The sequence below is a fragment of the Rattus norvegicus genome, chromosome 1 (genome assembly GCF_036323735.1).
Source record: "Rattus norvegicus strain BN/NHsdMcwi chromosome 1, GRCr8, whole genome shotgun sequence".
NCBI classification, from domain to species: Eukaryota; Metazoa; Chordata; class Mammalia; order Rodentia; family Muridae; genus Rattus; species Rattus norvegicus.
Window position 1 is genome coordinate 44,374,030 of NC_086019.1, and position 65,704 is coordinate 44,439,733.

At 42.4% G+C, this 65,704-nt stretch overlaps 2 protein-coding genes across 27 annotated transcripts in view; one reads left to right on the top strand and one right to left on the bottom strand.

Moving 5' to 3' along the window:
- The window catches only part of Syne1 (spectrin repeat containing nuclear envelope protein 1), a 471,163-nt gene extending 456,390 nt beyond the window's left edge, over positions 1-14,773 (bottom strand). For 11 of the 26 annotated variants that reach the window (XM_039101506.2, XM_039101510.2, XM_063270600.1 and 8 more), the window contains exons 1-2: positions 14,407-14,693; positions 5,462-5,736 (exon numbers count right to left, since the gene is read on the bottom strand). In XM_039101506.2, coding sequence (XP_038957434.1) covers positions 5,462-5,528 — 67 coding nt within the window. In that variant the 5' untranslated portion in view covers positions 5,529-5,736; positions 14,407-14,693. Of the gene's footprint in view, positions 1-5,461; positions 5,737-12,825; positions 12,993-14,406 lie in introns of all 26 variants that reach the window. The other 15 variants (XM_039101511.2, XM_039101503.2, XM_039101499.2 and 12 more) reach the window with 8 other exon arrangements.
- A 34,675-nt stretch (positions 14,774-49,448) lies between these two features.
- On the top strand, positions 49,449-60,722 carry Myct1 (myc target 1). The gene is made up of 2 exons (NM_001106207.1): positions 49,449-49,622; positions 59,337-60,722. The coding sequence occupies exons 1-2, from the start codon at positions 49,571-49,573 to the stop codon at positions 59,849-59,851; spliced, it is 567 nt and encodes a 188-aa protein (NP_001099677.1). The 5' UTR covers positions 49,449-49,570; the 3' UTR covers positions 59,852-60,722.
- Positions 60,723-65,704: the final 4,982 nt, after the last annotated feature.

Below are 65,704 nucleotides of genomic sequence, written 5' to 3' on the forward strand. Positions count from 1 at the left end.
AGTGCATTTGTGGTCAAAATTGATCTGAAAAGCTGACCCGTCTACTCTGTAGTTTCTAAAATTCTAAACAAACATAGAAAAAGGAGCAAGGCCATGCAGACTGGTGCACTGGATGCTATGATGTAAGTTGTTTAAGGCAGAGCATGGAAATAGCGGATCTTATTCTGACTGGCCATACCCAGTATTTACATTTCCTGGGGGGATGTTTGAGCTGAGTCTTAAAGCCTGGAAAAGAAAGATTGATTGGGGAGGAGAATGATGTGATGAGATAAGTTAGTTTCGAAGCTAGAAAGGACCTAGAACTGAAGCATCATAGTACACAGCAATGAACAAACATGCAGGTAGGTCATCAGCGGGACCAGATGATGATCTGTTTTATCATGATGAATAGACCTTGGGGCTTACAGTGAACTGGACCAGGCTTTCAATAAGGAATAGAACAGAATGGGATTGAACTGGGAAGAATCCTTTGCTACAGTATCCAGAGTAGATAGAACCTAACCAAACTGCCTGGTTCTGGCTGTACTGTCTGATTCTACTTTTTGATGGACTCTCCAAGCAGTGCAGGCCCATCTCACTTGAATCTGAGTAAAATGCGATCGTGTGGGAGAAATCTAGAGAAAGCAGAGGATCCGAAGGTGCTGCCTGCAAATCTGTGATTAGAGAAGCTCTTGGCCAAATGAGTGCTGGGCCTCACCACATGTAGGAGCACACACAGCCATGAACACCAACAGCAAAAACGACGAGACACAAACCGAGAATTGCAGGATTCTTCCTGAGTCAGTGAACAGGTCACACAGCAAGAAAGAACAAGCAGACAAGAGGGGCTCAAGTGTCATGGGAACAACATTGGTGAGTCCCGTGATGGGAAAGGAAGCAAATGGATGTGGGTGATTATAGCATTCAAGGTAAATGCTCTTTTTAACGTGGGTGGGGACCAGTGTTTACTAAACATGAAAGATTAATATCAGAAGAGGAAGGAATTGTTTTTAATCCAAGAGGTCACTGTGAACAATGGGGGAAGAAAAAAAAGCACACACACAAGTTACGGTAGAAACCACTTTTAAAATAGTTAAGCAAATTTCACTACACCCAAATACTTTCATACATAGGCCAAGGTCATGCATAGATCATCAGATGCAGAACATGCCTGGCATGTCAGAAACTTCTCTTCTGTTTTTATTTATTTATTTGAGAACACAAAATCATATTGTTGGCCTAGCTTCAGTCTTTTTTGCATGTCCTCTGTCTATATTCTTACCATAATTTCCTATCTAAAATAAAATAGTGCGTTGCTAATTAAATACCTACAAATAGTAATTGCTTAAACTATGGGCTATCGTTCAAAGAATGGGAAAAACATATTTCTGTATTTATATGTTAATATGCACAGGAAAAAACATTTAATTCTTAATCAACCCCAGTCTGAAAGGAAAAAGGAGAGAATACCCTGGGAGGGGAGAATACATTTTTTAATTGTTTTTAAGTCTCATGAAGCATATAAAAGATCTAACACAAGAAATTGAGTCTTTTTTCTCTTTATAGCTAGCTGATCCTTTATATTATACATTTTTGAAAATCTAAAGTCTATGGTCACCTTTAGGGTCTTTGTCCACCACACAGAGGACAATCCAAGGTTCAGGTCAGACCATGACAGGCAGGCTCCGTGGTGACTGATAGAGCTGCCACACTGTAAACGCACTTCTGCCAACTTAGTGACGTTGCTTTGTTGAGGGGAAGTCCTGTGGCTCAGACAGTGTGTCAGATATTCCAAAGACACAGGACATCACACGTTCTCTCCCTGTCTATCAAGCTGGCCCTGGAGGAGCCAAGTAAACAATGACAGATTCTAAGAAAGCAATGTCATCAACTCCATAACAACATGGGAAACTAATCTAGAAAAATAAGGAGCTCAGGTGAAGATTCAGGAAAGGGAGATGTGTATGGACAGATGTAGGAGAAATGTGACAGTCCCATTCAGGTGAAATACATCAAGAGTAGCCCTGGTCTCCTGAGGACCATGTTAGCTCCAGGCAGAAACCCGAACTCTGTAAGAACTGAAGACTGCTTAGTATCCAATTAAGAAAACCTAGATTTTGGGCCCCAATTTCACTTAAGTGCTACATAAAGAACAGAATTGTATTTAATGATAGCTTCAGGAACTTCTTATTCCTCAGCCTCTGAGACTCTTGAAACACCTTGCAGCCTTTGGCAGAGCCATTCTTTGTTTTTCCAGAAATGTTTAGGTCTTTTAAGCTCATGAACCCGTACCTATTTGAGCCCGTATGTAAAGCATACAGACTTTTATGTAGTGAATTTACAGAAAGGGGTAGACATAAACATTAGTGACGTTGAGCGCCATCAATTACTTCCTCTCTACACATCCCTTCAACTTCCTTATCTCCCGTTTCCCGTCTCCTGTTGCCCCTCAAAACTGGCTGCAGCATTGCAGTCTCCTATGTTGAACCCTTATCATCCCCCACCTCCGAATTCTTAAATATCTATCATTGAACCATCTTTTCTTTCCCACCCAGCCCCTAGGTGACGTCAGTGAAATCCATCTCTTTAACTACACACCAAGTGTTGACCATGAAAGAATTATTCTATTTTTTGAAAACTCAAGGTTTTGTTTTTTGGGTTTTTTTTTCTTTTTTTCAGACATGGTCTAATTTTTCTAGCCTAGCTCATCTGGAACTGTCAGTCCTCCTGCCTCAACCTCCTGAATGCTGGCTCACTGGGGCCGCCAATGCTGGTTTAACACCACACACTTTTGTAGCCACTTTCTCTCAGAGACTCAGCATACTGATTCCCATCTGTTTTGGTAATTAGCACTTGTCCTGTGAGATTACAAGGATGCCGCCCTGTCAGTGACAATATTCATGTGGAAATCCATGAAAATTTGCATTTTCAAACCAAAGAGAAGTAAGTAGTTGGGAAGAGTCAACACATATTCTAAGTAATTGTGACTGAGAGGCACTATGAAAAGATCTTTAAAATATAGTCACTGCCTGCAAAAATATTTGTAAACAGAAGCAATGAGACTTTTTTAAGACAACCCAAAGTAACCCCAGGAACCCCTATTGTGTGTGTCTCTTCACATTCAAAATATATTAAACATATATAGTATATACGCTAATTCCATCCGTCCACAGGGCTTAGACATTTATATTATATAATATCTTCTTATGTTTTCCTTTAAGCTTACATTAAAATTGATTGGCTAAGTTATAGTACATTTATTTTCTTAAGAGCAAATGAACTCAGCAGTGCAGTATGACTGCTCATCCATAATTCAGGATTGCAGCCTAAAACATTATGCTCAGCAAGCACAAATATTGGCAAAGGTGAAAGATTGAACTGCTACAGTAGCAGCAGAATCATGTCGCAATCTGTGAGTGCACTTGAATTCAGAGAGCTGGGACTACAAATTAGAAGAGAAAATAGTCAACAACCCAACTGCAGATAAAACAAGCCAGACAGTAAAACCAGCTTAGAGTTGAAAGAAGGCCCGGTCCTCCTTGTTAGGTATTCATGGTTCAGGTATTCATGGTTCTCAAGTGCAAATAAAATATGGTAGGAGGGATTAAAAAATGTGATTTATCTACCTAGGCAATGAAAATGGAGGTTTTATTCTAGAGAATTCTTCTTATGAACTTTTAATTTTGAAAATAGCAAATCTGGCTCTATTTAAATTAGTACAAATTCATCTCTCCTCAAATGAATTTCTTTGCTTGTCTTAATTTTCTGCCCAGCAATACCAGTCCTCTCTTTATAAGAATCTTGGTCATGTGTCAGGGGGTTCCTAGGAGTGAGCAAGGCTTCCAAATTCCCCTGACAAATAACCGTTCTCCTTTGCCAGAAGGACTAACCCCTGGGGATGCACAGCATCTTAAGGACATACGATGAGAACCGAAAGTGAGCTTTGGTGGCTGAATCAGCAGAATTAACCCAGCAGATCAATGTGGTAGCGACACCCAGGGTGGTGACTGTCTGTCTGCCCTCTCTTTCTTCCTCTGACGCTGCTAGAGACGACATTGTGCAGCAGATCTATCGATCACCTCTGCTCATCAGTCAGCTATATATGCGGGACGGTCTATGCTTACCAATGTTCTCTTCCCAAATGTCAGTGTTCAACATTCTAACTTTGTCAGATAGCCTTCTGACTTTCTATAACGTTGACAAAAAAGGAAGAATGACTTATACAAGTATAGTCACCCAATTATATAATAAAAGCCCTGAATGCATAAAACCATTAATGATCCTCTAGGGATCTGAACAATCAGAAGAACAAACATGACACATTATTCTTCTGTGACTATCAGAATCATTCACCATACCACAGCTCTTAAAGATTACCACACAAGTTCTGTTTAATATATTATACCCTTGAACTTCGAAACATAGTCCTGAAGGGAGTGTAGTCCAGGAGTCGGGGACCTGTCTGTGTTTTGCAAATGGGACCATGGGAGTGACACAGACATCAGGCAGACCTGGTGTGGCATGGAGATGAGGCCTCAGCTTCCTCCTCCACCTCTTTCTCAAGATAAACCATTTACTTAAAAAAAATAACAAAACAACTTTAAAGCATAAATACTTTTCAGTCTCACTCACTTGAAATCAAATCCTCTGTAGTTAGAACTGCCATTCACCAAGGACAAGACAAAGAAGATGGGGTAGGACTGTATTCTGACCCTGTGGGGGTCCCTTCAAATCTTTCCACATATAACCTTGGTGGCCAGCATGTAGCTTATCTGGAGAATTTCACCTTTAACAAGCTCATGGGCAAGTCTTCCAACACCAAAACAACATTCTGCACATTTTGATAGGGGTCTTACACTTTCCTTTCCATCATTGATAAATAATGCCACTGGAACATATGACTTAACATCTCCCCCCAGGGATACAGCAAAGGCATATAGTCAGGAGCAACAGTCTCATCTCCACAGTTCAAGATGTACAGCTTAGTCTGAGTCCAGGGTTACTGAACAAAACCAATCAGAATTTTCAGTTTTTTGGTGAGGGGGTAGGGAATGGGGTAATTTGTGTCCTATTTTCAACACAGATCTGTTGTTTTATTGAATAAGCCAGAGAGAAGTCTGACTAATACTGATGTCATGAATCAATACAGACTGATAAGCACAGGTAAGGACCCTTAACTACGAATGTTCTCAGGGAAACTGGGTCTCTGATTACACATGGAGCTCTTTGTATAGCATTGTCATGGCGACCCTTTTAGGACAGTAAAGCAGACCCACAATCACAGTGAACTGTATCTTTTCACATGATGTATAGACATCTTAAAACAGCATGGACTTATTAAAAACAATAAAAGGCACCGGTCTATTCTCTTCTTTGCTATAACTCCATAAAGTTGAATGGAAGACCAAGAAAATAGAAGATATTCTGAGATAAAAATGATACTTTTAATTGAGCGTATTTTAAAACTGTAATTTCAGCTCACCTTGTAGCCTCTGCATCACGTTGGTGATGTCCCGATGAGACCTGGAAGATGCCCGGGAGGTTGCCATGGTCCTTCTTGTAACATAGAACCAGCACCAAGTGAAGTATCTCAGCGCAGGGGAATATTATGCTGCTTCAGATAACATCCACAGTCCTGTATAGACCCACTGGGTCTCAGACAAATCTCAGGCACTTTTGGTGATAAGCAAGAGGACAGCATTGTAATCCCATGAACTTCACATTCTTCTCCTTCTGTTCTTAAGTAGACTCAAGAACCTGGAAAGCAAAGCAAACCAAAACACAATACGAAAAGTAACTACCATAGTGTGTCTTCCGTAGTGCAAAAGGAGGCTATCCCTCCTCCTTTCCAAAGTCGGACTCACTGTTGAGGGCTATGTAACTAATAGATAAGCAGCTGATGTATAGAAAAACACCAGACAGGTTAAAGCACTGCTCCAGGTTTAGAATTACTGTGATATGCACCTTAGTTTGAATGAGCAATGCCCTGCACAGGCTCCTTAGTTAGCACCTGACTCGGTTGGTGGTCCTATTGGGGAGGTTACGGACCCTTCAAGAGGTGGAGCCTCCCTAAAGGAAGAGCATCTCTCAAGATGGGTTAATAGCTTGAGTCAGCTTTCTGGTCCTTCTCTCTGCTTCCTTGTGTGGATGGACTTGATCTCTCTGTTCCCTAAACCTGCCACCAGGCCATCCCTGCCTAAAAAAAGTCAGACAGTAGCTTCTTGACGTCGATAAATGTAATCTGAACAGGAAATGCTCCCTTGTACTGTTTTCTTTTTTTAAAGTACAAATTTAGTGACTTATAATGTCCAATCAAAATGCTGGACTTCACTTCTTGATGTTTACATAACCCCTTACCTACGCCATTTTCATTGCTTTACAGTCATTTTTCTCCTATTGTTTCATTTACATCTTCCAAGAACAACATCATGTCCTAGCTCCTAGTAAACATCTGATGAATGGACTCACTACAGATAGGGCTGGGGTGGAACGCTTCATTGGGTTCATTGGTAGAGTAATTAGTCTGTGTATGCACAGACTTAGGGCTAATCCCCAGCAATGCATACCTGGCCATTGTGGCTCAGACCTGAAATTCCAGTGCTCAGGATATAGAAGCAGGAGAGCCAAGCACACAAGGTCATCAGCGTCTCGATATTTCTCAATGTCAAGACTTCACTGTCTGACTTATTTCAGGCAACCTACTTTTTACTTTTTTTATGGCATATTGTATTTTGCCTTTTCTCTTGCTGTGATGAGACAGCATAATTAAAAGGAACTTCAGGAGAAAGGGGGACTTATTTTAGCTTCTGGTTCCAAAGTCGTAAGCTCAAATGCATCGTGGTGGGGAAGGGATGGTGTGGTAGCAGGTGTGGGGAACACAGAGACCCCATTCCATCCACACGAGGAAGCAGAGGGTCACAAGGTGGCTTTCAGGGCCAGCCTGGGATACATGATATTATCTCAAAAGGTAAAACAAATAAGAAACCATATATGTATGTAAATTATTTCATTCTAAGTAGGATTTCCAAATACCCTCATTTTAGAAGGCAAAAATGGACCTGAGTTGTTGTTTGTTTGTTTTTCTTGAATCTTTCTCATACTCTGGTCTGCCAGTTAACGAAGTTCTTGTATGCAGCCAAATGAAATGCTTTCCTCAGGAGATACAGGCTGCTATTAGGTAAAGGCATGGGTCACGACGCACAGTTATATGGTTATATATAGCTATTTCTCCCCCGCCATCGCATCTTTTGAAGACCCAAAGATTTACAGAAAGATTCTAATGTAAGTAGTAAGACTGGGGTGGGGTGAGGTAATCAGATGGAGCATTGTCTTTCTAACCCTCTCTGGGTTCTCTGCTTTGCTAGTGCAATTGATTACTCTCATTTTGGGGGTAAAAAGGAGGCAGGCATGTAGTTAGTGAAACCCTGACATTGAGAAATGTGCTGCGGGCAAGGCTTTCGTAACCCTAGGGTAAGCTGAACAGAGTCCTGCTAGAAAGGAGAGCAGTGCTTCCAGAGAAACACTCGATGAAGGGGCACACTGAGGCCTTTGTACACCCGATCTTTACGGTAAGTCACTTCGAGTCTCCAGGAGACAATGCTGATGACAGAGAAAATAGGAATTCAGCTGGGAGGCAGAGGTCAAAGGCCAACTTAAAAGTCTAAAGCAAGCACAACACACACATATGGAATGTCCCACTTGACTGAAGGAAAAATAAAAGTAAAGAGGAGTCTATATGTGTTACACACAAAAAATAAGCAAATAAAGAATGGGTTACATAATCAAATATAATGACACGTTGTTAGGTGTTACATCACCTTTATGTTAGGTTAGGTTATTTATTTATGTTATTTATGTTAGGTGACATCATAAGAACGCAGACATATTGGACTCTGGCTGGAATGCATCAATGTGAAACTAGCCATATCTTTTGGAAGCTACTGCCTGTGAAAAGCAAACAAGCAAACAAACAAACAAACAAACAAACCACTGACTGTATGTTCACATATCAAGAGGGTGTGCTAAAGCAGAAGGCCTCACTAACTGCTCACTTCCGTTCAGGTGACAGTGACCCACCGAATGGCCTCAAGGGTTAGGGAGGCAGAAGCTACTGGGAGGGACATGTATGGGAAGGGAAACTCAGCACTTGGCCTCTTGTGGGTAGGAAATAGACTACTCAGTGGGTGGAGCTTCGAGACATGTAGGTGCGAGGGAGAAATAACTCTATAGAACCGTGCGTCATGACCTATACCTTTACCTAATAGCACCTGTATTTCCTGAGGAAAGCATTCTGCCTGCCTACATACAGGAGCTACTGTAACTGGCAGACCGGAGTCTGAGAACCATTCAACAGGCCTCATAATAATTCACACCTTCAGTGTTAGGAGGTCAGGTTCCTCAAGTGCAAGAATGTAGCTCACTGACCTCTGTCATGTCAACGCACTCATCTGGAATCTTCCTAACATTCGGTATCTATTGACATCACTTAGATATAACTAGAGGAGAGGTAAGGAGAAAAAAGTGGGCTAGAATTTTTGCTCAATACGAGGGCACTTGATTAGCATCTGGGGAAAAAAATTAAAACAGAAATTGTTGCAACCCCGCAACCCCATACCAGTCCATAACCCATCATGGAGTTCATAGATGATTAAGACAGTCTCATACACTCTACCAAGAATTGCAGAATTAAAAGCTTTTCTCTGGAAACCTCATGGAAATGATCCCATGTTCATACCCATGTCTCAAAAAGGCTAATCTTAGAATCCATTGCTCCCATTTCCCTCTTCACATTCAACTATGATTTCTCTGCTTCTGTTCATGTGTGCCCGGATTTACTGCTGCTGCAGAGCTCATTTTGAAAGCCTGAGATCAGAGTTAAGACTGCAAAGATAAATGTGGCACAGAACCTATTTTTGAGGGGTGTAGGACATAGTAAGAGAAGCTATGTAGAAGAGATAATTTTTAAAAATCCCGGGAACAAGTATGGAGGTAAAACTAGAGGGACACAGAAGACGGGGCTGTAGCAGTTTTCGGGGTATAGAATGATGTCCTGAGAAGGCTTTCACATCTAAACCAAGTTTGGGGGAGTGAATCAGGTGAAGAAGAGAGTTGGACCCAGGGCTTTTGGGAAAGGCAATAGCATGGAGACCAACAGGGTACCTTGATATTGAAGCTCTGTGCTCACAAAAAGGCAGAGTGATGGAAGGCCCTGGGCGTTATGCTCAGAGGTGTGATTCTGGTTCTCTACAAGGCATCGAGGAGCCATTAATGGGCCAGAAATGAGAAGACATAATTTAGAATTGTTTGTCTGAGATCAGATTTCATAGAGCCGGTGTTGGCCTTGTATCTGACGATAACCTTGAGCTTCTTCTCTTTCTGCTCCTAACTCTTCAGGCTGGGATAATGGGTAAACACTACTGTGTTCCACGTATACCATGATAGGGATCGAAACTACACCTCTGCACACATTAGACAAGCACTTTAGTAACTTAGCTACATCGCCAACCTGGCTACCATTTTCAAGGTTATTTTTGAGGTAAGGTTGAACAATCCAGGAAGCTAAATAAGGAAGGCATCTTGGGGATAAAGGTGGGAGCTGGATGAAGGAGATAGTGAAGAGAAGGTAAATGAAGAAATGTGCAGGAAGGGGACTTTATAATGTTTGGTGACAGGGCAGCTAGGATTGCAGAGGTCTGGGACAGCCAAGATTATAGGAGCTAAAAATATGCATTTATAGGGTGGAAAGAGGGAAGTAAGAGGTCTTAGGAGACACTAGGATTTGAGGTATAATTGGTGGTCCTCTGGGGGATTGTCAGTGTCCCTTCATATCACCACTCTGTGAAAACTCCAAGCTACAAAAGGGAACAGCATCACTAATTACTTAACTGAGGACCCCATATGTCCGACATCTTCCCTGTCTACCTCGGTGGGTGCATATTTCTCTAGCAGTAATGACCCATATAAGGGTAAATACGTGCTGGCTTGTATTTACTACATTGTAAGCTCACTTTACAGTGAACACCACTGGTATAGGCACAGTGACATGTTTTGTTTTGTCTCTGTAGTACTGGGGATGGTACCTAGGGCTTGCGCGTGTTTGAAAACTACACCATAGTTTTTAACTTTTCTTGCCTTCCTCTTTCAGCCATCGACTCCAACTGTAGCCATAGATGCATGCTGAGCAGTCAATGTTGAATTTTAAATTGTGTGACTGAGTGCATGCTATTCTGTGTCTACGAATTTCTACTGCCTCTCACGGAACTTCTTCCTCTAACGCAAGAGTTGGTGCAACATCCTTCCTTTCTCAGGGCTAAGATAAACTATTTCAGTTTCATCATTTGCCTATGCTTACATGCAATATTGTGGAACTATGCTTTTCTTGCTTTTGACGGATATGATAGGATCATGCGATTGATAAGAGATTTAAAATTAATAAAAAAGAAAAATTAAAAAAGGAGACTGGTAGTTTGGAAACATGAGTTCAGAGCCTCACTTTGTGCCAGATAGTGGGGTAGTTTTGTGATGAACTTGTATATGGGACTTTTCAGCAAGAACTTGTCAGAGAAAGTGAGGTTTCAGAAAATTCTGGCCAAGGAAGGTCTAGAGAGGACTCTTGTACTATTCTGATGATCTCTGGTGTGTTCATGTGTGTGTGTGCCTCTGTATGTACTAAAGGAAACTTGTGCATGTGCGCATATGTGTGTATGTGAGAGTGAGTGTGTGTGAGTATGTGTGTGAGTGTGAGTGTGTATGTACATATGTATTGAGTGTATGTGTATGTATGTGTGTGTGTGAGTGTGAATGTGTGTATGTGAGTGTGTGTATGTGAGTGTGAATGTGTGTGAGTGTGAATGTGTGTGAGTGTGTGTGTATGTGAGTGTGTGCGTATGTGAGTGTGTGTGTATGTGAGAGTGTGTGCATGTGAGTGTGTGCGCGCATGTGAGAGTGTGTGTATATGAGTGTGTGTGTGTTTGTGGGTATGTATGTGAGTGTGTATGTGAGTATGTGTATATAAGTATATGTGAGTGTGTGTATGTGAATGTGTGTATGTGACTGTGTATGTATGTGAGTGTGAGTGTGTGGTGTGTGTGTGTGTGTGTGTGTGTGTGTGAGAGAGAGAGAGAGAGAGAGAGAGAGAGAGAGAGAGAGAGAGAGAGAGAGAGAATCTCCCTCAGTCACTCTCCACCTTATTTTCTGTGATGTCAGCTCTCACTGAACTTGGAGCTTATCAGGGAAACATGGGATTTGGACTGTGAGACTCTTTGATAGACCATTTGCCTGCCACATATAAGACCTCAGGTTCATTCCCAGCAGAAAAGAATATAATATTTGGCATATAGTTTCAGCAAATCACTGGCTTTTCTTTTTCTTTCCTTGGCCTCATTTTCTCTATCCTAGACCAGGAAGAGGCTCCCTAGTGAGCTTCTAAAGGTGGTCTAAGTGACAACCAGACAAAAAGCAATGGATGTTCTTCCTCTAGGGAGGCTCCACCTCTTGAAGGGTCCATAACCTCCCAAATAATAACACCAACTGAGTCAGGTGCTAAATAAGGAGCCTGTGCAGGGCATTGGTCCTGCAGCAACAGACATGCCCACGAGCTGCCTAAGAACATCATCGGGGACAGATGCAGAACCGCCATCTCACTTCGCCAATGTTTTCCAGGTAGTTTTTAACAGATGCAGGAAACTGTGGGTGAGGGACAGGTATAACACCTAGAGAGTCCAGGCAGTGGTGAAGGCAGACAAGCCCCTCTTACTGCTGTGTAAGAGAGAAAAGCTGACATAAACAACAAGCAGGGTGGCTTTGCAAAGTTGACGCCCAGGTCAGCATGGGAACAGCCACCATCTGCTGCGCACAGGGGGAGAGCAAGGGCAGAGGCTCTTCAGCCTGTGTTATTTAGATTCTCCTGTTGAGTGAGTCTCTCCTCTCAACACAAGCACCTCTGTAAAGCCCAGCAACCAGATATCACCATGTTACTTTCCCTGTTTCTACTCAAAATGTACACTAGGCTACTCTGGCACTTTCTTGTTTGTCCCACTAAAGAGGAATAAAATTAGGAAAGCAGTGGGAGAAATGGTTCTAGACCATGGGGATTCACCTCAGTGCAATATAAGAGTTTTTAGTACTAGGAGACTGTGGGAAAAAGACCAACTGTGCATTAACCAGGCATGATGTCACTAATTTATAAACACATATCAGGAACTGAGACCACAAGCACTCAAGTAAGTTTACAACAATGAAATATAGCTATTAATTTAATGTCTAAGCATGCAGAGAAATCCCTGATTTAGACTAAAGTCATCTCATTCTCCTCTCATAGTCGAGTCTGTTACTGGAATAAATTCAAAATAATACGCAATTTTAAATCCAATCATTTTTCTCTAGCCTCCCATTGGTACTGGAGCAAATTAATAAACATTAAAATGGTTAAAACCGGACTCCCTTGGGTTAATACAAATGTATTACTAATGTATGTGTGGAGATCTTCAGGAAAGTGCCCCTCATTATTCACAATTAAAAAATTATTAGGGAATAATAATAATAATTACCTTTTTGAGAAAGATAAGAAAATAAAAACGTAATCACAAGGCAGTCCAGTTGAAAACCAGTGTCATGAGTCAACCTTTGTGAATTGTCTAGAGTATAAAGTTGCTCGTGATATCTGCCGTCCTTGTTCACTTTGGGGTATGCATGTGTCTCAGCCCTTGCTCAACATTCATTCTCATTAGGCTCAACCAGAAGGAAGCATCATGTTTAAGAAGAGGATGTCCACACAGACCAGTCTTGTGTCCTGCACGCTAGTCACAGGCAGGCTACAGGGTGTGGCCACTGGAGCTGTGAGCATACCTTGCCCCTTGCCTGACGATGGGCTTCTCAGGATCTTCCCAGCCGCACCTCCTCCTTGTAGGAAGCTATGTCTACCCAGTAATTATGAGAACATAGGACCCAGTAAGACAGCAAGCAGCTCTGGATAATCTTGAAAGACCAAACAAGCTTTCACTGAACCTCACTTCCTGGGAGTAAAAGAAAAGTTCTTTATCAGGGGACAGGGGACAACGAGACAGCTTGCAAAGAATCCTTAGTTTAAAAAGATACAAATGAGGCTCTCACCCCTGGCACTAAGCAAATGTTTCTTAATGACTAACACTGTAACAGTCAATCTGGAGATTTTCTTTATCTTCAACATGAAACATATTACATTAGTCATGACCAGGCACATTTTATTCATCTGCCACCAAGTAATATAAACAGATATTAAGCACAAGAAAAATAGATGTGTATTTTAGCTGAGTGCTATGGTGTCAGGAAAATTTTAATCCATATTATTAAATTTTTATCATGGAGAATAAAGGGCTTCTCACAGAGAACAAGCCTGGTGATTCACAACTAAATCAACATTTTATAGAGATGTAGGTCATATTAATAACCTTTTCTTGATTGAAAATTGTGCTTTCTACTTGCATAGGTAGACTGGCTCCTATATCAAATGATGACTTGAATGTAGTCCATAAGTCTAAGAAAAATAAATAGGCCTGGAAAAAAAGTTTATTTGGGGATTTTTGTAACATTTACAGATATACAAAATATTTTTGTAATATTTTCAGAAACATAAAAGTTCCCCCCCCCAAACTAAAAAGCTCAGAAAATCACGATCCAGGGAGCTAGGATTGCTCTGCTGACATTTTTCTTTAGGGTGCACCTGCCTCTACAGACCAGACCTGAACTTGAAGCATCAAGGAGTTAGGTCAAACCAGCAAGCCCAACCTCTCTTTCTTTGCTATTAGCTGCTACATTTTGAGCTTTAGTACTGCCCTTTGTGCTGCACCTGCCTCCCTGTGAACCACCATTTCGCAGGTTTCCTCCCTCAGAGGTGCAAAACCTCTCTGGAAAATGTCTTTTTGGAAAGTTATCTTGTCCTCTAGTGTAGGCTCCGCCTTGAAGCAATTGCACCAGGGGAGTCTCCTGGGCCTCTGCACAGTCTTCAAGCCTTAGGCTCTGCTGCCCAACTTCCCTCCCCCCAACTCTTCCTAAAATAGTCTAGGGGTGGAGGAAGGGAGGATCCGCGAATTTATTCAGCGCCTTACATCTCGCATCTGGTAGTAGCAACAGTGCAGTGCGGACCATCATAAGAGAGTGGCTGCCTCTCGCTTGGGCATCTCTGGCGCCCAGGATATGTGCAGCAAGCGGAAATGACAACTCAGAGAGCGGGTATTAATATGTACGTACGAGATGCAAAGAGGCTAGCCAACCTCCTTATCGCCTTCCCCAGGAGTGTCACACACGTACACACGTACACACACCGCCGCCACCACCCCCCACCTCTCCCTGTGGTTCGCAGCGCGTCGGCGTGCAAGCACAAACTTGCTGCAGTGTGTTGCCTTACACCTGTCATTCCTCCATCTCTCTGTCTCTACCTTTGCTATTTACCTTGATCCGGCCTTGTTCAGGTTTCAAGCGGCGAGGTGACGCTAGCGAACGCCTCTTCCAGGCTGCGTGCAGCTCCGGGTGTGCGCTGCCGCCCTGGCCTTGTAGCCGGGTCTCCGGCGCTGTCCGCAGAGCTGCGGGAGCCAGGATGCCCTGGTGACAGAGTACAACAATCCCAGCCCAGTGTGGGCCGGTGCTGGGGTTGGCGCACACGCGCTGCTCTGCGCTGGCTGCTGGTGGCTATGCCCTCCCTCCCTGCCTAGAGGATCTGTCCCTCCTCCCGACTGCACACCAGGGGGTTAGGCCTCCCCCCTCCCGCCCCCTGCAGCTGCTGCTCCAGCCGCCAGCGGAGGTCGCCCCAGCGGATTCTGCCTCTGAGCACCCGCCCAGCACCTCCCACTGCCCGCCACACCCCCTCCCCAACCCCAGGATGTGCGGGTCACCACACAGACCTAGGGGCGGGGACCTGGAGGCTCGTCGCAGGCTTTTCCCTACCTCTTACTGACTTGTGGCCACTTCTCTAACAGCCCTTCTGTCAACCACTCTCTGCTAGCCTCTGCCAAGGGGTCCCATTTCTGGGGGGTATGGTTGTCTCAACAACTTAGAGGTGCTGCATCGTGCTGTGTTGCTTACTAACTTTTGTCCACATTCTCTACAACAGGGTTGGCTTCTGAACAGAACTCTGGAATGGCCCGGGGGTTCCTGATGCTCTCCGGAAGCATGATGTTTCAGGAACGCAGGTGCCGAGGCCTCTTTCCTAATCTACCTTCTAAAGCATCTCAATGCTGGCATCTGGGCTGTCAGATCAGCCGTAGGGATGGAAGACCAGGAAGGCTTTCCCGTTTGTTACTTGGATGTATACAACTTAGATTTCTTGGAAAGACGCTTGTCATCATCCTGTTGATTCTTGATCATTCACAATGATGTTTTTGAGATCACCCCACTGTTCGCAGGGTGGAGCCCTTAATAGTACTTTGCAAGCCCTTCTTCCCGGTGCAAGAGAGCCCATGTTGCCTAGTAGCCTGAAGAAATTTGTTTTGTTGTGGTATGAAGGTTTCCAGGCAAAGTCAAGCATGGCCTTTTCCCACAACAATGAAGCACGAGTCTAAAAGGATTATGGAGGCTGACTGAAGCTCTGTTGTAAGAATCTTAGAGAGAACAAGAACCCTCTGAGTTGTCAGCAGAAACAAAATCGTGCTCATTCTCCAAATTCACTGAATGGAAGGATTAGTTTATAAAGTGGATGCAGTTTCTCTTGGCCTCCTCTCTCTCCATCATCTGCAGCCATCAACCCCACGCTTTGCCTTTCATTAAAAAAAAAAAATCTCCTTTTCTAGATCCCATCCAAAGAACAAGACTTGTGATGGTTACTTCTAAAACTCAACTTAAATTCTGAAGATCAGGTTGACCTGTGGGTATGGCTGTGTGGGACTGATACTTGATTTTTAATTTACCCAGCCCACTGTAAGAGAGACTATCATTCCCCAGGTTTGGCTCTGAACTACTCTGAACTATATAAAATAAAGAAATATAGCGGAGCCAATGAAAGGCAGCCTTTTTGCCTTCATTGCATTCATTTCTCTTTCTCTCTGCTCTTAACTGTGGATATGGTGTGACCAATGCTCACAAACTCTGTGATCCCTGGCCCCCTGCAATGGGGGGTTGTAACCTGCAGTTGTTTTCTGAATGAACCCTTCCCTGCCCTGTGCTGCCTTTTGTCAGCTTATTTGACACAGCAATAGAAATAAAACTGGAGGGGCTGGAGGGATGACCCAGAGGTTAAGAGCACTGGCTGCTCTTACAGACGACCCAGGTTTGATTTCCAGAACTCATAATGTGGCTGACACCCACCTGTAAGTCCTGGTCCAAGGAATCTGATGTCCTTTTCTGAATGGCACAGGGACAAGGCACACACATGTTGAACAGACATACATGTAGGTAAAACATTCATATAATAAAAATGAATAAAGAAATTTTTAAAAAAGAAATAAATAGATCAAAACTCTGGGGGAAAATCAACTACCAGTGTTCTCTTTCCTTGAGTGTTGCTTTAAAGCAAAGCTAAACACGTTTTAGCACAATTTATTTATTTATTTATTTATTTATTTATTTATTTGCCAACGGTCTGCTACCAACCACATTCCTCCCACATAAATAAACTCTAATTGTAGAACCTTGTGGTTCAGGGTATTTGGGTGGAAGGAGCTAGAATCTGAAATGACAATCAATGCATTGCCACCTCTACCTCTCCCTGTCACTTCCTGGAGCAGCCTTGTGGGGACAACAACCAGAGTCTAGTAATTGTTCCTGGCCAGCATACTGTCCTCCCAGTGACCAGCAGATTGCAAGCCTTCTCCTTTAAAGGAAAATATCAAATAATTTTAGTTCTCTCTCTTCATCATGAAAATCCCACCATCTGTTTGCCCTGCTGGTCTTGAAGACAGAATAAGAAGATCACCTACAGGGGAGATCCTGTGTATTCCAATCTGGATTTGCCTGAGAAAGAAGGCATTTAAGTGGGAATCTGAAACAAAGCTCTAAGTAAGAGGAAGCCCTTGGTAGCCCGTCACCTCTCTTCTTCCAGAGGCAGCAGGAGTAGTGCCTGTGTGTGGCTGCTCTGTCTCCCTGAGTCATTGAACCATCACCAACTTAATCCTACAAAATAGGGACAAATTCATTTTAGACTGCTGCAAAGGGCGTGTCCTGTTTGCTAAACTCGGGAAGATTGTTAAACTCCATGTATCTGGTGACTGTAGCGTAAATGCCCAGCATCTTCCTAAAAGTGTGCTGAGTGCTATGGAAGCAGGGCAAAGGCAAAGCTAACCTGGCTCTCACCTCACTAGACTGTATCATGTGACTGTATCATGTGGGCAGGACAATGTTCACTGATGCTATGTACCTATAGGATTCCATTCTCCAAAGAAAAGCAGGTGTTGTTATGTGAGATCCCATTTAATTTATTCCAGAGATGATCAAGACTTGGCTAGTGAGGTGAAAATGGAACCAAGACTTGTAAGCACATGTTACCAACAAGATGCAAGGGAGCTGGTAACCGGGGATTGGGGCGCTTCAAGGTTCATAACATCTAACGATACACAACATGGCCCTTCAAAATTACAAGGAAGGACATATACCATAAGCCATTAGACCCCTTTCAGTAGCTAACCAGCACGGCAGAACTAGATTTGAGCTCCAAACTTCTCCTTTCAACTACAGTGTGGAACAGGAATTAGAAGTAGGGACAGATGCATGAATGGAAACCAACGAGGAGAGTCCTACAGTCATCCTTTAAAGAATATTACCATGGTTTCTTTTTCATACATTGATGATGGTAGGAAGAGTGGATAGATTGATTTGATAGAGAGTTAATACAATTTATAGAGCACATGGCTACAGGTGCTACTATTGACCAAGTGCTTCTGTAGCCCCTGCCCCAAATCATAGCTATTATGAGTGCTTGGATGTGGTGGTGAGATCTGAAAGGTCAATAGGTCATGAGAGTGGAGCCCTCATGAAAGAGATTAATGCCTTTATCAAAGAGCCATGGTGATTATTGTGTCTTCTCTGTCATGTAAGAACACAGCAAAAGGACCAGACACTGGGTTCTCTAGATCCTTTATCTTTGACTTCCCAGCCTCCAGAACTATGAGGAAGGATGTTGTATATAAGTCTCCAGACTATGGCATTAGTACAGAAAAGCCCCAGTTATGTTGTAAGGCATAAGCCCAAAGAAGTTGGAAAAGTTATACTTTGATAGTACTATGTTTAACAGCTTGGGTTTTAGGAAGCCTACTCCCAGCTCTACCATCAATGGCCTATGTGCTATCAAACTGGTAATTTCCCCTCATAGATTCAGATTTTACAAACCTATGATTCGACATCATAATAGTTCCTCCATGAGAGAGCACTTGTGGGGTCTCGATGAGCTAGTTAATACCTGGAAAGTTATTAGTTCTTCAGTGACAACATGTAGTCCATGATTGCAAGATGTAATTAGCATTATCAGGGGTATAGTTATTACCATTGTTCTAAGTGTTTCCGAAGTTGACAAATTAAGGCAAAATGATCGGTCTTCCCTTTTGTGAAAGCTTCATTGAGCTAAGAGATCTATTCTCCAGAATAGAACAGTACCTCCCTCAGCTTCTGCAAAATGACCAGCACCTGCCTCGGCAGGCAGCTGAGCCTCTCCTTCAAACCCAGGCTGTCCTTCATCCTTGATTCCTTTTCTCAGGGATGCAGTGTGTGTAGAACGCTCCTCACACACTGAAGTTACAGTTGGGCTTAAAGGTAAAGACCATTTTCAGTCTAGTTGTATTCTAATGCCCACATCTTCCTGCCCTAGGCACTGTAAAATACAAGTTACTTACTGTGCCATGAACTTGTCAAGGGATCGTTTCTGTTTCTGTCATGTCTATTTTACATAACTGGGAGGATGCCATGGGGATCTTACCGTGGTTTCAAAAAGTACTGTTTATGAGAAGTCCCACCACCGGTGTGTCTCTGCCCACGTGAGCACACGTATTCTGTAACGAGTAGTCTCCTCCCCACTGCCCCTCCTGTTTTAACGGTGTTCGAAGCTGGTTTGTTTGAAAAGTGCAGCGAAACCCAGCAGAACAGATATTTGGTGTTTTAAAGGTAAAAGGGGGTAGGGTATCATGTCAGTCTGAAGGTAGAAGCAGTTGACGGTGGCCTCAAGGGGAGTCTCGGCCATGGAGAATGAGACCGGAATTACAGCCTGGAGCTGAAATCCCAACCTGTGCTGCTGCACAACCCCATTGGGGGCAGGGGGGTCCAATGGCCCTGTCACAGGGGTACCTAAACCCATACAAAGCCAAGATATTTACATTATGATTCACAACAGTAGCAAAATTATAGTTATCAAGTAGCAATGAAGATAATTTTATGGTTGGGGGTCACCACAGCATGAGGAACTGTAATAAAAAGTCGCAGCAATAGGAAGGTTGAAAAGCACTGCCCTAGAGGTTCTCTGGATTTCAGACCATGCCCTTCTCCAAATCATGCTTCTGAGCTTGTTATCTCCTTGCAGTCTGAGCCATAGTCAGAAAGAACTCTAGTGCCCCATAATTCTCATCCCTTCCCCCCCAGGATAGCACAACCATGGCCAACTTGGTCTCGTAAACTATTTTCTTTAGTAAGTTTTTTTAAACTTCAGGTAATCAAGATAGTGATCTTAGAAACCTAGAGAGGTCATTACCATAGTCGAATACAAGCAAATCCAATGACAACCACCCCACCTTTGAAGGTCTAGTACTCATCTGGCACGAAACGTGTGTCAGCCAGGAATTGTGAAGGAAGACACAAAGAAAGTTGAGGATATGATGCAGGGCTACGATGCCAGGCTTAGCTGGGAGAGCCAAGTCTGCTGGCCCCCTGGAGACCTTTAGCATTCAGGAAGCAGGAGTAGAGGTGTCTATAGACCTCCGCAAGTGGCTACTGCCACCCAGAGGTCAGCACCAGGCAGCAAAGGCTCACAGCTCTGCTCTGAGCTGATCCTGCTGTGTGAACCACATTGGAGTTGGAGGGAGAATTTCTCAGTGTCTTCTTCGCCTTCTGAATCTTTCATGAAAGCATGACAGAATGGGAATTTCATCCAAAGCCCGAGGGGGAGGAAGCTGAGGAAATGTAAACCCCAGACTTCTGGCTTCTGAGATACAAGGAAAGAGAGCGAATAAAGAGAGCACCTTCCAATAGACAAACAAATAAGAACCACTACCCTGCCAGACACAACCTTGAGTTAAACAGGTTTCTTCAAACACTAAAGTTAAAGCTGAGACATTTCTTTTAAAGATGGATCTCTTTAATATGCTATATACGTTTACTAAAATTACTTTCCAATTTTAAGTTAGGACTTCACGGTTAATTTTAAAATGGATTCACAGCACATTGTCACTCCTTTGCTCAACGCTGTCTCAGTGATCCTTGTATAATCTATATGATATCCCAGCCTCCCCAGGGAAGCATCCTCAGCTCCGAGTCTCCCCTCGCTCTGTTGCAGCCACACACGTGCCTCAATGAAGCATCACAGAGCAAGCCCCTGACTCAAGATCTTCTCACAGATTGCTTCCTCTGCCTGGACATTAAACTCTGAGATGCTAACATTTTTTCAAGTCTTTTTATCCGGCAATTGCTATATTAGTGAAGACTTTCCTCAATGCCTTACACAACATTTTAAACATTTAAAATTATTCTCTGCTCTGTTTTTGACAATTTTGGTGAACTTATTGGTATTTAGTTCTTGTTTGTATTTTGTTTTTGTTGTTTTTTTGTTTTTTGTTTTATGGTTTTGTTTTATTTTGAAGTCTTAGCCATCCTGGAGCTCACTTGGTAGACCAGGCTGGCCATTAACTCATAGAGATTTGCCTGCCTCTGTCTCCCAAGTGCTGGGATGAAAGGTGTGTGCCATCACTGCCCAGCTGTAGTATTTACTTCTTAGTACTAACAATATATACCCACTTATCTAGTTTATTATCTAATAGCCCTAAATTATGAGTTACTCTAGGGAAGACACTATTTTCTGTTAACTCTTATAGTCTCAGCACTTAAAACACTCAACACATAAAAATTACTTAAAAACATTTGTTGAATAAGATCATTGATTTGTATTTGTTTTAAGAGACACTCATCATTACATGCATATCAATTATGAGCTCATGTATGTTCATACACAAGTAATGTGCCAGCTTTATCCTGTATGTGGAATCCTGCTACCATCAATTAGACACAGTTAGGTTAATATGCAATCCACTAGAAATCATCAATATCTCTGGGAATCCTGATCCTCAATGGATGACCCACACAAGAGAATCGCATGTGTCATGGTGGCAAGAGGTAGAAGATGCTGCTTTCTTTTCCTTATGGTTTTCTTTTTATTTGAGGAGTTTTCGCCTCTTGGGACTGTGTCTTCTGCAAATGTGCTTCTGGGACTACATTTGGATGTGTCATTTCATGGCTGACACGGGCCTGAGACGTTATCAGCTTTATGAAGGCGTTTGATAAGTTACCCTTCTGAGATCACTCGATGCTGGGCATTTTCACCTTGGGTTGCTGTCTCTGCCTAAATGGATTGGAATCCTTTCTTCTTTCTTTACGTATCTCAATACCATCTACCTTTTCTCTCTTTTCAAAGGGTTACAACATTTTCAAGACATTTCTAAAGGTTATTTCATTGGCCACCAGCACCCTGTCCAGTCTTGTGAATGGCAAATTTTCTAAAAACTGTTAATAGATGAACATTTGTTTATAAGACAGTGGAGCCAGTAATGATGTCAGGCCATGAATGACTGCAAAGAGACGAGACTGTGTGACTTGGAGAAATTCTTAATTGGATCCCTTCGAAGTGTGTTCCAGAATGGCCGATTAAGCTCACTGGCACAAGGGCTGCCAGGAACACTTCCTGGAATCTCTGAGAGGAAGAAGTGATTGGTGAGTGTTTCTTCTTCCTGGAAGATCTGGTTATCCATTCTTGATAAGCTAGGAGAAATTGAGAATGATCAAATCAAATATCAGTTCAGACCTATGATGACCCCACGAGAGGAAAAACTGGCTGACTGGCAAAAGCAATGCCAAGGAGTTTCTAGCTCATGAAGCATACTCTGAGAGGGGTGCTTCAGGACTCACTGACAACCTCCCTAAGAACTGCTTCTTCTCTGATGACTCACGTTTGGAGGATGCCTATTAGTAATAAGGGGGACACGACATACTTGGTTTATTCATTGAGAAAAAAAATGTGTAAAAGTTCCAGGTCTTATCTTCTGTGCTTGGCAATTCCCTCATTAATTACTGCAGCTAGGAGGAATGACATGTTTCTAATTTGCCTTTACCTAACTGAGGTTCATAGCTGGTTCAACTTGACATGTCTTCCCAAAGTAAGTGGCCTCTACATGCAAGGTGTAGATTTTGCACCCATTACTAAAACAAGTAAAAGTGGTGAGCACCACGTCAGGACCACTGGAGGTGAGGTGTGTTTGCTTTTGTCTTTCCCAAAATGCCAAGTGACAAAGTGTGAGTTAGGCATAGTTGAGGCATTTGGCCTAACAGAGGACCTTGGAAGAGAAAACAGAAGAGGTACTACCACCCTAGGCCCGAAGGAAAACAGAGAGAGAGGGTGGTCGCTAGGACTCAGAGTACGCAGCATGGAATGTATTGGTGGGAGCAGCCCTGGCACCATGGCAGAAAATATGGCAGTGTGCAGAGAGACGTGATGCTGGAGAAGGAGTTGAAAATTCTACAGCAGATCCACAGGCAACAGGAAGTGAATGTTACACTAGACAGGGTTTGAGCACTTGAGACCTCAAAGCCTGCTCCCACAGAGACACACTTCCTCCAGCAAAGCCACACCTACTCTAAAAAGCCACACCCACTCCAACAAGGCCACACCTTCTCTAACTCATCTCCTAATAGTGCCACTCCCTATAGACTTATGGGGGCCATATTCTTTCAAAACATCGCATTAACTCATAGGAAATATTGCTTGCCTTTTCCGAAAATTTCCAAAGCCCAACTTTCTCCATGTAAGGAGTAATGAATGGATCCTGCACGGGGGCAGTGCTACAGTTCAGACATGTCCAGTCATACAGGACTAGACTCTACATATGTGTCGTATACAATGTTTCATTGTGAAAATTAGTGACAAGTTACTTGTCTGTGTATTGGCTATGCTATGTCCTTAATTATTAATCTAGCGTGTGCCCACCCTGGTTATAAGAAGGAGTTTAGAGGCTGAGGAAACGGTTCAGTGCCTACGAGCCCATAATGCTTTTGCAAAGGATCCAAGTTTGGTTCCCAGCACCCACACTAGGTAACCAACTCTCAACCACATACAACTCCAGCTCTAGGTTGTCTGACATTCTCTTCTGGCCTCTTTTGGCACTGCATTCACATGAATAAAACCACGCAAGGGCACATATGTACACATAATTGTTTTTAAAAGCCCTTCAGAGTTTAAAGTTTGCAACTGTAAGCTGTGTGTACTGGCTGGCACATCATACATTTCAAGTTTACAAAGCTTCTCTTGATTGTATCAACAGGCTACTGTGAGTATTTGACTCACGCTGGTGTTAGTTGACTGGGGTCTGTGGTGGTTCATACAAAAATATGTCCGCTGTAGATTCACATATTTGAACACATGGTCTCTGGTTGGTGGTGATGTTTGGGGTCGCTATCGGAATTTTTTAATATGTGGCATCTTGCTAGAGGAAGTGGGTCGCTGGGATGGGCTTTGGGGAGTTATAAGCCTTCCCTCATACACAGTTCACTCTTCGCTTCCTGTTGGTCCGTGATAGCTTGGGAGACATGACAGCAGGCGGCAAGAGCAGGAAGCCGAGAGATCACTGTAATTAAAAGATCAAATAAACTGTTGTTCTCAAAGGTGTTTCTGGTCATGCTGTTTTATCATCAAAATAACCAGCACCGGTTCCACCTTTCGAGCTCACATGTCCTTAATGATCCCTTCAAAGACTCTGTCAGCAAGTACAGCCACGTCAGGGAGGGCTTCACATACGAGTCAGGAAGGAGGAGTCATCCAGTCCAAGAAGGAGGGACACAAAGGCCATGCAAAGATATGATTGCGTTCCAGGATGAGAGACCATGAGCTCTGTAATAAATAGGCTGATGGCACTCGGAAGGCGAAGGAGGTGATCGTGGGCAGCGCTTCACAGGTAAACTCTGCAACCACTGCTGAGACATCGGTGTCAAACCTTCGGTGCCCAGGAGTCTGGGGAACAAAGAAAATGATGCCATGTGAAGGAAAAGATGTTCATGCGCAGGTCTGCATTCCTCGCAGTACGAACTCCACCCCTCTCTGTTTCTGTTTCTGTTTCTTCCATCTCCTCCAAACTACTGAGTTAGCAGAAAGTCTGACCTTTCTATCTTTCTTAAGACAATCCCAGGAAACAAATGCCCCGTTACCCTGTCCTTGCCCTCTACTGTCCCATCTGTCACTTTCTGCACAGCCACTGCAGTTGTTCTTTTTGGTTGCTTTATCTGCTTACTGGTTCCTCTGGACTTCTTGGTTCATACTCTTCCCTCCAGAATCTGCTGTCCTGTCTTATTCTATCTGTCGCTGTCCTTAAGAATGCTTATGTCTGGACTAGCAGGAAAAAGCATTTGCTAGCAAACCTGATGAATTACATTTGCTCTTTGGGATCCGAAAGGTAGAAGTAAAGAGCTGATGCCAACAGTTTGTCAGCTGACCTCCATTTAGATACCCAAAGAAATGCACACACTCACACACACACACACACACACACACACACACACTCACACACACACACATTCACACACATAAACACACACTCACACACATACAGATTCTCACACACACACATTAACACACATACACACATATACACACAAATACACAACATTCACACAGTCACACACACACACAAACACACTCACATACATATAGATCCTCACACACACACTCACACACACTCACACACTCACACACACTCACACACACTAACATGCACATACTGAGCCATACACATTCACACACACACACACAACCCCCCCACATACACATACACATATATCACATGCACATACACACATACGTCTTAAGAATCCTTATGTCGAACTTTTTGCTTGAAGATTTACACGAGGGTAATTTTTAAGGCAATCTATTTTGTAGGGAGGGAACATAAGATGTACTGATTTACAAACGATGTGTGCATTGTGCTCTTGGAATAATTTCTCCCAAGGAGTCATTAATTTATGAATAAATTAATACAAATTCGACAATGCAGAATCCACAAGAGTCATTAAATATGAATAGATGGATGCAAATGCAAGAGTGAGGTGATGCTCATAAAATCCTGTGATGAAGAGGACTTGGATACAGTAGGAATAGTTGTTAGGATGCAGATTATGATTTAAAGTGTCTGATTTGAGGCTCTTCTACCAAATCTGAGACATTTACACAAAAGCAACATTTTCCATGCAGCACTTCGGAATCATCCAAAGATCTTGATACACTTCCCCCCTAAGCCAACATCCCACATTTTCCGTCTCCTGAGCTGGGATGAGGTTTAAAACCTCCATTATGGGTGGCATCTACATTATGGTTCAGACACAACAATACTCAGAAATTGGATACAAAGAAAACTCTGTACCTTGTAGCCAACACCCTGAGGTGAAGGCTGGTCATGTAACTTGTAATCTGGCAACTTTAGCCATATTTTAATTTCTCTTAAGAGCAGCAGACAATCTGCTGACCTTGCCTGTAGAGTTGATGAAACAGAGCAATATCAGAGGAAATTTGAGAAAGAAGCATCATATTCACCGTGAAATATCTCACGTCCCTCCTCCCCAGTAAACACACCAAAATAAAGCAGACGACAAGACAGAACAGCAACAAAAAGTAACTGTGGGGTGAGAGTGCAAACAACTTCTGCTGAGATTTTGAACACCACCGTCCCAGTAGACATAAAGAAAAAAAAACTTGTTTACTATTATTTGTCAGACACTGAAATCAATGCTCACCTATTGTCTGTGTCCTGAACTAGTCGCTGCTGAACCCTACCTGCCCTTGGGGGTTGAACATGAGGACACAGGTCTGCTCTCAGACCTCTCAGAGCAGGTGAGAAAGGCTGCAGCAAGCTCCTTTAATACCCTCCACCCCATTGGTCACAAAGAAGCATCTCCTCTAAACAGCAGTTCCCGATTGGCTGGCATTGTCTGCATTAGCAATCTTTGGTCTCTCAGAAAGTCAGTTCAGTCCTCTTGCAGGAGATGCCTTTGTGGCTGTGGGCCCCGGCATTTATTTAGAGGTGGCCACTGCCCGTCCTCCTACAACACCCCTCAAATTCAGCTCCAACAGCAGCGGCTCACTTGCACTCCTCAAGCGGCTTGTAAATAGAGACTTCTAGTAATATAAGAAATAAATCACCTACTTTTACATGTAAGCCAACCTACTAAACCCGACAAAACATAAACAGAGTATTGATGAATATTGTGTGCTGATTTAAAAAAAAAAGCATCAAGCAGTCACAAAGAATAAACCACATAATTACAATTAACCCAGTTAAATTTTTCTAGCTCCATATGATGCACAACTTCAGCGCTTTGCTCTCTTTGCGTGCATGTTTGTGTAAGCCCATGTTAATGTGTGTGTTTGTGTGTATGTGCACCGGTGTGTGCTTGTGTGTGTGCACACGCACACATATATGTCCATGCATGCAGAAGCCAGAGGTCAGTGTGGGCAGTCTTCCTTTATTGTTCTCCGCCATATTTTTGAGACAAAGTCTCTCACTGAAGGTGGAGCTTACGGCTTCAGAGACGCTGATTGGTCACTGGGCTCCAGGTATTCTCCTGCCTCTGCATCCCTAGTTGTGGGAGATAGACATATGCTGCCACACCTAGCTTTTAAACGGACACTGAAGATTCAAACTGAGGTCGTCGTGATTGCACAGCACTTGCCGGTGAACAGGCTGTCTCCTCAGGCCTCTTCGACCTGCGGCTCATCGCCTTCATCGCCTCACAGTTTTGGGGTAAAAACTGTATTTTCTATTTACTTTCTATTTGCTCTTTAAATAAAAACAAAACAGCTGGTGAAATGGTGTGAAATGGTAAACAGGTGAAAGTATCATCCTAGGCAGCAATATGGTGACACGTGTCCTTGGAGAAGCTTAATTTTAAAAATTAATTCTCCTTACCTGCAGGAGAGTAAAAAGAAAATTAGATGCTTTAGCTATTGATTTTTGTCTCTTCCAGCACTCCTAAGTTATTTCTATTTTGAATGGTTGTATAATTTCAAAATATTTACCAAAATGTATGTTGTAATTTAAAAAAAAATCAAATGATTATAGATTTGCAGTATGGCAAAGAGCAACCCTCCATGCTTCCTTCTCTTCTTTCTTCTTCTCTTGGGGTATAATTTCAGAAAAATTAGCAATGTTTAATTTATATTTACCTTTCTTTCTGCAAACAACGGTTTAGAATCATTTATCGATGTGCTTTGGCCTGCACACATGTTTGTGTGTCACATGCACGCCAGTGGGAGGCCAGAATAGGGCATTAGATATCCCAGAACTCAAGTTACATGCACACATGTAGGTGCTGGACCAAACCCAGGTCCTCTGGAAGAACATCCAGTATTTTTAATTACTGAGCCATATCTCCCACCCCAGATTCTTGATTTTGCAATCTCAGGCATTATCGATTGAGTTCTCATCATAGAAGTTGAACAGTTGGTTCTAGTCCCAGGCTCTTTTCTGTCTCTCCTGTGCAGTTATACTTCCTGGGTTTATGATAGGTCTGGTGTGATGGAGGCCCACAGTTTGCTGTACCCTCAGCAAGAGATGTTCATGTGCAATAACACCTCAGCCAGTGTCTTGGTCTCAGAGCTAACAGTCCTCTACTATTTGCTCATTTTAATGAGATGCTGCAGTTCTTGATCAGTCCTCATACTTCCATCCACTTATCCATGCTTGTCCACACTTGACACGTGTGGTACCAGGACAATGGTTCTGGTATCACACGAACAACTGTGCTGTGATATCAATGGAGTCACACTCCTTGGAAACTACAATATCGTCAGGTGTATACTCTTTATAGAAGAAGTCTGGAAGGTGGGAAAAGGGCTCAGTAAATGAAGCACTGTCACACAAGCATGAGGACATGACTTCAAGTTTCATAACCGATGTGCAATTAGGCTTGGGAATGCTCAACTCTAATCTCTTGCCCTAGCTTTGCTAAGGCAAGATGGAAGGTAGAAGCAGGAAAATCCCCAGAAAGTCACGGACAGGTTGACTGGCCTCAAGTCAACAGCAGTGAACAAAAGAGAGCTTGTCTCAAACAGTGTAGAAGACAAGAATGGAGAGTCAGCATAGTCCTATGAGCACCACATACACAAGGTGCACCACATACATGTCATATACACACATACATGTCATAAATGTGCACATACATGTCAAGCTGCACCAAATGCATATCATACACATACACACACATGTGCCATAAACGTACGTACATGTCACACACATACATACATGTCACACACAAAACATTCAATAAAATAAAAGGTATCTGTTGATCTGTGTACTGAATGCTCTCTGTGGAGATCTGTGGGGCACGCATTAGCAGATAACGACGCCCTAGTAAATTGACACCCTTAATTCCTTATGACACACTGGATAACAAAAACCCAACTGTCCCTGGGATTGTAAGAAACATGTTTAAGTCTCAGATGGGGATGCTTATACTTGTGTGTCCCTAGGTGCTCATGTCTGCATCCTGCTTACCATTCTAAGAGAACCTAGGAGGGGTCAGGCCGGGTTCAGTTCCCAGGGTGTTCAGTCTGCTCTTCCTACCAGATTCATCCTTACTCTTCATGAGAAAATCAACAGAAATTTTGCGGGGCGCTGGTTATATTGTTTCTCCTAGTCACTCAGAACAGTGGGCTTCAATATGTTGGTGAGCAATATCTTAAACACGTACAGCAAGTGAGAGAACTATCGTACCTGTGTTATGCCGGGCAGCAAGCAGGTCTGGATGAAGAACATCACTGATATTGAGGGATCCAGAATCAAAGCATTCACACTTCTGGGAACATTGTATATTTATTTCAATTCCCCACAGATCTTGGCCACAGCCTTAGCTTCTCCTGAGAAGGTTCTAGAGAAGATAATTTTCAGGTGGCCAATCTCTAGAACCCTTCTTCAATGGCACCTGGGTTTTCTTCTAATAACTTTAATATCCAATGTAGTTAGGTCTGAAAACAAAAGGTTCATAGCCCTGCTCTGCCTGTTTGGACTTTTCTGCTGATTATACCTAGAGTTTCTTCTCTGAATGTCACTTTCTATTGGTATCAAAGTGTCCCACAGTCTTTTGAGGCTACTTAGTTATTACATTAATCCATTTTCATTGCTATGATGAAGTATGTGAGGCTTGGACGTTTATACAGAAAAAAAAGAGTTTATTCAGCCTCACTTCCAGGGCTTAAATTCTAGGTGCTGGTGTTGGCTTCGCTCTGTAAATATCTTATGGTGAACAGCATCAAAGCAAAGGCAGCCCCCGTGGTCACTTTTCCTAAGACAAGAAACAGCTGCATGATTCAGGGGTCCATGATGCTCTGTTAACGCTCATCATTCATAATTCCTCCACAACAGCTCCTAAGGACAGAACTTTCAAGACTTTAGAACTGTATGTTCCACCCACATCCTCAGGGTCCCCATCTTCCAACATCACTGACAACCAAGCCTCCAGCACAGAACAAGTAGGGGCTGCTGTCAAACAGATCAGGACCCGTGTCTTAAAGACACGATGAGGAGATGGACCTCATTCAGTTGTAGATATTCCTTTTCCTTTGTCATAGCAGTATAAATAGTTTTCTTTGATATTCTGAAATTTCAACACTATGATGCTACTCCTTCTGGCTCAGCTTAAGTTTCTGTTGTAAGTGCGTTGGGCGTGTCCACTCTGAGATATCCTCCTCCTTAGCAACCGTGATCTCAGCTCTGTTCTTCGGAGAATGTTTACTGGATGCCGGGTTTTGAGAATAAGATTTTGTACCCTCTTCTTTCTCCTCTCATTTTTCAAATCTGTTATTCATTCCAGAGGGCTACTTTCTCCTATGTTTTGGTCATTAAGATTTCTTTCAAAAATTATCATCTTCAAGTTGAAATGACCTTTCTCACTGTAGTGTCCATTTTATTTACGGCTCTCACAAATTCTGAAACAACACTCAGGTGTTAGTCCAGGCACCTGAAGTAGCTGTTTCCTCTGAGAACTTTCATTTATTGTTCCTTCTTATTTTTTACCATGGCCATTCTTCTCCTATAGCTGTTGTTCCTTGGATCTGCTGGATGTTTCAGAAAGAATAGGAGAGGTTTTCTTCCTGGCATATGTAAACCAGACGGGTGTTTATTTATTTATTTCTATTAATCATTCCATTGGTTCACATCTCATATGATATCCCACTTCCCAGTTACCCCCCAACCAGCCCCCATCCCACATCTGCCCTCCCCCTCCCCTTTGACTATATGAGAATGCTCCCCCACCTTCATTCGCCCACCAACCGCTCTAGCATCCCCCTAGCTAGGGCATCAAACCTCTCCAGGACCAAGGGCCTCCCCTCCCATTGCTGTCAGACAAGGCCATCCTCTGCTACATATGTATCTGGAGCCATGGATCCCTCCAGGTACACTTCTTGGTTGGTGGTCTAGACTCTTGGAGAACTGGGTGGTCAGGCCAGCCTATGTTGTTCTTCCAATGGGGTTGTAATCCCCCTCTGCTCACCAACCTTCTGCCAGCTCCCCAACCAGGTTTCCTGAGCTCTGTCTGTTGGTTGGCTTCAAGGATCCACATCTGCATTTAAACCAGACTTTTAAACTGTTTTATAGACTTGCAAGCACACAGCTGGAAGTTATATGACAAAAGGGGGCTGTTGCTTAATAAGTATCACAAAGGGCGTTCCCACTTGCAAGCACTCAGTTATCAGGAGCTTTATTCTTGGGCACTAATATTTGCAGGAGAAGCCTTTTCCACCAAACCAATTCAAAAACTTCAGGAGACATCACACCATTTGCTTCTCCTCACCCTACTCACTTCAGTCAAAGCTAGGACTGGCAGTCATTCTAGTGCTACTGGGGCAGGATGGGGCAGGAGGGGGGAGGAGGGGCAGGAGGGGCAGAAGTAGAACCTGCCTGGTCTATGCCTAGTCATACATTCAACTAAGCCCCTTTGGGCTCTGCTCCTCCATGCCATTCTGCTTCGCTGCCTGGCCTTCTTCAGGTTTCATGAGGAACACACGGAGAGGCGCACACACTTTATTTTGTCTTCAAAAATCCATAAAGGATTCTTATTTAGTGAAAGACCCCACTTCTAGTCTTTCTGCGCGCGCACACACACACACACACACACACACACACACACACACACACACACATCCTCTATCTACCTATCATCTATCCATCTATATATCTATCATCTACCTATGTATCTAACATCTAGCTATCTTCATGTCTGTCTAGATAGACAGCAATAATCCATTATCTATCTATCCAACTGTCATCTACCTGTCTATCATCTGTCTATCTCTCTGTCATCTACCTGTCTATCATCTGTCTATCTCTCTGTCATCTACTTGTCTATCATCTGTCTATCTCTCTGTCATTTACTTGTCTATCATCTACTTGTCTTATCTATCTATCTACCTATCTATCTATCTATCTATCATCTACCCATGTCTATCTATTAATCATCTATCCATCTTCTACCTATTAATTATTTATCTATTGTATATCTATCATGTATCTATTTGAGGAGATTTAATGTGAAGCATTGGCTCATGTGTTCTTGAAGCTTAAAATCTCACCATCAGCTATCTGTAAGCCAAAGATTCAGAAGCTAGCTACGGTTGCAGTCGCATATATGTACATGCATTGATTTTGCTGGGATATTTCACTTTATACTCCTGAATTCGGATATTGTCAGGTACTGTGCATTGTTAAAAATAAGGGGGCTGGGGATTTAGCTCAGTGGTAGAGCACTTACCTAGGAAGCGCAAGGGCCTGGGTTCGGTCCCCAGCTCCGAAAAAAAGAACCAAAAAAAAAAAAAAAAAATAAGGACAGAGTGAAAGAGGATCACAGTTCAGCTTCCTATGGCCTTCAGATTTGAGAATTTCTTAACATTTCCTAACAGTGTAGCATTGGTTAAAAAAAAAAAAAACCAATATCTGACATTGACTGCACTGCCTGGTGGTAGAATGTGCAGAACATGCCGAGTGCGTGTGACTGAAGTGAGGCAGTGTCCATGCTTGTGAGGGAGGAGCTGTGCACTGAGAACAGAATCAGCAGCAATGGTAGAGTATGGTGCCTTCTTCTGGTGAGACTGGGCCATTCCTTTGTTGCCATCACTTGAAGGTTGAGGATAGAATGTATATGGTTGGCTCTTAGTGTGCGCACACCCATGCAAGTGACTGTGGGGGTCAAAGGTTGGTATCAGGCATTTTCTATTGCTCTTTACCTTATTTCATTGACACTGGGTCTCTCCCTGAACCTGGAGCTCTCTGTTTCTGCCAGACTGTCTGTTCCGTGAGCCCCTAGAACCTGTCCGTCGCCATGCCCACTCTTCCATTGGGATTTTATAAGCACTACTAAAGGTACCAACTTTGTACCCTAGGATCAAATACCTCTATCTGAGGCATCTGAGACATCTCAACATTTTCAACCCAAGTTCTCATGCAACTTATTCCAAGGCTTCTGGGGTCTGTGCAGTTGCCATCTCATAGAAAAGGTCTGACTCGCTCTCCTTGTCAAGCCTCTGGCCTCTCCTGGTGTCAAAGGTCATTTCAGACAGCTGATGTTTGCCCCATGGGATATACACACAAGACCGGAGAAGGACCCAGTTCTGAAGCGTCATCAAATGGATTACTTCATAGTCCATAATGTCAGGTGGGGCCATAGTCACACGTGTCTCTGTGCTTTTTCACAGATGCTCCCCCTGCCAGTGGTGCTGTTTTGACTGCACTGTCTCTTGGTGATGCAACATTCCCAAAGGCAGAGCCAAATTGGTTATGGCAAAGAGCAGATATGAAATCCAGATGGTCACCATCTAACCCACTAAGCTCATTTTGAATAACAAAATACGGCGGCCAGCAATCTGAACACTTGCTGAGCCCTAGGATGCCCAGGACACGTGTGGGTTCTTTACTTGGATCTTTTTGTCCCTTGAATCTTTTAGACAGATTCATCATGGTAAAATGGACAAAGGCGTTTCCCAGTGGCCTTGCCATGCAGTGAGAACTTGCTTGTCCTGCCCTGTCCCTCATGGTCTTATGCTGTCTGTCACATGATTGCTGGTGCTTTTCCAGGAGGAAATCTGCCTGAGATTAGCTCTTCCTCTTCTGTTCTTGTGCTCTTGGGCCTTCTTTATAATCTCTGTCTTTCCCCTCCACACCATCTCTTTGTCCTTTTCCCGAAGCGCAGACTCTTTTGTGGCAAAGTTTTCCTGGCATAGCCCAGTCATTTCCTTACTGTCATTAAGATGGTCACAAACATTTTTAGTGTCATAGTTCAGAAAGGAACTAAGGCCCTGTAAGTTAAAGGTCTTGTTGTTGTTGTTGTTGTTGTTGCTGTTGTTGTTGTTGTTGTTGCTGTTGTTGTTTAAATCTTGGGACCTGGGAGATGACTTAGTCAATAAACCACTTCTCACACAAGTTTGAGGGCCTAACTTCAATCTGCAGGACCCAGTAGGAAGTCTAGCATGGTTGTGGTGCACTGGAGAGGGGGAGACACCCAGATCCTGGGAGCTCACTGGCCAGCCAGGTTAGCCTAAGCAGCAAATGGAAGGTCTCAGTCAGATAACTCAAAAAGCAAGGTGAATGGCTTAAGGAAGGACAATGAAGTTGTTCTGTTCTCTGACCTCTGCACAAGCACATGCACGCACACACACACACACACACACACACACATATGCTAAAAGAATTCATACCCTATTAAAAAGGATAATATTTATGTGCATGCCCGTGACCTTTCACACTATTATCTTATCTGTCAACTAGAACAATGGTAACTCTCTATCAGATGGCATGGGAAACATTTTCCATATTTTAATTATAATATGAATCCATGGTGAGGTCATCAAGTTGTCACTCCACTTTATAAATAGAGGAACAAAGGATCAGAAACCAGAGAAGATCAGAAGCCAGAAGTAATGATAATTCCCTGGTCATTCAGTAGGGGTAACGTGAGAATGCAGAAATACCTCCTCCCAAACTCCACTTTCCTGTCTTAACACAGCATCGTCTTTTAATGCTAGAGAGTCACATTTATACAATGTGAATAACCCAAAGACATAATCTATCATTTGCTAATGCATTCTCTAAATATGGTAATTATAAACCAGCACTGCCCAATACGTTTTTGGTCCTGATGAGAACCTATGTCTTTGATGCGCCTGTAACAGCTGTGGGCTAGGTCAGAGGACTGGGCATGAAGCGTGATTGGTGATTGGTTTAGCTTTTCTTGTTATTCCGAAGCGTCATGACCACACACAACTTGAGGAGGAAAGGGGTTGACTGCATCTTATGCTTCTGTGCAGCAGTCATCACTGAGGTTGGTCAGGACAGGAGCCCAAGCAGTTCAGGGGGCAGGCACTGAAGGGAGACCATGAAAGGACACTGCTTACTGCTTACTCAGCCTGCTTTCTCACACCACCCAGGATCCCCTGCCCAGGGGTGACAGCCACCCACATGGCCTGTGTCCTTCCACATCAATCATCACCAAGAAAACCCCCTTCAGACTGACTACAGGCCAGTCAATCCGAGGAAATGTTTTCTCAATTAAGAATTTTTTCTTTCCAAATGATACTAACTTGGGTCAAGTAAATAAAATGTGAGCCAGCACAAAAAGAAAGGGAGAGGTTTTAATATTTTTTTTTAGATTACTCCAATTTAAATGTAAATCGTCAAATGTGGACAGCACGTTGAATAGAAGGCGACTGGTCACCCGAGGTTTCCTGAAATTGTATCCCATGATGCCCCTGTCACAGCATCACCAGCTTGCTTTCGGATCTCCTGCCCTGCTCCGTTCGTCAACTTGGAAATGACTGCGAGGACAGGATTCACTGACCATTCCTAAGGAAGGAGTGCTGAGAGCATTCTTTTTGAAATATTAACTTTAAGGGCAATCTTCTTGTACAGCAGAGTCTCCTGCTCCCGCTTAACTCCGCTTAATGTTAAGACCTCAACACCTTTGACTTCAATTTGGCTTAATGAGCCTCAGAGTGTAATGTACAGGTTTTCCTTTAACACCACTAATTCACAGCTTTATTCATTTTGCAGCTTAGTGTCACTTCCTGTTCTCCCGGGCTTCCTATGCTCTTGTTTCCTGTTTACTGTGCAAAGATGAAAGATCTTATCTGGCCCATTTTGGGACCTCACCTATGTTAGAACCCTCTTACATAAAAACATTAAGTGCAGAAAAGCCCATAGTCAATGGAGAGATCTTACAAAGAATTTGAAATGCACTTTGCGAATCATTCAGTAAACAACATCATAATAAAGTCTCTTTGAATTAAAGAAAAACCTAAGGTATGTAAAACTAGAAAAGATGTAGCACATATTATGTGTTTCTCTATTATGATATTAAACTCATTTTTATTGAAAATATTTTTTCATTTGATGTATCCCCCACCCATCTCCTTGAAGTATATCATTTATTTGAGTGTGTCTTATCATGGCCGTCTTCCCCAGAGAGATGATCTCTAAGAGACACTAGCATCCTTACCTTTGGCTCTCAGACTACTGGGGCAAAGGACCCCAGGAATTACATTTCTCCAGGACTCTCGTGCTGAAGGAAGAGAAAGCTTGAACCCCTGGGACTAACCAGAGCACGACTTCTCTTCTGGGAAGAGATTTCAGACAAGTTATCTGACCCCATTGCAGATGTAGTTGGAGCTAAGACAAGATGGACCCATGTGGGGCAGGACTATGTCTGGAGCAGAACCTTGTACCTGTACAAACCTCTTGCTGTCTATTTACATATCATCAGCATCCGGATGGGCTTGGCCTGGGTGAGTGTTAATTGACACTCATTGTTTACTCCTTTTCCCCAATATGGTCACATTGAATAAACTTCTCTCTGGTTTTCAGTACCGTTTGTCTCTTTGATTAATGAATTTAGCATAGGTGGCTGAGCCTGGCTTATTAGGCTCTCAAAATTCTAAAAATCTCAATCAAGATGCAACAGATTTTTACCACAATACTGCCGTAAAATTCTCATCCAATAGTGAACTCAGATATATTATTAAATAAGTTAAAGGAAGGCTCTAGAGAAATGGCTCAGCAGTAAAGAATACTTGCTACTGTTCCGGAGTGCAGTTCTGTTCCCAGCAACAATAGCAACTCACAGCTACCGGCAATTCCAGGTTCAGGGATTCTGGTGCCCCCTTCTGGCCTCCACAGGTACCTAAACTCACATGTCCAACAAGTCTAAATTAAATACATTATCATTATCCTTCTGAAGGCATGCTTAATGCTGATATACGATACAGCTAAGATTATTTTGATAGAGGCAAGTTTAGAATAAATAATAAATTAGTCATTTCAAATTAATACTTGTACTACAGCCTACATCAGAATATTTCAGTGCTAGATGAAAACTGTTCAAGTTTTGTACACTTTGCATCAGTGGTGCCTGTTGACCATAAATATAAACTATGTATGGTTAAAAAAAATCCACTCCCAGCAAAATACTATTCTACTGATTATACCCAGAGCTTCTGGGATGCTGTCTACTGTGCTCTCTGCTGAAATTGTGCATTGAGGCTGTGGACAAAGTAAGAGGAAAGGAGTCTTTCACACAACTTAATGACAATGACTCCAGAGCTAGCAATCTTTCTGCTTTCAAAATTTTTAATGACCTGTGAGGGTCATGATAGGGAAAATACAGATGGAAGAAAACCAGGAAAATCTAGAACCAGATATTTCTTTTAATGTAACCACTCCATTCTAACTCTTAGAATATGTTCTATTTATAACAACAACAACAAAAAGTACATCTGGTGGAAACACCAGACTATTTTGTTTGCAGGAAATGTATCTGAAGTTGTATCAGACACTTAAAAGCTGGGTCTGGGACAGTCTGAACTTGCTCCGCCCAGGGAGTGGCACTAATAAGAGGTGTGGCCCTGTTGGAGTAGGTGTGTCACTGTGGGTGTGGGCTTAAGACCCTGGTCCTAGCTGCCTGGAAGTCAGTCTTACACTAGCAGCCTTCAAATGAAGATATGGAACTCTTAGCTCCTCCTGCACCATGCCTACCTAGATGCTGCAATGCTCCTACTTTGACGATAATGGATTGAACTTCTGAACCAGTAAGCCAGCCCCAATTAAATGTTGTCCTTATAAGAGTTGCATTGGTCATGGTGTCTGCTCACAGCTATGAAGTCCTAATGTCCTAGTCTTTTGTTGTTGGTGGTTTGTTTTTTATTTATTTTTATTTTTTTTGTAAAAGGCACCAATTCCACACTTGAGCGTACAAGGTTTCTAACCAAGGAATGGAAGTCTGACACCTGTTCTCTCTCTCTCTCTCTCTCTCTCTCTCTCTCTCTCTCTCTCTCTCTCTCTCAGCCTCTTTGTCTCTGTTTCTCTGTCTCTCTCTCTCAGTCTCTCTTTATGTCTCTGTCTCTCTCTGTCTTTCTCTGTCTCTCTCTTATCTTGGCCTAGCTTCCTGCTTACCTAGGCACTGGCCAGGAATGTCTATCTGTGGCTTATCTCATGCTCCTTCAAGGCCTGAGGCTCAGAAATAAGTCTCTGTCCTTAATCTCTTCCCGGAAATCACCTTAGATTCCAGGAACTACAGAACACAACCAGACTCATAGAGTGTCTTTGTGACAAGGGACTGGATCAACCTCCAAGCTCAGGTAGGCTTGCAAGATAAGTATTTCCAGAAAGGGTTATCTAGAACGGAACTGTTACACTTTGTAGGAACTGCATTGGTCCACTTTCCTGTGGTGACTTGACTAATGGCTTAATGATTTACTGGACCACCTTGGGACACCTGAGTGGAGACAAAGATAAGAACCATACTCTGACGAGGACTACTTACGTCTGCATGCTTCTAGCCAGCTGCCACCATTCTTCCTCTACATAAATTTAAAGCTCATGTCAGCCCCTGAAAGGTGGACTCAGGGTCACTGGCCCTGATGAAGAGTTCTTCCTGATGTGGACACACTGATGACGCCCCTTCTCTCTGTTTTTCACCATTCAGTCTGTCATCTTGTTAATGATTATCTCTAGCTCCCTTGGGAGGCAGAGTCTCATGAGCCCTCCTCCACCAATGGTGTAATGTTGATGGCCCACTCTTGTGAGGGATCAAGTTGACTGCTGATCACTCAGTCTTACATAGGTCCTCTGTATCACCCATCTGAGGCTCTGAAAACATCAAGGAAGCAAAGAAGGTAAAAGCCAGAAATGGGAGGGCATAGTGCTAAAAGTTCTCTTCTGACAGGACACTGCTCCTGCACCCAAGGGTTCTGTCCTTTTTAAAGCCTTTTTTCTCCTCTTCTTCCGAGAACATCCTTCTGGGCCTTTTCTCTGGTTGCTAACTTTTCCTATCTTTCAACTGCCTTTATCTAACTGTTAAATATGAGTGCTTCTTAAAGTTCAAGGGAACATCTCAACACTATCTCTCCAAAAACTCCAAAGGACAAACAGCAATAATAACCTTCCCCAGAGACCTAAAGGGGTTCGTGTGCACAGCCTACCACTTCCCTTTAGAAATCTAGACATTACACACAGCTCTAAACTAAAATCTTTATTTGAACACCCTTCCAGACATTTTATTGGATATTTTATGTATTTACATTTCAAATGTTATCCCCTTTCCCAGTTACCCCCTCTCCCATGTCCCCTCCCCCTGCTCCTCTGAGTATCCGCCTCCTCTCATCCACCCACTCTCACCTCACTGCCCTGGCATTCCCCTACAATGAAGAATCAAGCCTTCACAGGACCAAGGGCTTCTCCTCCTATTGATGTTACACAATCCCATCCTCTGCTACATATGCAGCTGGAACCATGGGTCCCTCCATGTGTACAATTTGGTTGGTGGTTTAATCCCTGGGAGCTCTGGGGAGTCTGGTTGGTTGATATTGTTGTTCTTCTTTCGGGGTTGAAAACTCCTTCAGCTCCTACAGTCCTTCCCCTAACTCCTCCATTGGGGTCCCCATGCTCAGTCCAATGGTTAGCTGCAAGCATCCTCATCTGTATCAGTAAGGCTCTGACAGAGCCTCTCAGGAGACAGCTATCTCAGGCTCCTGTCAGCAAGCACTTCTTGGCATCAGCAATAGTGACTGGGTTTGGTGTCTGTGTATGGGATGGATCCCCAGGTAGGACAGTCTCTGGATAGCCTTTCCTTCAGTCTCTAACCCACACTTTGTCCCTGTATTTTCATTAGATAGGAACAATTTTGAATTAAAACTTTGAGCTAGGTTTCTTTCTTTTTTTTTTTTTTTTCCGGAGCTGGGGACCGAACCCAGGGCCTTGTGCTTCCTAGGTAAGCACTCTACCACTGAGCTAAATCCCCAACCCCGTAAATTTTGAGAAGGGTAGGTGGCCCCATGCCCCAAATGAGGCCCTTGCCTAACCCCTGGTTATGGTCTCCACAGGTTCTCCCTCCCCTTTGTTGGGCATTTCAGCTAATCTTATCCCTGTTGGGTCCTGGGAGCCTCTTGCTTTCCTGGCATCTGGGACTTGCTGGTAGCCACCCCCAGTTCCTCATTCCCCATTGCTATACACCTCTGTTCGAATTGTCGACCCTTTGCATATAATCCCCATCTTCTCTCATACCTGATCCTGCCCCCTCTTTCCCCTCTCTCTCCTCTCTTCCTCCCAAGTCCCTCCCGCCCTCTACCTCCCACGAATATTTTTGTTCCCCCTTCTATGAAGGACTGAAGCATCCACACTTTGGTCTTCCTTCTTCTTGAGCTTCATGTGGTCTGTGAATTATATCTTGGGTATTCTGATCCTTTGGGCTAATATCCACTTATCCGTGAGTGCATACCATGTGTGTTCCAGACACTTTAAAGATGGCCTGCTCCAGTCTGAGGTAAGCTGCACCCTCACCTGCCCTAGGCATTTCTCTGGGCACCTTTCATTCAGGCAGTACACCATTTATTCTCTCAACCTATCTAATCTCATCAGCACCTACTCAGTGTATCTCCTAAATGTCTCTTAAATCTGGGAGTTTTCTGCAGCTCTACGGCTGCAGTTTTAGAAACCCTACTTCAGTCAAATAGGGACCCCTGTGTACTAGGTTTCCATTCTGGAGATAGAATAAAATCTATCTAAAGTGAACCTGTGCCTTCTCCCACCACACAAACTCATTCTCTCTACTCCTCTTCCCCTAAAGCAATTGGTATTTCTTGTAGGATTCGAGGTAAAATTAATACTTTTCAATGCATTTTGAAATCTCTGGGAAGGAAGAGACATGTCTAAAGGCAAACACAAACATAAATGAGTAAATACAAAAGCAAAAGAAAATCACAAACCATGCCACAAAAACAAAATTAAGAAAAAAAACTTCTGAAACTCAGGTCACTTAACAACAAAATGCTGGAAGTTGTTTAGGAACAAATAAACACTGAATTCCCAACCCTAAGATTAGAATTTAACAAGAGAAATCAAGAAACAAAAACATAGCACCAGGCCCCTAGCATACTTAGTCTGAAACACAGAAAGCTGTAATGTTTAAAAGGATTCTACTTTAGTGAAAGGATTCATTTAAAAAAAAAAAAAAAGCTTCTGGCAGACAGCGAGTGAAGAAAAGAATGTGTTCTTTGCCACAGCTCCAGACTTCTGGAGACATGTTTAACTGGAGAATTGGCAGTCATCGACTGTCCCCAGGCAAGTATGGGCTTGAATTGACACCACTTGTGGAGAAACTCTAAACCATAATAAAGGGTCCCATCATCCCAAGACAGAAGTGGGTTCACTGCCCAGCACAGAGAAATATGCAAGTCCATTCAAGAGGAAAACAGCTTCAGTCCTGCCTCTCAAAATTCCCATGGGCTGGGGAGAGAGTTCACTCAATTCCTACAGAATGTTGCCCTGGCTGCCACCCACCCAAAGCTGCACACAACACACACAGCTGGGCATGGCCTTGAGTCCTATCCCTTAGAATGTAGAGGGTCAGGAGTTTGAAGTCACCCTCAGCCACACGGTCAAAGCAAAGTAGCCCGACCTCCATAAAATGCTTATTTTAAAAAAGTTCTATCGATTATCTCCAGAAAAATATAAATTCATAATAAAAGCATTACTTCGTATATGGAAGAATGAATGAAATTTAATTGAAAATGAAGAGACAATAACATATAAGATTTTAAGGATTGGACTAATCAGAGCCAACATGTTAAGTAATTAGGTAAAATAGTTAAAGAAATAACAAAAATTGGGTAGGGAATAAATGACTTGTAAATATAACCTAGTGCACATTAATGAGAGCTAATGTATTTTCTTCTTGAATAAGTTAAAAACAATTTTTACTATTCTTTTATATAATATATTATTGCTATGATAGATTAACTGTAATGCATAAAATGCTATCTAACAGACCATATATTCATACCCGGAGAGAATTAGAAATCAACTCTGTGGGGAAGTCAGAAGCGGAATGGGGTACAGAAAAATGTTGTGTTTATGAAAAATGTGGGCACTCCTGTACTGGACCTGTTCTTCATGGACCCAGCTAAATAACACTATTTGGGTCTGGACATTATGGTTCAGTCTTTCAAAGTAGCACTTCTCTTACAGAGGGCCCAAGTTCAGTTCCCTGAACCCAAGTCAGGTGAGTCACAACCTATAACTTCAACTCCAGGGGATCGTCTGCAGTCTTCTTTATCTCTACAGAAACCATACACGCACGTGCACGCACGCAAGCACGCACACACGCACAGCATGCATATGCAACTAGAGATTCCAAGTAAGATGGGAATGAAAGGCAATAATAATAGTTATCACTCCATCAATTAATTTTCCATGATCTCGAGTCAACTAGATCAACAATTCAACAAATCTCTTCTAGACTCTGACCAAAGAACTTTCTCTATGGTTGGACTGGACTTACCCAGTGATAGCCTTTAAAGCAGGTATCGCCACCACAGCGGTGCTTTCCTCCAGGAAAACTGGCCGAAAGCACTCTGAAAAGGAAGGTGACAAACATAGCTTGAAGAAATGTTTAAAAGGGGGATGTGGGGAGGGACTGCAGGCAAGGATATCAACAGCATCGCAACAGAAGGTGAAGCTCTGAGTGCTAAAAATAATATAGAGTGCCCCGAAGGGGCACCGCACGGCCACCAGGTTCTCCAGACACTGGTGAGAACTCAGTAACTACAGCGGGGTGGAGTTTGCTTCAGCAACCACAGTCTACAGAAAGAGTCAAGAAACCCCATGTCCAAGAGCAACTGGAAGGCCCCCATACAAGAACATAATGGGATCTTTGAAAATCAATGCAATGCTGTCAGGACCAGGAACAAAGACACAGCAGTGACTGGCCAGGAGAGGAAGTCCACATGCAGGCCAGTGATCACGTTCCTTTTATTTTCATTTCGTTCTCCTTTCTTTTGTTCTTCATCTGCCAGAGATGCCATTATCTTGTGTCTCCACCCAGCCTACCCATCCTTTACCTACAGTCATCTCATACACATACAGTAAGGAGAGCATGAGGGCAGACAACACTGCCCCCTATCGGTTGTGCCTTTTACTGTTCTGTGCACTCGGGCGATCCGTTTTCTCTTTGTCCGGTTCCTTTCTCCATTCTTGTATCCATTTCTCTTACTGTTATCATCCCCCAAACCTGGAGGAGGATCAGGATCAGGTTTGGATCTCTTTACTTCCTCTTTTTAGTTCACCATTAACCAAACCTTGCACACATTCACTTCACTTATTCCTTTGCCTCCTCTTACGGCGCAGTTCCAAACTGCTCTTTAAGTTAGAAACTCGCTTCCTATCTATTAGTACAGCTCTCAGAACTCACCAGCGGGGTTCTTAGTACATAGATAGCGGTTAACATGGAAACTCACAGTTGGTCAAGTTCTGAGAACGAGCTCAGCCACAAATAGTCATCTATATCACACCCCGCCCACCAGGGTTAAGAGACTATAACAGAAGAGGGGGTTAAGAATATTTTAAAGTGACAGGCTGGGGAGGCTGGAACCAAAGACCGCTGCACACACGCGCTCATGGCACTTCTGATGGACTGTATGGGCTCTGCATCAGATCAAGTCAGTCAGCATTCTAACGTGGGGTAAGAAGAGGTTCATGAGCCCCCACATCCAACTGAGGCACGATGGACAGCTTTTGGGGGTGGGGAAATTGGCTTTCTTTAAGGATTTTAGGATTCCTGGTAGATTTGATATCATGTTCTAGTGGATGGCCTCATACCCAGGAGTATATGGGGGCACAGACTGGAATCTGTGTTGTGTGTGTCTGTGTGTCTCTGTGCCTGTATGTGTGTCGGGGGAGGGTTGGGGGTTGGGGTGCAAAACAAAGTTGAAAGGGACAGGGAAGTAGGAGTTGATGAACATGATCAAAACACATCATAAGGAATTCTAAAATAATCAATAAAAATTTACAGTACTCTACTATATATGTGAAACTTGCTAAGAGGCTACATCTTAAGAATTCTTACCATACATACAGCAAAAAATTTAACTCTTGGAGCAATAGATAAATTACTTATATTTTCAAGGGAAAGACATTTATTTTACTTTATGTGCATGCGGGGTTTGACTGTATGTATGTATGACATCAATCTCACTTGTGCCTGTTGGAGCTTCTGAAACTGGAGCTACAGACGGTTGGGAGTTACCAATGGGTGCTAGAAATTGAACCTGGTTCTCTGAAACAGCAACAAGTGCTTTTAACTGTTTACTCATCTCTCCAGCTCCCCTTAAAGGTAAATTGGTTATCTTCATTACAGTGATCATTTAATACATATAATTTTATTTATTACTTGTATCTCATTAAATTTAAAGAGTTGATATTTGTCCAGAAGATGGCTGACAAACAATAAAACAGGCTCTAGAAAAGACACGCTGTGCAAGAGAGTCAACTTTCCTTGCCTCCTGGAGATGAAGATGTAAACAAGGCTTCTGTGAAATTTCCACTGTACCCCCAGTGTCAGAAGCCTGTGCTAGGCTATAGTTCCACAGTCCCAGTAGACGTTAAGATGCAGGTTAATGCAGTCAGCCGAGTTATGTGACCAGCATGCCTGAAGAAAGACCTTTTCCAAATAACACAAAGTCTTAACAAATTCCCAGTCATAAAATTCTATAAAACATGAGGCACACCTAAACTCTTCTAAAATAGAAGTTTACTTAAAATATGACTGTAAATTTCAGAAGAAGCCGCCTTCTTTCTATCCTGAAGTCCCCTCGTGTAAGCTCACCCTCCCACTTTTACCAAGGACTTTCTTCTCTGGAGAAGAATAAAACAACAGCCACAGTAAAAACCGCCTATGGAAGAGGAAGAAGAGAAGGAGGCAGAGGAGGAGGAATAGGAAGAAGAGGAAGAGGGAAAAAAGAAGAAAAATACCTTCCAAATTCATGGGATTCCTTGAATTTGCAGATGATCCAAAAAGATAAAGATTTTAATAATGTCCTTCTAATTAACGAATACAGTATTTTTTTTGCACTTTCCTGGATTTCCTTTTACCAATGTTTTATTTCAAATGTATAAATTTCAATTGTATAAGTCCAATTTCAATAAATTTCACATGTATAAATATTCAAATTTTGCCAAATTTATTACTGGGTATTTTTTACTGGTACTGTGATGATTTTCTTAATTTCCATTTTTGGATTATTTTCATTTACATATAGAAATCTACTGCTTTTCACATGTTGGCTTTTATATCCTGTTAACTAATTGAATTTATACATTCAAAAATGCTACCAATATCTTTTACAGTCTTCCCCCAAATGGAATAAGCTTTTCCAAAACCATTTTATGAATATAATTGAGTGACATAAACAGTTTTATGAATAAAAACTGAATTTCATCTAAGACCAGGAGCAAGGCAAGGGTGCCCTTTCGGGCCAAGCACTTACTTCGTACATGGTTGACCCTAACTTCAGTCCCTAGTACTGTGAAACAAACAAACAAATTCCTTTTCTGAGGCCAGCATCAATCTCCTACCAAAGCCAAAGTACCCAAAAGAAAAGAAATTTACAAGTTAATGTCTCATTTGGAATAATACAGATGTGAAAATCCTAGGAAACAAACTTCACAGTGTGCAGAATGGATAATGGACATAGTGACCAGAGGTGACTTATTCTAGGGATGCAATAATTCTTCAACCTATGAAAAAGAAATCAATGTGATACAGAAACAAATATAAAAGTCACAAGGCCGCTCAGTAATTACAGACTAACAAAATTCAATGGCCATTCACTGTAAAAACAACAAAATACACATAGAAGGAACTTATTTCAACATAATATAGTATATTTAAAATCCAAAGGCAGAAACTGGATCGCCTCTAAGATTGGGACCAAGCATGAGTGCCCTTTCCGGCCAGCACAATACCAGATATTCCAGTCAGAGTGACTGAAGCAGAAAAATAAATGGAATCTAAATTAGAAAGGAAGAAGTCAAACTGTCACTGCAGCTGACATGACAGCGTGGGTAGAGAGTCCTAAAGACTTGGGAAGAACTTGGGATCTGACTTCTGGTGCAGGCTCCTGAGCCATATCCACCTCGTCTTCAGCTTTAGCCTGTGCCTCAGTTCAATCCAGTCAGCTCTCACTACAGCCTCACCTAGGAGCTCACAAAGACAAGAGAAATATAACACAGGCTGGGAACTCACTTATCATTATCATCATCATCATCACCACCACCACCACCATCATCATCATCATCATCATCATCATTGTTATTATTATTATTATTATTATTATTATTATTTCCACTGCAGTCTATAAACTCTTCTAGACCAGGAGTTCCCTCTTCACACAAATAATCTAATTTTGATTGCTTGATCTTTCTTAATTTTGCCATCCTCCCCCCCCACCACCGGCCCACTGCCGCCACCAGAGAAAGTAGGTTTAAGGAGGAAGAAGATGAACTTTGAGGTATCTAAAGAGGGGAGCCACGTGTGTTTCTGTTTACCTTTAACCTTCAGATGACTTCTTTTAAAAGTTGAAGTTCTTAAAACAGATTTAGATTTCTTTCTTTTTTTTTTTTAACTTTTAGAAGTGTTCTTGTATGTTCTAGGAACACTCCCAGCTCCCAGCTCGGAGACCTCCTCTGGTTCAGTTTAGCATGAGAGCCAATAAACCCAAGGTATGTTTGAAAGACAAATGCTAAACAGGACACCGAGCGTGTTCACTTAAACATACCACAACACTTTTTTCTGTAACTCGGCTCTGTAAGTTAGGTGAAAACTTTAAAATACCGAAGTCTATGAATAGAATTTTCCTTTTGTTTTGAAGCGTTAAGTGACATATTTACTAGTCTGACTAGGAATGTCAGAAGTATTTCCATGTTAAATATCTTCAAATTATTATATTCTCTTATTTAATAATTATTTATTAAAGTTCTACTGTGATGATGTTGTTATTTTAGCCAGTGGAGATAGAAAACCAGTATCAAGATCAAATATATTTCTTCAACTGGTCCATTTTGGTTGCTATAACAATGTAACCTAAGTCTGGATACATTATAGTAAGAGGTTGGTTTCACTCACAGTTCTAGAGATTGAAGGCCACAGCACCGGCTGTCTGCTGGGCTGTCTGAAGAGCACCTGTGGCAGAAGGTACCACATGATGAGATCACACAGGAAGCAAGACTCTAAGGAAGGGCTGAATCCCACATTCAAAACCTTCTTCCTGTCACTGTTATTACTATTCTATACAGGAAGAGTGATGGCTTTAGGAGGAGGGGCCTAAGACAAGGTCCAGGGAGTAAGGTAAGTTCTCTTAGGAGAGAAGCCAATGGCAAGCCTTCTCACCTACAAGCTTAGGTGAGGGTGAGAAGACTCCACTTTTAAGTAGAACTGCCCTTAATAGACACCAAAGCAACCAAAGCTTTGAATCCAAGAATCCCAGACTGAGATTTTCAGACTCTGAAAGTGACATTTTTGCTGCTTTAAAACCTTCTTCCCCAAGTATGTGGTATTTTGCTGGAGCAACCAGAACAGGCAAAAGCATGTAAACAGTGTGGTGATCTGCATAAGAAGGCCCCCATAGGCTCATATATTTAAATGCTTGCCCTTTCCAAAGTAGCACTTCTTGAGAAGGATTAGGCAGTGTGGCCTGACTGGAGGAAGTGTGTCACTTTTGAGTTTCAAAAGCCCAAGGCAGTCCCAGTGTCTCTCTCTGTCTTCCTGTTGCCTACCTATCTGGATCCAAATGTAGAGCTCTCAGCTACTTCTCCAGCACCAAGTCTGCCTGCACTCTGCCGTGCTCCCTCTGTGATGATAGTGGACTAAAACCCCTGAAACCGTAAGCCTGCCTCATTAACCGCATTCTTTTATGTAGTTGCCATGGTCACAGTGTCTCTTCACAGCAATAGAGCACTGACTAAGACGTGCAGCATAAAGCTGGGAGGTGGAAAGTGTCCTAAATAAAATAGTCACAGAGGGTCGGGGCAAAAGTGTGGCAAGTGAAAGCCATCAAGGGAGGTGCTAGCTTCTGGTAGATGCCTCAATGAAGGCAGCAAGTGATTCCTGGAGTATTCGAGGTGAGAATATTCATCTGAACTAATCTTATGACTCACGGAGAAGGACCCAAGCAGAGAAACAGTGAAAAGCAGAACGGCAGACCTGACCTTTATGTGAAGGGAAAAGAAATCAGCTTCCTGTTGTGTCAGGGTAAGTCACAGGACCTAAAGAACACACAGACGCAAACACTCACTTGTGAGGATTTGTGCCAGGGAAAGATACCAATCCTTCCCAAGCCACTGAGAAGCAGGACTAAGAGCCAAAGCTGTGAGCAAGCTTTTGACGCAAGAGGAATGAACCTCTGGGTCGCAGGGGGGCAGAAAGCACGCTTCCTACTGGACTCTCTGACCATCTGCAAAAGTGAAAAAGTATTGGCAGAAAATCTGGGCAGCTAAGCTCGAAACAATGGCAGGAAATCTCAGCCTCTATTTCAGCCCTGAGACAGAATGAGCTGCATTCCTGCACAGACAAAAACAGAGTCCTCCCTTCCACTCCCCAGATCAGTCTGAGCACATCTCATGAGGTTAGGAGTACTTGAGTATAATTTATTTGACATCAAGTAGCCTTTGGTTACATAAAACATACATTTAAAGTACTACAGCAACTGAGGAAACTCTATGTGATGCTAAGACAGTGTTCCAATGCACTTGTCTCTAGACACAGCAAGTTTTTTGGAGGTACTGTTTTTACACATCATCAGCAGTACCAGAACTTAAAGGGGACCTTTGAAATTCAGGAGCAGGGGCATGATTATTTACTGGAAAGTGTAGAAGTAAACACTGGCAAAAATAACATAAGTGAGTCCTCCTGTTTGCTCGGGAGATTCAAGTCTTCTGTAATTGGTCCATTCTCTTTGAGATGGGCAATTCTGTATATTTTAATCTCTGGCAAATCTGTGGTTAAGTCTGTGAAAATTGTTTTTTGTTTTTTGTTTTTTGTTTTTTATGAGCAGAAACCACGGCAGTTTTGGAGAATGGGGTCAGCTAATTGAGTGGTCAGGTTGTCTCTCCCTCCGCCCTGCTCAGGAATGTGTCACAGACTTCTGAAGGGTGACCTTTACCTCAGCTGACCACAGCTCAACAGCCCAGAGTTCTTGTAAGGGTTCTCAAGAGTACACGCTACAGATTTCCAAGCTAGAGATGAATTTTACTGGGTGGAAGTGACATTTAGCACCTCCTTTCCCCGCTTTCACTATCCTCCAATGCACAGAGGACCCACCCTCCCATGATGAAGGTAGGAAGGGCATTAACTGTAGTTTTCCCTAGCCATGGGATCACGGCATCCCTGTCCAGGCACTAAAACAATGCTAGAATTGAGCATCTTACATTCCCGTTCCCCTACATGTTCACCTAGAAACGATCTTAATTTCCCACATTTGAATCCCATTGAAAATGGTAACAAGATCCTAAATAAACATATTTTAATATGTATGAATAAATGGAACAAATACATTTTTTTCAAAATTAATATACCAGATGCAGGGAGATATTGCCTAGGAATTTTATTATCTGAGATTTATAAACAAAAGATATTGGGTAAAGAATGTAATTGAATAGGGGCTTCTGACAAGTCCTCTCTGCCTGGGTGACAAGGTTTTTGACGTCGGAATGCCACCTGCTGCACAGCGTTCCACACAGGTGAAGTTAAGTGCAGCAGTAAGGACCTTGCTATCTCCCTCTGCGTGTAAATGGAGGACCTTGTCCCCAGACAGCTTTGGATGTGGCTGGAAGGAGGGCACTTAGTAACGAGGGAGGAAATGACAGGAAGGAAATAGTTTTGTGTCTGGGAGCCATGTGGAATTCCAAGATAAGAAAAACAGTTGCTAATTCTAGTATAAAAGCAGGAAACATGATACACTTACTTCCTTTTATGTAAACACAAGTATACGTGGGTTTGCGTGAAAATTATTTTCCTCTTGCTCAACCACAAAGGCATAGAATCAAACTGCTTGTTGTGGACACACTGGCTTCTTTTTCTTGTGGACATTATGGCTAATAACACCACGAGTTTAGGGAGTCCTTGGCCAGAAAACTTTTGGGGTAAGCTACCTTTCCTTCCCTGCTTTTAACTTAAGAGGCACAGAAATTCTCTGCATGGTTTATTACAGCATCAGGAATCTCTAAGACAGTTTAATTGCCATAACTATCTGGTGATGGTTTTCATAAATCTATTTCAAGAAATATACTCAGAATAAACTACAGAAACATGGGAGAAGACTCGGGAATCTAAACCTTGGCTGGATTAACAAAACTTGTTTAGAAAATAATGAGTTTTTTAAGTGAAAATTAAAAAATATATAAAGGAGACATCATTGTCAAATGAAATATAACACCTGGGTTTTGTTGGAATGTTACATTTTATTTGTCTGAAGGTAATGGATTCTGGATTTTATTTCATGAAACCAAGGTGTTCAGCAGAGGGTTGTGAAGTCTGTGTTTTTGCCAGCGCTATTCTTTTTTAATTTTCAAAGTGAATTTGAACAACAAATCTTTCTGTGATTGACTTTATAGAATGGTGACATAGATAATGTGGGATTAAAATGAAATTGTGGAAGCAGAAATAACATATGCTATGACAATGGAAGCCTGTCACAAAAGGAAGAGAAACAGTACCAAAGTGTACTCTGGCTGATGCTATTTAGCCTGAGGTCTCAGAGCAGGGAGCCAAAATCACCATCCACTCTGGGCCAGATTTAGGAGGCAGGCACTGGGATGGGCAAAGACATTACCATGTCTCTATGGTTTGAACAAATGTATAAATAAGGGGACTAATTTAAGTTAAAACCAGAAGGAACTTTAAAGGAGAACAGGAGATTTTTAAGAGATCTACACTCATATTATGTGAAGGATGAGTTTTTAATCATCTCAGAAAACTATATCAGGCTCTCTGCTACGGCTGGACGTAGGGCTCTGGAAACTATCTGGGAAATACTGGCAATCTGATATGTTTATCTATTACCACAGGTGTTTGCATTGAGGGGATTAACTAGTTAATTAGTTTTTTATAAGTAATGTGCTTGCTTCAAGCTTTAAGAGATTTTGCATGATAAGATTAGTGAAAAGTAAGGTATTCCTGTCTCAAATAAGTCTCAAATCAAGAGATAAGAAGCTTTGCATTCTGAACAATCTAATGGAATATTTGTGAAAATATCATTTACTGTCCTCATTTATATTAAATGGTGTAAATAGCTATGGTACATCTGAGTAAACTTACCATCATGAAGCTGTTGTAAATTATTCCAGAGCAAGTCATCTCAAGAGTAAAGATTACACACACACACACACACACACACACACACACACAAGCCAGTTCTGACTTTTCAAACTATTCAAGTTAATTTCCAGGTTCATATAAGAAAGATTATTCATTGATTGGAGCACAGATGACTTTCATTAAAATAAATCTTACACTTTTTGAGTTCATTCCTTTGTCCTAGCATTCGGGTACCTTAGTAAGGAAACCCATCTGTGCTTAAGAAGGAATTCAAGATATCTGTGTCACAGGTACGCGTTCCTGCTCCCTTCTCTTGGTGTGTAGATATGGTTTGGTGAAAACCAAGCAGGTGCAAAATATTTTTAAAACAAAGCAAAAACGGTGAGCCAAAAATATGTTTGATGCTTTGTGTGAGACAGGTAAAAGATGGTATTATCATTTCTGGGGTAAAATTACAAAGTACAAAATGTAATTATAACTTCAGTGTATAGAATATAAATATTTCCTGACATATGAATGTCAGTCGTCTCCATTTTCATTCTATTTTGCATCTAAGCTGATATCGGTCCTGATGACCTGTCCCCTTAAAATATTACTTCAGAAATCGTGCACAGTGCAGTAGAATCTGCTTCCAAAAGGAATCATTTTCGTGTGTAGCCCTTTGAATTAAGAGAATTTTATTCCAATAATTTTTTTGTTCTTTTTTTTCGGAGCTGGGGACCGAACCCAGGGCCTTGCGCTTCCTAGGCAAGCGCTCTACAACTGAGCTAAATCCCCAACCCCTGAATTAAGAGAATTTTAAAACAAAACAATAGGACACTTCTCAACACTACACCAACAATAGGAACTTCTCAGACTTAACATAGTGACATGCATAAGAATTCAAATATGACTTTCTGGCTTACTTAAGGAATGCAAAAAATAAATAAATAAAACAAAGCAAAACAAACAAACAAACCAAAAACAATAACAAGTGGTGGTAGCCTGCAGTTTTTCAAAGTGCTCATTCAATCAGACCTATTAAACACAGTGCAAGAGCTAAAGCCGTCCAGTTGCAACAGTGGCCTGAGACTGATCGCTATGCAGATGGTTCTGCCTTGCTCCCACATCTCTACTCTATGCAAAGCACTTCCCTTCTTTGTAAACCATCCCAGAAAGGCAGCAGGAAACACAGACCCTCAAAGTGTGTTGGGCTGACAGGCGACTGTCGTGGAATGCACTTCTTAGTACCTGCGAGTATACACAGGACACTTCTGCTTCTCTCTGCTGTCTTATTGCTGTGTGCTTGCTGTTACTGTTGTCTTCCTAACAGTTTGTCTAGCACTGGCCAAACCTGGGATATTTCTTGATCTATGGGCTTGTATTTATTCCTCTAATTGATCTTCCCCCCAAATATCATTTCTTTTTTGAAAGGTTTGCATTCTGGGAAGTGATTGTGTGTTCCTCCATATGCAAATAGAAACCTGTGAATAAATTGGTAACCGGTATCAGTAACTTCTGCTTTGTCACATAATACCATTATATTACACACAACAACCAAGAATGAGAATATGCCATAGAAATTAAAACACGATTAAATGGTCCCTGAATTGTTTTTAGAAAAAAAAAAGGGGGCTATTGGCTATTCCTAGAAAACCCAATAGCCTTCAAATAAAATGGCATGTCTAAGAATGACATTCTGCTCATTCATTTCCGACCATGAGCAGCCTTCTTTGGGTCATTCCTTAACTCCAAAGCTTTGGCTGACTTTGTTAGGCAACGTACTAAGGTGAAACGTGTGAGATATTGTCTGAGAGTCTGGGCACTTGGGAAAACTGTAATCAGTCACTAGGGCGTGCGTGCAAAGACACAAACAGCTAACCAGAACATCTGTATTTAAAAATTACAGGGGCAGACTTGGGAAGTCAGAACGGAGGTGGATTTCTTTAAGATTCTGAATAGCAGTGTTTGAGTTAATGCGACAGACCCTCTTGCCCTGCAGTGGCTTCAGGCTACTCACCTCCTCCTTTCTTTGGGTTTCTCCCTAAAGTTGAAAATGACCTGTGAGGTTTGAGGATGACATCAGGTACAAGGGGAGTGGACCAAGAGTTCTTGATCCAGGTCCTCTGCTGACATCTAGTGACAAGTGTGCCCCAGCTGTCCTGGGGATGGTTTTTCTCTCCCCGTCTTCATGGCTGGAGCCCTTAAGAGTAAAGCCAGGTTCTCGTGTTCTGTGCAATTCTGACTAGCAGCGTGATGTTTCGCTTCTCTGAGGCTCCCTGGTTGGTCTTCTGACTCTCATTCCAATACTGTCCCATCTGCCTCAGTGCACAAACAACCCTTAACATTTTTCCATAATACCGGAACTTCAGGAGCCTAGCTATTGTTCCACCCTTCTGGCATCCAGAGGTCCTCATGAGGGCTTGTTATCCTCTAGACATACTATTAGGAGTGGATGCTCACTACTGGGATTTCCTGAGGCACAAGTAAGGATGGAGAGACGGAGGGATGGAGGAGTGACCTCATTCCTCAGAGCACTCATTGCTTATATACTGTAACTCGTTCTCTCCCCAAAACCACACGGCTTCTACTTTCTCCTTCATGCTGCTGTCCATGCAAAAACCTGTATATTTGAGTCCTTGGGGCTGCTGGTGTTTTGAAGCTGAAACAGAAAAAGAAACAACAAGCAGCATCGTGGTTATCAGTCCACCTTGTTACTGCGGTGTAGTGCTGGCTCTCAAACCAGTGCTGCAGTCTTTGTGTTTAATGATTCGTTTGGTAGTTTAGGAGTAGAACGGCTATTACTGTGCCTTCTTGCTTGTTGCCTTACACTGCTCTGAGGTAGCTGAAGGCACAGAGGGCTACAAACTGATTTGTTAGGGAGCCAGGGCTACTATGCTTAGCTACGATCCTCTCAACCTATAAAAAATGATATACCTCAACCCAGAGCAGAGGATGGCTCCTAGCTTGTAGAACAATGTGGTGTTTAGGGGTCTAGCAAGCAGATGACATAAGATGTTCGCAGGGAGTTGGGGTGGTGGTGGAGCAGGCATGGGCTGTGCATGGCTCTCTGTGATGTTCTCTCAAAATAGCAAGCCAACGTTGCCTATATGTCAAGCCCATTTCTTCAGTTGTATATCACAAAAGCTTCTTCAACAAGTATCATTGTTGCATATGAATAACCTATTAATCATGTCCTTCTATCTGTTACTGAGGGACTTTAAAGAACAAGTGTTGACAAATATAGATCCTTAAAACACCTGCATTTAGATTCTGCCCCTCACTGGGCTCCACTGACCTGAGGTCAACACTGAGGTAGAGCTCACAAAAGTGTATGTACTTGGTGGGTCCCCATTCTCCAGACTTCTGCAATGAAATCGTGAGAACTGTCCCTTCTTGTCATATCTAAGTTAGATTTAGGTGTCAATGTCATGCAAGCCTTGTAAAAAAACGTCAGAAGTATTTGTCACTTTTTGACGATCTGAAAGCGCTTATGGAGAATTTGGGTTGTGTAATTATTATTTCAAAAGTTCACTAGTGGTAGCATTGCATATGACATAGATGATACTTCTAGCTGGAAGTTTTACAATGACACGTTTATAATTTGAAATTATTTTTAATTGTGGTGTATGAGTAGGTAGGTACCCACATAAGTGAAGGTGCCCACAGTGGCCACAGGTGTTGGATCCACTCACAGCCAGAGTTATGGGTGGTTGTGAGCTGGTCTATGTGGGTGCTAGAAACCACATTTGTGTCCTCTGCAAGAACAGCAAACCTTCTTAACCACTGAGCTATTCCCCCGGCCCCACATACATTTTTTAAACAGAGGATCACTCGGATTTTCAATGGACTCCTTTCTTAGTTATGATAGTTTGTGTTTTCCAAGAATTTGGCACTTGAATTATATTTCCAAACATATCAGGTAAAATTCATTTATACTATGTTGATACGTCTTCTTAATACTTTATTATTAAAATGTTCACTGTACAAAAAAGCATTTGAATTCTGCAGCAAAGATTGATCCATTCTGGGCCTGGCTTATTTCAGTTTCCATAGTGTCTTTCAGATTTATCTATATTGTTTTAAATTAAAGTTTTTTCTGGTTTTTTAGGTTCAGTAATGATATTCCATTATTACTGAATATTCATACATAGGCACATATCAGCTGCATGCCACTGAGTAACATGGTTGGTTTTGAGAGTTGCATTGTTTGGGGGTTTTGTCATGCAAACATGAACTGCACACACACAAACCAAAGTGGATTGGACAGTAAGAGGTGATAGGGCGGTTTGAAACCACTGTCACACTGGACCATGAGGTGGTGGTGCACGCCTTTAATCCCAGCTCTCGATGAACCCATCTGAGTTCAGGGCCAGCCTGATCTATAGAATGAGTTCCAGGATAGCCAGAGCTATCCCAACAGAAACTCTGTCCAAAAAAAAAAAAAGAAAGGAAGGGAGGGAGGGAGGGAGGGGAAGGAGAGAGAGAGAGAGACAGACAGACAGACATTTCTACAAATTACTCATCTGGTGATGGACATTCGGGTTGGCTCCACATCCTGGGAATTGCGATCGAGTACTGTTGGATAAAACCACTTCCAAAACTTCTAAAGCGGTGTATATTCCACTACTCTACTCAAGGTAGCAGCTGTAACACTATAAAAATAACCATGAAGCTATCTACAAACATGTTTTTGAAAGAACAGGTTAGAACCTCAACAGGGATGAGGCCTTGATCAGAAGCGTCTTTAGTGAATACTGAGAGAGAGGCATCATATGGTGAACTCCACTCATAGAGGTGAGGGATTACAGGTAGGAGATTTTAGTCCATTCTTAGGAGTTTGTTTTTACTCTGCAGGAGGGTTGGGGTGCGGACACACGTGTGATGTGATTGGACTTAACTACTTGATCCCAAAGAGAGGGCACCTGGATCTATGGATGCTACAAAGGGAAGAAGTATAAACCATGAAGCCCGCTAGAAAAGTTGCGATCTCCTGGTGCATGTGGTGATGTGCACATGAGGCCACAGAATAGACCAGGGAAGGGTGAATCCCGTTTTGTTGTTGACCTCAAGAAACTTTCCAGCAGATGTGGCAAACCTAGAAACTAACTTTTGCATAGTCAGCCAATTGCAACCGTCCACATTTCTGTGCCCTAAATTCTATTTTCCCCAAAGTCTTTTCATCACAACATTTCTACCGCTGAACCCATCCTCGTCTGCACTTTAGGAAGAACAGAACTCATGTTCTTTTTCGGGTGGAGGTGAATTTAAAATTCCTGGAACTGCAGGGCTTTGATTTTACAATCTCTTATGAAAATCACCAACAATTCAGCAGTCTCCCACTAGATGGCGACCTGTACTAATTGTTCACACCATTTACAGCTTCAAGGTTGAAATTTTGCTTACTGAAAATTTAAGACCTTCCTGTTGGAAGATACAGCACCCATAATTGCTACAGGCAAACAGCAGGACAAACACCTTGAGCGTGTTAGACAGCTGTCAGTAGGAGCTGGAACTCCGTAAGGGCTTAGATGCCAGCCACTTACTGGTTCCAACCTCCACCCCCCAAACCACATTTGTATAGCTATGCTTAATTTCTACACCGTGTCTGGAGTCTTGCCTACTTCAGAGCTTGTTCCTTCTGTCTTCGAAAGGAGAAGACCTGCATTCCATTGCTTATTTTCTAGGTAACTTGGATTTTGAATGTTGGTCGGTCTTCTAATGATACTATACATGAAATTATATAATTTTACTTGTTCCTTTTTGTTTTTTCTAACTCTTTTTAGTTTTGGAAAATGCTGCTTTTTCAGGGCTATCCTCTTTGCCAAGACATTGCAGAATTTCTAAAACTTCTTTATATTGAGGATTTTAGCTTTGGGGCATTGATAAAGTTAATTTTGAATCGTTTTGTGTAAAAGTAAGATGAATTTTTAGGTTCAATTATATTTATTTGTTTTTAAAAATAATATCTGACTCTCTGAAACCTCTAAGAACCAACAATACCAGGTTCAGTAGCTTTGTCCTACAATATGTTGGAATTTAAAAGCATTCTCATAAAGGACTTATCTTTTTATTGTTGTTTTGTTTTGTTCTTTTTTGTTTTTTTGTTTTTTTGGTTTTTTTTTTTTTTGGTTTATAGTGAAGTGTTTTTAGAAAGCTTTAAAAAAATGTTTATTTATATTTATTGTATGTGAGTACAGTGTAGCTGTCTTCAGACACCAGGAGAGGGCATCGAATCCCATTACAGATGGTTGTGAGCCACCATGTGGTTGTGGAAAATTAAACTCAGGATCTCTGGAAGAGCAGTCAGTGCACTTAACCATTAAGCCATCCCTCCAGCCCTTTAGAAAGTTTTGATGTGATCATATGTGAAGATATTCCCAGTAACAATGAAGACAGCTTTGCCACAGGGGGTTCACATGGCCTCAAGAGGTGAAGGGATACCATACCAAGCCTATGTTAATAGTGATCACACTTACATATTTATTAACATTTGTTTGCTTTGTTTCTGCATTCTAGATACTCTGTATGCTACAGCAATAAGCTGGGAAAGGGCTAGGCAATTATGTCCCCTAACTCCCCTCCTTTAAAAAGTGAGATTCAACAAATTCACCAATATTTACTCAACAAGGAAAGGGATAGGGCTGGATCTGCTATTGTTTTACTGCATAATCAATGAGCATTTGCTAACCAATACCAACCTCAAAGTAGAGTTGCTTGGAAGAACAATCGGATAATTAGCTGACAGTTTAGGGTTGGCAATTCAGCTTCAAGTCAGCAAGATGGATTTTCTGACCACAGGCAGATGGGGTTTGCCCGCACCTGAATGACCTGGAGCAATTCACTCCTCGTGTCATGTCCAGGATAGCAGGCTATTGGTCAGAGTCACAGGGATAAAGAAGAGTATAGCTCTGTCACCTTTCATTGTCCACCACACTAGCTTGGTTTTATTCCTATGCCCACTGTGAAGAAGTCCCTAAAACAAGCAGATGGAGGGTGAAAGAGTCTCTTGCAATTTAGATCTGAACTTAGAAAGCTCCGTTTTACCGCCTCCCATTGGTCAAGTGAGTCGCAGATAACCCAGAGAGAAGGGGAGTAGACCCTACTTGCTAAGAGGAGTAGTAGCAAATAATCTGTACCAATGACCCCAGTATCAATTCTTCCTAAGCTTATTTCCAGAATTTGGCTCTTTGGAGAGTCCTTTTATAGTCAATTAAATCTACACCTTGCCTTTTTACTTAAGAGTTACTCATTTTTGTATGAGAAAGACAGTACTTAGAATAGTTCTCTAAAAATGAGTTCCCCAGACAAAATTTATGTCTCACCATAAGGAAAATTATATGCGGAAGTACAGAGGATTGGAGAGAATGAACGGCTTTGAGACAGAGCAAATAGCGCAACTTGGAGTTAGCTCATGCAAGATGAAGAATGTGTTGAGCACAATGTGAAAGGGGCTTCAAATATCCAGGGAGGTTTTCCATGCAAAGTAGAAAGGCTCGGCCACTCCAATCCAGCCATTAAGAATATGCTTCCAATTTGTGAGGGGCAGCCAAGTAGCACCTCCATAGAGAATGGGAGATATGTGCACACAGACTTCCCTGCAGAAGGAGTTCAGGACAAATCCGAGCTCTGTGAACTGGAGCATGCTGGTGTGCAATGGCAAGTCTGTGGCGACTCATGGGGTGGGGTTTCACTGCCACAGCACAGACAGTGAGCGACATATGAGCTGGAACCCGAGGCGTCTGCATGGGGTATGTCATTATAGAGTCTGGGTGTTCAGGAAGTATGACATAAATCAGCCCTCCAGATGGTTCTGTCTCCACACTTCCTACCTCCGATAGCGTGCAGGAAGTGTGGTGCCATACTGACTGCAGGTGAGAGAAATCAGTGTGATACAGCCAAGCAGACAGTGGGAAAACATGCTTAGCGCTGCCATGACCTTCCTTACCAAGGGGCACATCAGCTACACTCATAATTCAAAGGAAATGAGCTGTGGACATTTGCAGGTCTGTAAGAAAAGCTGGTACATTAAGGTCCAGCTCCCATGAGACCTTTTTAATTTCTAAAGATGATAAAGAATCACAAGCGGACAATGTTTCTTTGTAGCTCTGTTTCGGTAAATGGAATCCTGCTCATTCTCTGTGAATTCAAAGTGTGTTAGAGCAGAGGAGGGCCTGTTGGACACCAATGGGAGGAGAAGCCCTTGGTCCTGCCAAGGCTGGACCCCCCAGTGTAGGGGAATATCAGGGCAGGGAGGAGGGAACAGGAGCAGGGAGATTGGGGGAAACACCCCCATAGAAGAAGAGGGAGGGGTATGCGATAGGGTTTATGGATGGGAAACTGGGAAAGGGGATAGCATTTGAAATATAAATAAAAAATATCCAAATGTGTGTGTGTGTGTGTGTGTGTGTGTGTGTGTGTGTGTGTGTGTGTGTGTTAAAATTCAGCACTCAGCATTCATTCCATGAACAGTGCATACTCTGCCTTTTGGCTTTTTTATTTTTTAAACGAATGTCTTTGAAATTAGAGCTAACAGTTTACTGACTGATTCTTTGTTTCAGAGGACCTTATAATGTCCTTCACTGTATCTGTGGCTATTGGGCTCGCAATTGGAGGATTTCTCTGGGCGCTGTTCGTTTTTCTGTCGCGAAGAAGAAGAGCCAGTGCGCCCATCTCACAGTGGAGTCCTACCAGGAGACCCAGGTCTTCCTACAACCACGGCCTCAGCAGGACAGGGTTCTACCGCCACAGTGGCTGTGAACGGAGAAGCAACCTCAGCCTGGCCAGCCTCACTTTCCAGAGACAAGCTTCCCTAGAGCTGGCAAATTCCTTCCCCAGGAAATCAAGCTTCAGGGCTTCGACTTTCCATCCCTTCCTGCAATGCCCACCACTTCCCGTGGAAACCGAGAGTCAGCTGATGACTCTGCCTGCCTCCACCACCCCATCCACCATCAGCACCGTACACAGTCCGAGCCGGCCAGACTTCCGCTGGTCCAGCAACAGTTTGCGGATGGGCCTTTCCACACCACCCCCACCTGCCTATGAATCCATCATAAAGGCATTTCCCGATTCCTGAGCCTGGGCTTTCGTTGTTTTTAATTTTTTAAAAGTCTTTTTTAGAAAGAAAATGATATATAGGGTAAACGGAATTTGGGAGCCATGACCCCAGTGAGTAATTTTCCAAGTTGATAGGCTCATGAAAGCTGAACATTACCGATAAGGCACGGTTTCTTTTGAACAAATTTTTCTCAGTGACCTCACACAAAAGTATTCTTTTCTCAAAAAGTCCTATATTTATGTATTTTGGGGATCCAGTGTGAGGCGTTGGATTAAAGATATTGATTAAAGATTCTAATGTACAAATCATGTGAATTTGTGTGTTTTAGGTTTAAAAGACCTTCGATGTTTGTATAGGGTTATAATCCCCCAGTCACTTTCCCACGAGACTGATGACAAACCAAAGTCACTAAAATAAGGAATTTTAATGTTACTTTTGAGCAACGACTGAATCACTGGCATCCTTGAATCTTAGAGCTTTTGTGGTGTGTGTTCATGAGACAACAGAACAGCGGATGTTCTAAAAGCCTGGAATTCTACTCAGTTATGGATGAGAATCAAACGAAGATGCCAGACTGTGTTGACGTCAGAGGGATGGTTCCATTTTGACAGTTACCTTGTTTTTTCCCACATAGATGTATCTTGTAGTTCTTCCCAATAAGATTGCCCATATATCATTAGTGTAAAACCCTTGGACTTAGGGGTATTTAACATTGGACTTAGAGGATTTAACATGGCTGCTGGGGTAATGCCACAGCAATGGCACCTTCAATGTACTTGTTGTAAGCACAGGTTTTTATTTAGCATCAAGTGATGTTTTTACTTTCTTGGATTCAGAGCCAACAAGCAGGAGAGCACTTTAGCTAGGGCAGTGGTTCTCAACCTGCGGGTCACGACCCCTTTCAGGGTCGAACTCCCCTTTCACGGGGGGAGGGGGGGTCACCTAAGACCATTGGAAAACACAGATGTTTAACATTACAATTCATAACAGTACTAGAATTACAGTTATGAAGTTAACAACAAAAGTAATTTTATGGTTGGGGGTCACCACAACATGGACTGTATTAAAGGGTCTCAGCATCAGGAAGGTTGAGAAGCACTGCTTTAGGAGAAATTTCCCTGTTAACTCTGAGGTCAACTAAGAGTGGTTCTACAGAGATAGTCCACAGTGAAACAGGCTGCATCTCTGGGCAGCAATTCCTCCTGGATCATCTCAGGCCTAGGCACCATCCCATGGGTGACATGCTTTGAATCCCATCTCTAACACCTTTCGTTTAAAAAAAATTTTTTTTATTAGATATATTTCTTTACTTACATTTTAAATGTTATTCTCCTTCCCAGTTTCTTGTCCATAAGTCCCTATCCCCTCTTCTCCCCCTCCCCCATATGGGTATTCCCCTCATAAATCCCCCTTATTGCCCCCCCATATTCCCCTGCACTGGGGGTCCAACCTTGGCAGGACCAAGGGCTTCCCCTTCCAACAAGGCTATTCTCTGCTACATATGCAGTTGGAGCCCTGGGTCAGTCAGTCAGTCTTTCTGTAGTGGTTTAGTCCCTGGAAGCTCTGGTTGGTTGGCAGTGTTGTTTTTATGGGGTTGCAAGCTCCTTCAACTCTTTCAATACTTCCTCTAATTCCCCCCAAGGGGTTCCTATTCTCAGTTCAGTGGTTTGCTGTTAGCATTGACCTTTGTATTGGACATGCTCTGGATGTGTCTCTCAGGAGAGATCTTGATCCGGTCCCTTTCCCCATGTGTGTTTTTTAGCTTCATCCATCTTATCTAGTTTTGGTGACTGTATATGTATGGGCCACATGTGGGGCAGGCTCTGAATGGCCATTCCTTCAGTCTCTGCTCCAAACTTTGCTTTCATGTCCCCTCCTATGGATATTTTTCCCCTTTTAAGAAGAAGTGGGAGCATCCGCATTTTGGTCATCCTTCTTCTTGAGCTTCCTGTGGTCTGTGGATTGCATCTTGGGTAATTCGAGCTTTTTGGCTAATATCCACTTATCAGTGAGTGCTTACCAAGTGTGTTTTTCTGTGATTGAGTTAGCTTACTCAGGATGATATTTTCTAGTTCATTCCATTTGCCTATGAATTTCATGAAGTCATTGTTTTGATAACTGAGTAGTACTCCATTGTGTAGATGCACCACATTTTTTAATCTATTCCTCTGTTGAAGGGCATCTGGGATCTTTCCAGCTTCTGGCTATTATAAATAAGGCTGCTATGAACATAGTGGAGCATGTGTCTTTGTTGTATGTTGGGGCATCTTTTGGGTATATGTCCAAGAAGGTATAGCTGAAAGGTCACTGTTGCAGGTGGTTACCCAAGGAATCCACATCAACAGGTGGGGACATCTTTAATGTGGGCCCCAGAGACTTTGAGTGGTCCTTTTGCTTCAAGGACAGGAGTTCACTGGGGGATTGTTCAGGAAGCTTGTAATTCACATCGGACACATGGAGTAGCTTATGAAATTGTTTATTCTTCTGTACATATTTTTGGTGATACCCAGTAGCTCAAAAATACAACCTCTTTCACAAAAGATCCCCTACAACATTTCTAAATTGGTTTTATAGAATTTGTTCTATTCGTTGTTCCTCAAGAAAAATTGGTCTTCAAAATGACCACCAAGATATCTTATAACTAAATACATAAGAGAAGAGAGAAGGAAAAACTATGAAGCAAAGTAAGAAGCTGTGAGGAGAGCACAGGCAGCTGACTGGTTTACTAAGGAAATGTAGAAACTGTAATATAGCCCCGGTAAGATTGCATGAGAGAACTTCTGCTTAGTAACAAGGCTAATTTTAGGTTGTATATCATCCTCGGTGTTTAACATGAGAAGCAAGGAAGGCATTCTTTTTACAGTGATTTAAATTTGAGAATGAAAACTGTTCCTACCTCCTCCCAAGGGAAAAAAATGAGAGTAGACATCCTCTGGTTCATTTGGCTATTTGACAGAATTCTTACCCTATCCTCAGCCTCAGTTAGGAAATGACCAAGAGAATTACTTTATAAATATCGTGTTTTGCATGAAATGTGAAGTTAAAACTGAAGCTAGAAGTGTTTGTGGTTGTAATTGTTTTGTTTGAAATGTATTTTTTTCGATTATAAAATAAAACCGGTGTTAATTTCAATTCACAGCTTATTTTTTGACTAATGAAAACACTTTCCATCAAGAAGTAAGGAATTTGAAAAATGAAAATGTAAAATAGGAAAAATATGTAATTTTTTTGAGATAGTCTCACTATTAGCACTGACTGACTTGGAACTTGCAGTGTAGACCAGACTAGCCTGGAACTCACAGGGTTCAGTTTGCCTCTGCCTCCACTTGCTGGGATTAAAACCTTGCATTACCATGATTGCTTTTAAAACTCTAATGAAGAAATAATGTGGAGTTTAATGATTGTTAGTTGACCTTGGTATAGTGGTACTTGCCTATAATTCCAGAACCCAGAAGGCCAACGAAAGAAATTTCATCCTGAGTTTGAGTTTGCCTGGACTATACAACAGAATCTATACTTCAACAGCAAAGTAACGGTCACTGGTAGTCCAGTGTTTGCAAATGATGGTACCAAGCTCTTTTCCCCATGAAAAATATCTGGCAGAGACAAGGTAATGGAGAAAGGAAGGAAGAAAGGAAGAAAGGGAGGGAGGAGGGGGGAGGGAAGGAAGAAAAGAAGGGAAGGAAGGATAGAAGGGTAACAAGTATTTCCTATGGGAGTTTATGTTTTTCCTGAGAATGTCCCCGTGTGCACTTAGAACAGTTCAGCTGCTTTTCTGACTATTGTTTTAGTTATTTATTTAAAAGAGAACATATCACATCATGGTTAGCAAATACATAAAGAAGGGAGGGTCCTTTCCGTGTTTCTGATGACCCTTTGAAATGAGTCTAATGAGATGTACAAAGAGTCTTGGATAGCTGGGGGCTACAGTGCATGCCTACAGTCCTAGTATATGGGAAAAAGAGGCAGGAATATCAAGGATTCACAGTCATAAACTACATGGCAAGTTTGAGATCATGCTAAGCTATCAGAGACCTTGTCTCACAATTAAATAAGGTAGAATAGATCCTTGTATTGACCTCAACTTTCAACATGCCTGTCAAGCCCAAATTTTTTTATATAAAAAATTCTTGTTTCTTCTTTGGCAGACCTATTATTCTATAATAGACTGCATCAAATGCTTTCCCTATTTGCCTCGTGTTCATTAAGAATGGAGAACGTTCTATAATATGGTACAAAACTTACCAAATTTACAATGTTGTCCTCTGAGGACAGAAACAAATGAGAGGAAGGGAGAGAGCAAGAGAGACTTGCCAGCATTGGAGGCTTGGAAAGGCAAAAGACACTGGAAAGACAGAGGCATGGAGTAAGGAGGTCACAGTCTCTTTTTAGCAAACCCCCAGTCCTAAAGGCTGTATGTACCACTTCATGACTCTCCACATTGGAAAAAATTGACTTCCAACTTGTTAAAAGTAACCAGGAGAGGAGAGCCACATCCTCAGGGTGTGTCCTAGGGATAGTTCCTCCCTGACTCAGGCAAATAGACTCCCAGTGGCAGACAGGAACTCTCTCCTGGGAACACATTCTTTAAATTTTTCTAAATATCACTCAAGTGTGGGGTGCTGTCCAGGGCTGGCACTGCTCTCTGGACAGGACACCTATGAGCATCCCAACCTCTGACTCTCCCTTTTCACATGTAACATGATTCTTTATCTTGTAAGCAAGGTTCACAGGGTGCCCTGGAACACTGTGACTTTTATGACCCCATCTGAATAGGCGCTGTAGAATCAACTATGCAGGGCTCATAGGGGCTCATGGAGACCGAAGTGTCAATCACAGAGCCTGCATGACTGCACTAGGCCCTCTGCATACATGTTATGGTTGTTAGCTTGAGGTTTTGTAGGACGCCTAACAGTGGGAGTGGTGGTGTTTCTGACTCTTGGCTGCTATTTGAGACCCTTACCTCCTACTGGGTTACCTCACCCAGCCTTGACATGAAGGCTTGTATCTAGTCTTATTGTATCTTGGTATGCCATGTTCCATTGATATTCCTGAGAACCCTGCTCTTCTCTGGAGGGAAGCAGAGCACCAGATCTTGGGGAGAGGGGAAGTTGGGAGGACTGGGAGGAGTGGAGGGAGGGGAAACAATGGTAGGAATATATTGTATAAGAGGAAGAATAAAGTTTAAAAATCCACCTCTCTGTCAGAATCCCAGTTCTAAAAGGAAATGAGAAGACACCTGCAGAGAGAGATTCATTTTTTTCATGGAAGTCTCTGGCAAGGGACCAGAAAAACAGGACGTGGCTGGCATGTGATTTTGCGTTTCTTCATTCACAGTAATAAATTCTCTTGGGCACTGACAGAGTGGTGAGAAATACAGATGTATTTCTCCTCTTCCTGTTTAAGAATTCATAGAACAATCATTTGTACGCTTCTGTAAATTTTGCAAAACATTTTTTTAAACAAGGCAATGTCATATGCATAGTATTTTTCCAATGGTTTATATACCTTAGATGTGTTCCTGCATTGAGATAGTGTAGGGAAATATATCCATTTGCATGATTTGACTTGAAAAGATGTCCCTGCTTAGCTGTAATAGAAGGACTGCCAACTCTGACTCTTCAGTATAGACACAGTGTTTACAAAACAGCTTTAAACACAGTTATTTATTTATTTATTTTCTGTATATGAGTACACTGTCACCATCTTCAGATACACCAGAAGAGGGTATCGGATCCCGTTACAAATGGTTGTAAGTTGGGTTGGGGATTTAGCTCAGTGGTAGAGCGCTTGCCTAGGAAGCACAAGGCCCTGGGTTCGGTCCCCAGCTCCGGAAAAAAAAGAACCAAAAAAAAAAAAAAAGAACACACA

Bases quoted from the DNA above. Each gene is read 5' to 3' on its own strand.
- Myct1 (NM_001106207.1), top strand. From the start codon at position 49,571: ATGGCTAATAACACCACGAGTTTAGGGAGTCCTTGGCCAGAAAACTTT. The intron at 49,623-59,336 runs GTAAGCTACCTT...TCTTTGTTTCAG, and splicing joins TTGGCCAGAAAACTTTTGGG to AGGACCTTATAATGTCCTTC.